The sequence below is a fragment of the Podarcis tiliguerta genome (assembly GCF_965153285.1).
Source record: "Podarcis tiliguerta genome assembly, chromosome: 1".
Classification (NCBI taxonomy): Eukaryota; Metazoa; Chordata; class Lepidosauria; order Squamata; family Lacertidae; genus Podarcis; species Podarcis tiliguerta.
Genome location: NC_139534.1, coordinates 62967513 through 63028460, shown reverse-complemented (window position 1 = coordinate 63028460; position 60948 = coordinate 62967513). Strand labels below are relative to the sequence as shown.

General features: G+C 44.5%; 2 protein-coding genes across 2 annotated transcripts; one reads left to right on the top strand and one right to left on the bottom strand.

Moving 5' to 3' along the window:
* Positions 1–2024: 2024 nt before the first annotated feature.
* Positions 2025–42718, bottom strand: TSPAN32 (tetraspanin 32). Its single transcript, XM_083425736.1, has 9 exons — positions 42217–42718; positions 35743–35845; positions 33794–33914; positions 32379–32476; positions 28473–28547; positions 9395–9496; positions 5705–5797; positions 4774–4857; positions 2025–3222 (listed from the first exon to the last, which is right to left on the bottom strand). Exons 2-9 carry the CDS (start codon positions 35806–35808, stop codon positions 3127–3129), a joined length of 735 nt encoding a protein of 244 aa, XP_083281862.1. The 5' UTR covers positions 35809–35845; positions 42217–42718; the 3' UTR covers positions 2025–3126.
* Positions 42719–45586: 2868 nt separating this feature from the next.
* Positions 45587–49637, top strand: ASCL2 (achaete-scute family bHLH transcription factor 2). The gene is made up of 2 exons (XM_083425767.1): positions 45587–47147; positions 48714–49637. The coding sequence occupies exon 1, from the start codon at positions 46362–46364 to the stop codon at positions 47100–47102; it is 741 nt and encodes a 246-aa protein (XP_083281893.1). The 5' UTR covers positions 45587–46361; the 3' UTR covers positions 47103–47147; positions 48714–49637.
* Positions 49638–60948: the final 11311 nt, after the last annotated feature.

Here is a 60948-nt window from a genome sequence, read left to right as displayed (position 1 = left end):
CCATTATATTTTGCATGAGTGTTAAAACAAAAACGGGATCCAGTTGTTCTGATACATAACAAAGTGGGGGATGAGCTCATGGGTTGAGTACCTGTACCCAGTGCACCCCAGCTTTGATCCCAGATAGATTTGGGAAAGCCAGTTAGGGTAAACCTGTGGCCATCAGATGCTGTTAGACACCAGCTCCCATCAGCTTCAGATAGCATGGGCTATGGCCAAGGATGATGGAAGTTGTAGTCCTACAACATTTGGGGGGTGACAGATTCCTACCTCTGGGATACACAATACTGATGAGTCAATGGTCTGAATCGGTATGAGGCAGCTTTATATGTTCTCAAGATGATGGCTCCTGACTTAATGAAGTTATGCATTCGTTAAAATGTAAAAAGTTGTTGGTGAAGGCCTGTGCAGGGTCAGGACTATGGTCAGCAGGGAATAGTACTCTTGACACTACCCTCCCCTGCATTGTGTGTGCCTTCAGACCATATTTGAGACCCACAATATCAGAATCATGGTGTTTTAGGGAGATAACATTGCTTTTCTGTCTGGCATATACTGGATGTGATGCTTTAAATCAGAACAGAAAAGCACAAATGACATTTGCGTCAATGCAAAATGAAATGGTAACATGCTCCTACCAAGTACTAGGGATGGGCGATATCTGGTTTTCAATATCATGATATATCACCAGCTAAATATCATGGTATCTCATGATATATGTGGTGTCAGAGGGCCCTGCTGGGCCTGCCTGTGGCAGCAAAACATCCCACCACACCTCCCTGCGGTGTGGGAGGGTGTGCCGCGCTTCCCGCAGCAGCTGAGGGCCTTGATGAGGCTCCCTGTGGTGGTGGAGGGCCTTAGAATGTAAGGAAGTAGATTTAATAAAAAATATTGAATAAACTTCCATATATTTAATATATTTTCAACTAATTTTAAGAGTAGTTAAATGATTTACTAGTCAAGTTGCATCTGCTTTCCCACTCAGAGGTCTATGTGGAATCTGTGCATGCATAAACCCCACTGAGTTCAGCTAAACTTACTTCTACTTTCCTGGGAGTGAGCCTTATTGAATTCAGTAGGGCTTGCTTGTGAGTAGGCATGCATTTGCTTACACTGCTTACCAAAAAACACCCCATCATTCTCACATGGTACCCAACCTCCCATTTCAACATAAGGGAGCCAGCTAAATCTTCTCTCCTCCATTCCCCCTCCCCACAAAAGAGCCCCCCCAAAAGCCCTCATCCTACCAATCTCTCCCTTTTTATCAAAGGGAGGGGAAGCAAGCAAAAAGATAGTTCTCTTTAAATAAAAAAATCCTTTTTGATATGGAGGGAACCAGCAATATAAACATCACCAGAAAATAAAAACAAAAAATAAAAACACTTCCCCCTCTTTTTTTCACTGGTGGGGGTGAGTATGAGGGAAGAAATAGATGCTTTCCAGTTCTTTGTTTACTTTCTTTGTTTACTTTGCAGCTGGATCTTTGATTGTCTAGCCCTGGGGGCTTGCTGCTGGATTGTTAGCAGGCTCTGCATAATTAGCTGAGTTCCAAATGGAAAGATACCTGTGATGCTGAAAGAGTTTGCTGGTTTGTGGGAGGGCCTATCTTCATTTCTTATTAGTTAGGAGGGAAGAGGAAGCCAGCAAACAAAGGAGACAAGGTGTCTGCAAATCATCTGCAAATCATCTGTTCAGCTGAGCTACCTCCTGGGAAGCTGTCAAGTCTCCACCTTTTGTTCACCGGTATATTGCCTTGTTGAAACACTTACCACAATGTTATTTCAATGAGATGGCAATTCATCGCACAGCACTACAAAGTATTGGTTTTATCCATACCAGTAGCTACTTCAAAATCTGACAATGGGCAGAACCATGATTCTGTATGATCTCCTGCTAGTACATTCAACCTTGGATTTTCAGTTCACTTCAGGCAATTTAGAAATGCTGTAACTTATTGTAGTATCTAGAACAAAACAACAGAATTTTATGGCTAGGTAGGATATATGAGAACAGAACACATCTACTTAACCAAATACATTTTATTTACAGGAATTCAGAGTAATATGAAAGGAATGTCTTTGGTGTTAAATCAAAAGAATAAAAGCATATTCCTAGTTTGTGCTGTTTTCATTCTAGATCTTAACTGGAGGCACAGTGTATTACAACGTGCATGGTTACCATTTAAGATCTACATTTCCAAACTGCGCAGCCAGCTAAAGTAAGTTATGATTAACATTGCAATCCTATACACAGTTAACCAGGAGCAAGTTGTACTGAAATTAATGGGAATTGGGCTGAGCTGTAAATTCCATTGGCTACAACTGAACTTAAGTTACTCATCATGACTAAGTAAATAATGGAAATAAATCATGCTGTATTTAGTGGAGCTTGCTCTTCAGTGAGCGTGTTTAGGAATCCGGCTTTACTCATCATGACTAAATTTAGGTGGGGTGCAGCATAGGCCTAACAGAACTTAACAGCACCCATTTCTGTCACAACTGTGCGTGTGTGTGTTTGAATTAAACAAATGGGTTCTTCCCTATTTAGAGCATCTTCACGTATTCAAACCAAGGAAGCTTACAAAATATGCAAATAGGGTCCGATTCATGTTCAGAAATGGCTATAAAACTGCTTAAAATAATAATGTAAAGCAAGCTGCTGTTTTCTCTCTCTCCTGAGCCTTAAAATATTCTTACTGGTTATTGAACCAAGTAATTTCCATTTCCTTGAGTTTACTTTTCACTGGGGTATGTTGTTCTGTTTTGACTAGCTATTTTGGGGGCTCTAAATGATGGCTTTCAGTTGGCAAACACACTTGCGGCTGGGCAAGTCCTTCGTTCCCGGTTTATACCCTGCCTCCATGTTTCCACTCAGCATTTCAAGTTTCTGCTGCCTGATCATCACTTTAGCCAGTCTTTGTTGACAGATGCTGCAGCTGTCTTGGTTGCATCATGGGAGTTCACAGTCACATCTGAGATGGCACATTTGTGTGTGTTGGGGGGGGGGAGGGGACTGATTAAGACCACCCAGCATCCACCCACAGTCGTGGCACAAATTCCAGTTTCTCAGAGTCTCCAACAGTCTTGCTCTTTTCCCCTGGTGGTGCAGAAGTCTAAAGCCAAATTCCTATTGCTTTGGCAGCGTGTATTTGCCCTTCCGATCCAAACTCTTCTTAAAGTGGATGGCGTACCAGAGGAACAAAGTTAAGCTCATCCCATACACCTAGGGGAGGTAATTAAATGAAAGACAATTAAAAACATTTTTGTTGTTTAAAAGAAATTAAAGGTAAAGGTAAAGGTACCCCTGCCCGTACGGGCCAGTCTTGACAGACTCTAGGGTTGTGCGCCCATCTCACTCAAGAGGCCGGGGGCCAGTGCTGTCCGAAGACACTTCCGGGTCACGTGGCCAGCGTGACATCGCTGCTCTGGCGAGCCAGAGCCGCACACGGAAACGCCGTTTACCTTCCCGCTAGTAAGCAGTCCCTATTTATCTACTTGCACCCGGGAGTGCTTTCGAACTGCTAGGTTGGCAGGTGCTGGGACCGAACAACAGGAGCGCACCCCACCGCGGGGATTCGAACCACCGACCTTTCGATCGGCAAGCCCTAGGCGCTAAGGTTTTACCCACAGCGCCACCCGCATCCCTATTAATTAATTTCTTAAAAGAAATTAATTAATTATAATGGGTTCTGTCCAATAGTTACATTTGTCCAAGGACTTCCACTTGGCTAGTAGAACTTCCCCTCCCTCTCTTCTCTCTGCACCCTAACCAAACCTCTGTAGGTTTGGGGGGAAATTCAGGACAAATTTGGGGGTTGGGGTGCATGGATGGAGGAGGAGAAGAGTTCCCTTGCAGAAGTTGAGGGGAACAACTTCACTAGACACCTTGTACAGTGGTACCTCGGGTTACAGACACTTCAGGTTACAGACGCTTCAGGTTACAGACTCCGCTAACCCAAAATAATACCTCACGTTAAGAACTTTGCTTCAGGATGAGAACAGAAATCACACGGCAGCGGCGTGGTGGCAGCAGGAGGCCCCGATAGCTAAAGTGGTACCTCAGATTAAGAACAGTTTCAGGTTAAGAACGGACCTCCAGAATGAATTAAGGTATTAACCCGAGGTACCACTGTATTTCTCTACTGCCTTTCTACAGGTTCAAAGCGATTTCTATCAAAGCAATAAAAATACAATGCAATACAATCAAATCTATAAATAATATGGGGCCACCATATAAGTCACCATATAAGAGCCACCATGTAACAATCAAAGAAACAAGATGGTCTTTAGTAAAAAGGTGTACAAGGAAAAGAAAAAACCCTTTAGAAAAGTCAGCTGAGAGGTAGTTTCCTTCATTTCTTCCAGGGAGTGGTTCCACAGTTTCAGAGTAATCATCAAAGTAGCTTTTGTTATTGTTCAAATTTACTGCCAACTTGGCACAGACAATAACAGCTGCTTGTTACAACTCAACTGGCAAGTGAGTTTGTATGGGAAGACTCAGTCCTTATAAGCACAGAAACTCTGATCCTTGGGGTTGAAACCACATTCTCCTGGCAAAAACCAGTCACCTGCAAATCACTGCCACTCACTAGAAATCTGTTTCTGAGAGAGGAAAGGAGGGAGAAATGTATTAGAAAGGGGTTGGGGTTTTTTGCGAGGCAGAATGCTGCCACTTCTGCAGAATTATGTTGCCATCCATAAAACTAGATTTGCACTTCTGCTTCTGTTGATTAAGGGGAAAAGCAGGAGGATACCAGAGAACACAAATATTTACCATGAAGAAAATTGTAATGGTCGTCAGCACAGAGACAAAAGTCATGTGTTTTTTCAGGAAATTTTGGATCTCTTCTAGGCAATCCTGAAATATGAGAGAAAATAGATTAGAGGACAAGATAATAAATGAAGGCTGTACCCATATGCACACTTACTTGGGAGCAAGCACCATTGAAACACAGTGGGATTTACTTCTGAATAAAAATTCAAAGAGGATCAGGTTCCATGTTTCCCTCCCCAACTCCTCACAGATTTGGAGGAAGCATGCCACCAAACAGAAGGTGCTTGAGACCACAGTGGGATAAGGACTTCATGTCTTGCTTGTGGTCTTCCCAGAGGCATTGTCTTGGCAACTGTGGAAGTTAGGCTGCTGAACTAGATGGACTGTTTGGTCTGTTCAGATGGAGAGTGGTATCATCCAGCAGGGCTCTGACATTCTCACAAAATTAGTGCTCTGCCTTCCAATAATTCCTCTCAAAATACTCATACCAGCCAGTGTGGTTTCATGGTTAGATTGGAATCTGGGAAGCCAGGGCTCCAAGTTTCTACTCAGCTATGAAGCTCCTTGACTGACCTTGGACCAGTCGCTGACCCTCAGCCTACCTTACCTCACAGGGTTGTTGTGAGGATAAAATGTGAAGGAGGAGAGCCATATACAGCATGTTTTGTTCCTTGGAGTGAAGGTGTGATATAAATGTAGATCCAGTAGCAGCAGCAGCAGTAGCAGTTGCTGTTATTATTAACTGTTTCATAGAACTGAAAGTGTCCTGAACTATCATTTTGTTTAACTTCTAGCCCAGATGATGTCAGAAAACATCTTGGTGCTAGAGTGACAAGGCCAGTTTTGCTAATACCCCAGCTGAGTGAGAATTGCTTTGTAAGAACCTGAACTGACTGTACTGCAGAGCTTCCCAGCCTCCCATATAATTTACCTTTTCTGTTGTTCCCACAGCTTCTGATTGGCACATCTCTTTTTCAATCCTGCTTGCTTCTCCAAAGGGTGGCTTTTTCCCACAACAGAGAAACTGAAAGAAAAGGGGAAACACCACTCATACCATTGCTTTTCTTTAAAGAAGAGTTTGGATTGTCGTCTGTTGGTTTGTTACTGGTAAACTGCAGAGGCTTTGCCTCCTCAGCCTTAAACCCTACATTATTATAACTGCAGTGGTTGATATAACAGCTGGCCATCAGACTGAGGATTAAAGATAGGGGGGAGTATCCGACTAACTTGTTCCATTGGTACAGTAGAACTCCCCTCCCCTGCTTTTCTCCCTTAGCAAGTGCCACCCCCATTCTTAATCTGTGCCAGAGATTTAGGGGACCCACGGGGGGGGGGGGGAGAGTAACTTCTCTTGCACAAGTGGAATCTTTAAGTTGATGGAGGGACTTGGCTGTTTGCCACCCATGGTCTCCATTCATGATATTATGTGGTCAAATGCTTCTGCTTTGCTTCTCACTTGCATCTTTTATAAGTTTGATACTGCATTTCAAAGGTTGCCACTGGTTTCGTTCCCAGTGACAAACCACTCAGTCCTTCGCTCCTCACCAGTATTTTCCTTCATTTCTTGGCACGCCCTGCATTTTCCATGCAATACAACCAATGATACAATGGAACAAAAATATTGTGCATTTATTTAGAGAGACATAGCTGCAAGTGGTGTGGGAATATGGGAGAGGCCCTGGCTCATATGATGCACAATTCAGCACTGTGCAAACAGATGAATCCTGATGCAGGTTCTGTGACGTTGCACCTGGCAAATACTTAAAGCATTTTGTGGAAGTAAACAGGGTGGTGATGTTACTGGACTGGACAGCAATGCATGATGTAAGCCTCTCAGACCCTCCTTGCCTGCTACTTTGCGGCACAAATTAGGAAGGACAGGTACCCCATGCATCCCTGGCTGGGTCGCACTGTGTATATCCATATTATACAAGTATGAATTTTATAGCAAATAAAGGTAAACATCCCCTTAAGGTCTAGCCATAAAGTGGTAGTTGACACATGATTTCTATAGAAGTCCCATCAAAACCTTCTGGGATAGTGAAAAGATGGTCATCTAGGTGGCCTTTTTTATTAACCCAGTCCAGGTTCCTCAGAAATGGTGCCCCATTTATACCTAATTTTCTGTACAAAAGATGACGTGTCTGAGAATATCAACACTTTCCTTAAATCACCTAAGGTAATGTTTTATTAATCTGGCAGTGGTTTTGCATTGATGGCATATACTATTTCGGGCATGAAGGACCATCGTTTTAAAAACAGCTTGTTTCATCAGCTAGGCAGCTGCTAGGGTGCAGCCAGTTCAGGTTCCTCTGGGAATTTCAAAGGCACATCTTATGATATCATAGTACTGGCAGAGTGCTGAAATTCCCTCTTCTACAAGACTCCTAAGGGTACCTGAACCTTGACTTGCATGGCATTTGGCCACAGCAAAAACTGTGGTGGTCAAAAACAAAACAAAGAAAGAAAAACAAAAACATAAAGGCCCTGGCTAGGTGCCTGATGATTCTCTCTTGGGCACAAAAACATGTTCTTTATAGTTTCTTTATAGCATGGCCATTGTGTCTGACTGATCAGTTTTGGCTCAGGAAGAAAGCAAAGCCTGACTTCTGCTGCCTTTCTTTTTTTACAGAATAGGTCAGGGCTGCAGTCCTGTACACACACCCACCCCTGGGAGTTAGGCATGCATAAGGAAGAACAGTGCTTCCTTGACTCTTCCCTTCCCCAAGTCTTCACCCAATAATTGGTAGCAGAGACACAGAGTAGATTTGTAGACATCGTTGGGAACGTATATTTTTTAAATGCCCCCCACCCTGTCATTAGAAACACAAGATGAATTCTGCATGCTGGAAAACGTAAGGTTAGTGTAGGAAAAAGAAAGGAGGAGTCCATATAGTAAAAGAGCACGTGTTGATTTTCCCCTATGGCTCCAATTAGATCTTTATCAAAAACAGCTCCCACAGTGCAAAGAATCTGGAATTTCCTTTAGTCAGCTATCTGGAGAGGAGAAGCATAGCTCTCTGTCTCTCCCTCTCCAACAAACATTCCCTCAACGCTGCTGCTCTCTCTCCTGCACTCATCCACAAAGCTGCTGTTTTTTTTATGTTCGTTGCTCCTTGCTCCAGGAACAGTGGGGCTTTCCGAGTTGCTCCCTGCTGCGAAGTTCCACCCGCTCATGGAATGCCCTTCTCTTTTACTCTGCTACTCTTCTCAGTTTCATTGGTGCAGCATTCTCTCCTCCATAAGCAGCAGTATAAGGAAGAGCAGGAATTCAAGTGCTGTAGCACCATACACTTATAGCACATCCCCATTACCTCTCACAGAGCTGCAGTTCCCAGCACTCTCAACCAACTACAGTTGCCACCTTTATATTTATTCCTTCCTTCATTCTTATTATTTGCATGGGGTGTTGGTGGTATGTGCTTTAAATGTGGCTGGGGGCCAAACTAGATGGGGGTAGTTTGGCATAAGATAGCTGGGTTTTCGTTTTAACCAATAGCTGGCATGGGATGGTGTGGAGGAAGCACAAAACTGGAACTGTGGCCTGGTGAGAGGTAGGCTTTAACCCTTTGGCTCCACCAATGGGAGATTTCCTCCCACTGTGAATATCAGCTGCAAGGGCTATGTGTGTGATTCCGAACAGGACTACAGCTGGGCCAGAGAATTCAAGCCCTTCTTATCCCCAAGCTACAATCCCAGTCCAGCGTCTCCCTCCCATGCCGGCTATCTGTTAAATGAAAAACAGCTGTGCAAAACCAGACAGTAGGATGAATGTCACATCTAGTTTGGCCCTGAGCAGGCCCAAGTGATGATATTTTACTGCTTGAAGCAAAGAACAAGATGGCGTCCCTTCTGCTATTCCATATACAGAAGTCAACTGGACTGGCAGTTGAGTTTTGCTTCAACACTAGCAATAGGATAATATCTTCCACTGCGCCAGAGATGAACAGGCAAGCTTAGTGGCTTCAGGACAGGCCATCTAGCAAACAAAGAGGGAAATGACGGACGGTTCCAGGAGCAGCCGCCAGGGGACTGCCACTGCTCCCCCAACACCTGCTACCTGAAGCTATTGCCTCATTCTTGCTAGTGGTCGGACCAGCAAAAGCAAATTGCTTTTGAGTTTGTTATGTAACCTACTGTTTCAGAGGGGTCAGAATTTAACAGATAACACGAAACCCCATCCCAAACTTGGAAACAGATATGGGGCATAATAGAACGAAGTTAAAACGTGCTATGTCATGATTGCTTACACAATATCGGCGTAGGCAGCCAAGGAAAAAATTCAGCAATTCACCAGGACCTTTGATGCTTACCACAATGGGGGAGGGTGTTTCTCCCTCATTGGTCTTGCCAAGTGCTAATCCATTTCTCCAGGCAAGTCATTGGGAAGAACTAAATAGCCTGTGCTCCAGTCAGGGGTGTAGTGTTGTCCGCAAAGGCCCAGAGTGGGGAGTGCACACGCTGCCACCCCCCTGCGAGGATGGAGCATGCCACCCCAGCCCTCATCGCTGCCTGGTGGGGGCAGGGTGTGGAGGGTGAAGAACACCAGGTTCTAAATCCTAGAAACTGGTTTCTGTGGAAGGGCCCCTAGAGTATAGACCAAAATGTGCAAGCAGATCACCGTTTTGTGGATGGTATGTAGCTCCTGTCTCCTGGTGTTGGAAGAGTTGCTTCTCACATCTTCATACACGATGTCATACACATCCATCATGGCATCTTCAGCCTACAGGGAAGACATGCCCATAAGAATTTCTACATGTCAGCCATCCTTTAAGGAACGATCTCATAAACAGACAGTTGTGCTGGGTTTGCTGTAATTGTTTCCGAGTGCAGAAAAAAATGCACAATATAACACAGGGTACAGAATTCAGTTTCCTGAGAATCAGAGTTGTTTTTCCTTCGAAAAAAGTCTACTTTCAAGTCCTTGTGGGCTATGAAAGAAATGTTTAGAAGTGTGTGGACAATGCCAGCTAAAATCTCAGAAATCTGATGATGACGATAATAATAATAATTTATTTATACCCCGCCCATCTGGCTGGGTTTCCCCAGCCACTCTGGGCAGCTTCCAACAAAAGAGTAAGAATACATTTAAAACATCAGTCACTAAAAACTTCCCTAAACAGGGCTGCCTTCAGCCTGAGAGGTCATTGAATAAGGATCCAAGTTGCTGGGAGAGGGTCTTTGCTGCTCATTGTCCAACGCCATGACTAGGAGTCCTGAGCACATTATGCAACCAAGTCAGAGAAAACTGTTCAATTATGCAAACTTGCTCAATTTTCAGAATAATAATAATAATAATGCATAATTCAGCTTTCTTTGGATAGTGTTTGGGTTAACTAGGTATAGAACTGCAATGCATTTAGTTCAAAGTGCAAGCAGCCCTGCTCTTGAAACTGGATGAAAACACTGCAATGAATATTTACAGATTTATTTATTTGTTTAAAATGTTTCACAGGCTAATGATACCATCCTGAGCAAATTTGCCAGTGGTACACTGCTGATTTAGAATTCAACGCATGAATGACAATCTACCAGTGCAAAACAAATATGTGCCCAAGTACATAAATTTACAAGATTGATTCAGAAATGAAAAGAGCAGGAATTAATTTGGCTTTGCTGCAACAGGGAACTCACAGGAACCTCCAAACATATTTCAGTAATGGTTAAAGCTTCGGTTATCACCACAAACTCAGTGGGAAGCATAAATGGATTCTCACCATTATGCAGAACAGACATTGCTTGTTCTTCTGAAATTTAGAGTCTAAATGTCTCCAAGAAGTAAGCCAAGTGTCTGGAGATTACGGTTTGATTATGCCTTTGCCAGAGAAGACACTTCCCATGCTCCTGTTTGCTAAGCCCATCTTCTGTATTGTCATGCCAAGTGGCAAAAATAAATTCACCACACATTCAACTAGATATAGTATTTAGGGGAGTGGTAATATTCTCACCAGGGACGCAGGTGGCGCTATGGGCTAAACCACAGAGCCTAGGGCTTGCCGATCAGAAGGTTGGCGGTTTGAATCCCTGTGACGGAGTGAGCGCCTGTTGCCCGGTCCCTGCTCCTGCCAACCTAGCAGTTCGAAAGCACGTCAAAGTGCAAGTAGATAAATAGGTACCACTCCGGCGGGAAGGTAAACAGCATTTCCGTGTGCTGCTCTGGTTCACCAGAAGCGGCTTGGTCATGCTGGCCACATGACCCGGAAGCTGTACACCGGCTCCCTCGGCCAATAAAGCGAGATGAGCGCCGCAACCCAAGAGTCATCCGTGACTGGACCTAACAGTCAGGGGTCCCTTTACCTTTTTACCTAATATTCTCACCACTTGTTGGGATGTAATATACAACCAGGTCAATGATGGCCAATGATCCTCTGTTTTCACCCCCATTAAGTAGTGAATCAAATCCTAAATGTTTTCAGAAGAATGTAAAGCACTGGAGATTCTGGGAACTTTGAATCATTGTGTAGCAATCAGAGAAAGACAATTGATCTTGGCTTTATCAGGGAGTTGGGAGGGTTCCATTTCTTTTATTCCTTTACCCTTCCCTTTTCTTTCCTATTGATTTGTGCAGGCCTCAAGGCAAATTGTAGCTTTTCAGAACAGAAAACTCAATAATGCAGGGAACATAATTGAGGGAAGCAATCAGAGTGTTAGGTAAGATATCCACTGAAACCACATGAAAAGTTTCTCCTAATTTCAGCTGCTTTCTTACCTCAACCCCAACCCTGGATTTCTTATCCAGGCATTAAGGATCTCTGATTTAGAAAATCAGATTGAAAAACCATATCACATATTTATTGCATTCCATAGATTCAACACATAGCATTATAAGGTTAGGCATGTACTAAAAAATCATTCTAGTATTAGTTTTCATGTGCCATGTTTAGGGATGGGCAAATGTGTAAATTTTTGTTTCTCTCAGTTTCTATTTCTTCCATTCATAAGTTCAGCTCTTCACATTTCGCCATCAGTTTGCATTTTAAAAAAGAAGTCTTTATGAACATTCACCAGCAATCTGGTGCAAATTCTTCTTCATATATCCATATGCCTATGCAATTCCGCCATTTTTTTGCAAAGCAATTTCTCCAGTGCATTTTTATGTTCTTTTACACTTTACCTCAGTACATGCATTTTTGTACACATAACATGGCTTGCGAACTGCACTGCAAAATTCAGAGAAATGCGAACTTTGAAGCGTAGCTGTCTTTTGGTTCTCATATTCTCACAGAAAGTATGGCTTAAGCAAGTTCACCTTTAAATGTAAAGTGAACTTGAATTTATCCCCCATGCTTATTCACATTAAAGGGTTTCAAAATGAGCCAAAGGGGAATAAAAATAGGATGTGGGGAGCCGTTTTGTTGCCAGCCTGTCTTTTTGTAGAAATGGCTTCATAATGGCGATGGTGGAGTAAAGCAGAATTTCTCAGCATGTGTGTTGCTTCCCACAACTGCGTGGGCAAACAGCTGACAACTGCATTCCCACCGACTGATCTGTCGGTCCTGACATGTGGTGTACCTATAATCTTCCCAGGGCGAAACATGAGGTTATAGGCAATATAATCAGTAGCACAACAGGCATTGTTAGAAACACAGGGAAACTAGCTATGTGTTCATAAAAAGTCAGATGGATAATGAGGCAAAAAACAAAAACCAGCTGCAATAAAAATGGCTGCCTCTAGAACTGTTCCTAGTATGTGACCTAATGCTATGTCTGCAGATCAGTTGGGGCCTTGAGATAGGGAGTTGGGAGCGAACCCTTTGCACCTTCACTGACCCTAAATCTTCTGCCTGAAGCCACTGTTAGTTGTGAGATAGGAAAATGTGGAGGGTACAAAAATTATGCTCATGTATTCACAGATAACAGCTGCTTCTCAGGGCGTTCAGAGTTAAGAAAACAGTATGCGTTTGGGAGGGAGGTTCTCTCCCCTCAGCCACAATATTCACCAGATTTCCCCTCTCCTTCCATGAGGTTGCAATGAAGAGATGGAGACGTATTCAGGATACTCTACTGAAAACAGGTAGTTCCTCAGAAGCCTTTGGTGAAGGACTGTTGACAGCTTTTTAGAGGTTCATGTATATCCAGATGACCCCCAGCCACATGTTTATTGACACGCTCAAAGAATCCTAGAAAAGGTATATGAGTGAAGTAGGGCTTCTCTTTGCAGAAGCTGGCACTTCTCCAGCAACATTGATTCTTCTCCTGATACATGAGCAACTACTCATTAAAAACCATTCCACAAAACCAAAATATCCTACAATATCCCTGGCAGGAGCCAAACATCTCTCCCTCTGCAGGTAGACCACCCAAGGCACCTTGTTGCTCAATTTTGGTTCAATTATGAACCAAATATCTTGGATGGTATTCAACTAAGTTTTACTCAAAGCAGACCCATCAAAACCAATAGGTCTAACCTAGCCATGTTTATTACATTCAGTGAGTCATGGGGTTAGAGAGAGTTGAACACGACTAAGACAATTAAACAACAACAAGGTTTTGTTGAATGGAGGATTGCAGAGTTGCTGATTTTTATTGCCTATTTTTATACACATTGTCTTGTTTTATGTTTTTAATATGTTTCTGCTTTTCAATTGATTTTGACTATTACCTTGAATATTTAATAGAATCGCAAGGAAAACAATAACAGCATAAACTGTACTGCATGGGAATTCTGCTAAGACAAAACCGGGAGACATGTTGGAACAAGGGTTGTTTGGAATGCATTATGACTTCCATCTTGATTGGCCTGGCTACTTGGCGGGAAGCTCTCCAACAACAGTGCATCACATGAGAAGAGAGGCCCCAAAAGAATCTGGTCCAGAGGCCATTACAATATGTGCAAGTAATTCTCCTGGCTTGTTTGAACACAGAATTATTTTGTGTGTGGCACCACTCTCAGAAAAATTAAAGAATGCATGTATTGCTACTGTTTGACTGTGGCGGCCAAGGGTAATAAACTAGATGTGGAGAGCTCTTTTTCTGTCAAGAGTGCATTCACTCAAGAGTAAATGTTCAGGCCTGCATGAAGCCCAGAGCAAAAAGTGAGAGCAACCACTCCCATCTCCCTCTCTCTTTTTGCCATCCCTTCTCCCTCTCTCTCCCCACTTGGTGGGCTGCTGGAGGAGGAACAGATCACTTTTGCCAAAGGTCTAAACTTACTGTTTGCAGAGTGTTTTCCCCTACTACTGCCTCCATCGCTCCGTAAGTTGCCTCTCTGTTTTTTTACACCTTCCTTCTGTCCCTCTGAGGTCCCACACCTGCATGAGATTAGGCTGTGGGTCATATGCAGCCTCAGGTTCCTCCCTTCAAAATAAACCAAGAGTCCCTTTCATAGCACAGACTGAAGCACCCAGAATCTAGGAATGCAGCTTTCCCCCTTTATGCAGGGGTAGGGTGTATTTTCCAGGGAGATCTTAAGGTCACTCAACCTCCACAGGCCATTTTGACAGGTGGCTGCCACCCATCAACCTATCACCTGACATCACCACCACATTTTCCTTTGCCTGCTAAGCATTTACAAATCAAGCCAGCCAGAGAAAGTCACAGGGCTTTTAAAGCACTGGCAACCAGCTGATCGTCAGTGCCTGCAAATCATAGATCAGAGCTATACATTTTCTGAGTTCTATGCAACTAGAGTGTTTTCTTTTGAAAGTGGCAGCATCTGAGGGCCACCTCAGATGTTATATGAAAGAGTCAAAGCCCTGATGCATTTTAATAGGCCCTGTTCATCACATTTTTATAAAAATGAGGAAGAAGGGGGAAGCCTATGCATTGCAGAAATCGCTGTATCACTCAAAAGCCTATGGATTCTCCTTGTGTTTCCTTAGGGATGTGCCATATTTTTCCTGCATCCTTTGAAGGGAATTTTCAGGCTGGAAAACACACAATAAGCAGACATCCAGGAATTGTGACTGGTTAGGGATTGTACGCTTGCACTAGGCGCCTGTTTTCTGATTGATAATGTAAATGTCCCTCAAAAGTTACAGAAGAAAAGGGTTGACTTGTCTTTAGCAGGAATGTTTAATGTGGCCCTGAAATACATTTACCTTGAAGTAAATGTATGTTTGAGTTGAAGAGGAAGCTACGGTACTTTATAAACAATTCTCTGCTCCTGCTTTGCCAATGGAACCTGCTGTTCTACACCACAAGTGATTAATATCTAAGCTAACCAAATGAGCTGTGTATAAATTAAAGCAAACACTGGCTAGAACTATATGGGGAAAATGGAAAAAACCTCCCTTCACCTCAGTTGCTTTCAACTACATATGGCTTGTTCATCCATGCATTCATCATTACATTTATATCCCATCTTTCCTCCATGGAGCACAAAGTGGCTGGAGAAGCCCAGCCAGATGGGCAGGGTATAAATAATAAATAATAATAATAATTACATGGTTTTCTCACTTCTCATTTGATCAGAGGTGCCGTTTGGCCACACTGGGTGCTGGAACCACAGGGGGCGCTGCAACAATGATGCAGAATGGAGTGCGAAAGGTGTGGCGGGCACCGAATTTTAGCATCACAGAGTGCTACTGAAGTTTGAGATCCCAAAGTCCACCACTGATTTGATCCTCACAAGGTAGGTTAGGCAGAGAGCGACTGGCCCAAGGTCACCCAGTGAGCTTCATGGCTGAGTGGGGATTCGAATCATGCAAAGAAGAATGTCATGCCTCACTTCCCTGCTGGAATCTTTCGTGTTCTTGCCAAAAAGATATGCAACATTAATGGTCATTAATTCCCTCAGATATGCAGAGAGAACTTAGATAGGGAAAGAAGTTCCGTGATAATTCCACGCCTGGTGACGGGATCTGCTAAAGGCCTGTCTTTGAAAAATGAACTGAACGCATTGCACGGGGGCCCTTTTGCAACCAGCAACGAGTTATTGTTTTGCTGCAGTCTTGACTCTTACATTGGATTGTCTGAAGTCTCCACTCATGAGCAGGTGAGCAGAGAGTCCAATCCTGCTAGGTTCTATTTTATCAGCCGATTGCTTCTAATCTCCACTATGGGCCATGGCAAGCGGCCAAGGGACCTGGATGAGGCAATGCCTCCCCCGAGGCCCAAACAGTCCAAGATTGATACTTTTTTTCTTAACTGTAATAGAAATAATGAGGAAGTTAGCTACATGGTTGAAACTCACAATCGTTTTAATCCTTTAATTGACCTCGCAGCCGATATAGAAGTGGAGGGGGTGAACTCGAAGACAACGAATAATGCCAACGATAATGACAAAGAGGTGAGAGCCACCTCGAAGGGGGAGCCCGAGTTGGCCCTCGGCGATGGCATGGGACTCGATCATTTCCAATTAATAACCAGGACCCTGCGCTGCATCTTTAAGAGCATAAATGGGATCTCCATGCAGGTGGATAATCTCCACCAAAAGCTTGAGGCCCATTTGCTAGAGCTCCAGCTCAACCACACTCTGCCCCCGAGGGATTTAAAGGGACAGAGGTATACCTCCCTTATTAGACATGAAAGTGGTACTGGTGGTCACCTCCTAAAAACTCAATTGGACTCTCAATCTCTGATTTTACAACCAAACAAAATATGTCTAACTATACACAGTAGGGACCCCAGGTCCCCAAGGTGGAATAATTCGAGAGATGTCAAAGATCATCTGAGGCAACTCCTTCAGATTTGGCCTCCGCTAATAGACCTCAGTACAGTGAAACTTTTAAACTACCACCATCGGCTCCAAAAAGTATTGCTCTCCTTCCAGTCTCCAAAAATTCCCTCCATACTGGTTAGGCGTAAAGCGTTTCTGGCCACCTGGGGCATCTTCCCAACAAGAGTCTTTAATGACACCAGGATTAAACCTCTCTTCCGCAGCACCGTACAAAAAGGTAGCTGCCCGCCAGACAGGCGCGACTCAGTCTTGAAACTCAAGTTGTCCACCCGGGAACCTCACCCTCCCTCTCAGCCCAAGCTTCCTGGTTTATTTACTCCAGCAACAAAGAAGCATGACCAAAGCGGGCCCAGCCATCTGGATATCTCAGAGGAGAGGGACCTTATTTCATCCTATGGCGAGTTGCCATTAGTAGAACAGCAGGAAGTTATAAACAGGCTTGATACACTCAAGCAGCATCTTACACATGTACTTCAAGAGAAAATCTCCTCAAATCCTGGACATAGCAACCTATTAAATCAAAGGAAACCAGTTATGAAGGGGCTAACACCCCAGAAACCCCTGCCAAATACTGGGACTCCAATAACGGATGATTTGGCAGTCTGCCTGGCGGAAGCTCCTCATACACCGTCGCAACGCAGACCCCCTTCACCTCTACTAATAGATCTGCAATCAACTACCTCGTCCTCCGCCTTAAAGAGTAACGCGCCAAACACACCTCATCCTGGTAATCTGTCAATGTCCTATTCTTCTATGCCTGACCTGGAGTCTTCATTCAGTGCGGTACAGTCAAATGACTCTATATCCTCGTCCTTTGCCAGTCAACCTCTTTTGGTAGAACCTCATTTATCCGCAACCTTTTCAAGCCAATATATAAACGTTAAGGAACCCACTGTGCAAAGAGACAACTTAGGTTTTACTGAAGACCCTGCTGGTCACATCAATCAACTCACCACCCCTTCGATACCTTCGGTAGTACCTCGCCTGGAGCTGTCTCAGACCCCTGGCAATGTCCTTCCCACCAGCAACCAGAGCAATTGACTAGCACATAGTCCCTCCTCAAATTGCTTTAATGTGCTATCCTGGAATGTGGCAGGATGGACGTCCAAACAGGATGACGGGGATATGAAAGAGTTTTTAGCGAAATTCCAGATTATGGGTATACAAGAGACCTGGTGCTTAGAATCTTCACCCCCCCCATCCCTACCGGGCTATGACGCCTTTGTGATTCCTGCGACCAAAACACACTTGTATGGGCGCCCTAGTGGAGGCCTGGTAACATTTGTTTCGCAGGAGCTTCAGCTTAATATCTCTCCTATCTTTTGGTTAGAGAGTAATTACATTCAAACTTTGCACATCACTAACAGCTCGCTTGGGGAATTCATATGTGTAAACTTGTACAATCCATCTACCTACTCCTCCTCTCACTCAAATCAGCTTTGGGAGGATTTAAGATTTATTCTAGATAAATCTGGGGCTGAATTTCCAAAGTCAGAGATCCTTATAATGGGGGACTTCAATGCCAGAATCGGAGCAGATATAAGCTTATTCACCGATAAGTCGCAATTATTCATAGAAGAGGAGTGGCTTCCTACGTGGAATTCACAGGACAAGACCATTAATAGGGCTGGCATCATACTGCTGGAGTTCACTATAAACTGCGGGCTGCACAGCTTGCACGGCACACCCAAAGACTGGTCCGGGGGATACTATACTTTTCTAGGATCTAGAGGGGCAAGTGTTATAGATTACATCTGGTCCTCCTCAGCATTTAATGATGAGGCATACTGTTTCAATGTGTTCAACAGAACCGAAAGTGACCACCTTCCAATTGCCATCTCCTTTCACCACACACAGCTGGGGCCTCCCAGCTCACCACACCCCCAGGATTCATCGACCCTGGCCCCCGGACGCAAGAAGTGGGACATCTACCTGGAGCAAGACATAAAAGTCCTCCTAAATTCCCCTGAGATCCTAGCCCTGAAAGCTCAGTTGTTAACAACGAATGTGAATCATTTCTCAAATTTCCAGCAAATTCTAGTCTACTTGCTCCCTTCGCTTACGAAACCTTCCCGTGCGATTCTATCCTGGAAGAATCAAACCTGGTTCGACCAAGAATGCAAACAGTGCAGAAGTAGGCTTAGATTTCTCCAGTCAGACATGAAAGCAGACAGCACTCAGAGCAAAATCAGGGAGTTAGCCCAATTTCGTTCATACTATAAGAAGCTGCTCCAACATAAGAAATTGCTCTTTGCGAAAGAACGCTGGTCGGCTCTGTCAGTGGCCATTAAAACCCGTGACGACAAGAAATTTTGGAATTTAATTAATGCAGGTCTAAGACCCCCCTCATTCATTGTTAATAACATCACAGCAGCCAGCTGGCACTCTCACTTTGCTCAGCTGTATTCCACCTCAGATTCTGACGTAAATGTAGTCACCACCCTTCCAGCATCTGCCTTGCCCACCTGGGAGCCAGTCTCCCCAGAGAGATGTATTCAACTAATTAGCATGCTATCAGGGGATAAATCCCCGGGGGAGGATATGATACCACCTGAGGTATTCTTATCGAACCAGTCGTGGTGGGCCCCTATCTTAGCATCTCTCTTTACCACCATTAATGCTACTCTTAAGATTCCACCTAACTGGAAACAGAGCATAGTTATCCCAATACATAAAAAGGGGGACCCACAAGATCCGCGCAACTACCGACCTATCAGCCTGTTGGACATATCATACAAGGTTTACTCTAGATTCTTGCTAGAGAAATTAATTGAGTGGGCAGAAGAAACAAAGCTATTCCATCCGGAACAGGCTGGCTTCCGCAAAGGTCACAGCACATCTGGCCAATGTCTTGTTCTACTTACCCTGATTGATAAATACTTAAACAGGTTCAACTGCAAACTACACGCGGCTTTTGTGGACCTGACCTCCGCCTTTGACTCCATTCCCAGAGATAGGCTATGGCAGAAGCTTAGTCATACCAGCATAGATAAGAGACTCCTCCTCCTTCTTATGGAAATTCATAATGACATATCGGCCAGAGTAAAATTCGGCCCTCTGGGAGCTCTTTCTGATTCTTTCCCTCTGAATAAAGGGGTCAAACAGGGCTGCCTCTTGGCCCCTTTTCTATTCAATTTCTATATCAATGACATCGTCACAACTATGAAGGCCCTAAATCAACCTGCCCCCTCCTTACAACAGCTCAAGATCCCCATATTACTCTATGCGGACGACATGGTGATACTGTCATTAACCAAGCTGGGCTTAAACAACATGCTCAGAGGGCTCATGACATATTGTGATACCAACTCCCTTAAAATTAATTTCGCCAAAACCAAAATTCTTACTTTTGGCATGAAAACTCGGAAGTCACTCTGGAATTTTGAGGGCCATTCTATTGAACATTGTTCAGCATTCAAGTATTTGGGTATCATTTTTCAGCATGGGCTTAGCTGGTCAGCTCACCTAAATACAACCATCCTGGCTGCCCGCAGAACCATCAAAGCCTTGGAGAAATTCTACTATGCAAAAGGCGGCCAGCTGGTTCCACCAATCAGAAAAGCATTTATCAGCAAAGTCCTCCCGATGTTATTGTATGGGGTTGAAATCTGGGGGTGGAATTTAAAAACACTACAACGGCTGGAGATTCTACAAAACTCTTTTGCACGGAAGATACTGGGTCTCCCCAAGGGCTCGGTTGCAGCACAGTTAAGAACAGAACTGGGCCTCCCCTCCATTGTTGCGAGAGCCCACATTAGAATTATTAGCTTTTATTGTAAATTAATCAATGCCCCAGGTCCCCTACTAGCCAGGCAAGCTTTTTTAACGTGTTCTCAAAGCAATAAATGGTCCAAGGCCATGGTGACTATTACTGCACGCTACTCTCTCCCAAATCTTGACTCGCTGTCCTCTTGGGACAAACATAAAATCCGGGCCTGGATTCTTACAAGAGACGAGGCCATGGACCGGGCACAGTCCACCTCAGCTCGCCTCTCCATGTGGCTCCCTAAAGTGAAAGTGGTAAGATCACTTGCCAACTACTTGATAGACCTGACGGAGCCCAACTTGAGAAGAGCGTTTACTATGGCCCGCTTCCATTCTATACCCACGGCCTTCCTGCAGGGGATTTATTCTAAGACCCCTATTACCCAGCGTCTATGTCCATGCACAATGAATGAAGTAGAGGACTTCATACATTTCTTTTTCTACTGCCCTATTTATGAGCCAATAAGATCTAAGCTCCTCCTTTTGATCCCGTCCACCATTACATCTAAGGAAGACTGTTTGAAATCGCTTCTTGTGGACGCAAATCCCCAAATCTCACGTGGGGTGGCAATATTCATAGTGCAGGCTCTGAAACTCAGGGCTACTCTGACAGGGTAGCGTGCCCTAGACCTGGACCTGTTTTAATCTTTTTATTACTTTTAACTCAATATGCTGAGTCTGTTCTGGGGCCATTTTGTGCTTTATATATACCCGCATACTAGTTTTTGGGCGCTGGCTATTATATCTTTGCATTATTGTCTTCGGGTAACTTAAATGTCACTACGCCAGCCAAAACACCTGAATTTTGCTGGGCTGCTTGTCTCTAGTTTGTCTTTTTTCTTTTTTGTATTGTCTTATTTTGCTATGGCAGTTTGCTAATGCAATAAAGGTTTTGATTGATTGAATCATGTTCTCCCAAGTCCTAGTCTGACATGCTAACCACTACACCACACCATTTGGGCTACGCCATTTATTATGAAATGTGCACTACTCACATTTCTCCTCCTTTTAAAACAATTCCTAAAGCAGAAACTTCAGCTTCCTGCTTGTGGAGGATTTTTCTTAGTGCACTGGACCACTGCTTTCCCACTTCTTGCATATGATTTAAGTATTTTAAACAAAACATAAATTACGTGGAAATTTTGATTGCATTGCAATAAATTGCCAACTTTCTATTCTAAGTCCTAACAAAATAATCTATTGTGCAAGGACATGCATGTTATAGTTTACATTTGACTGTTCCCTTTCCCCTCTTGTTTTTATTTTCAAAAGTGACAGTGTATGGGTTCATGACATATTACAGACCATATGATATATGCACACGCACTAATTCCCTTGTCTACAGAGCTCACAATCTAATTAGGCTGCAGGGATGATATACAGAAGAGAAGCCATGGAAGGAAGGTCAAGAGAGAAAATAAGAGTGTTCAGTGGAAGTGCACTGAACTCATCCTCTTTTACCCTGTTAAAACCCCAGTTGTTAAATAAGGTCACAACCGACTATTGTCATATGTGACAGACCATAATGAGAATTGGAATAATGAATCGTATTCACCAGAGCTATAGGGATGTGGTGTTGCTTGGTTTGTGGTCTGTCTTGTAGTTTTGTATTGATTTATATGGTTATTTCCACATTGATAGCTGGTCTAATTCAATGAAGAAAAATCAGTGTATTTTTTATATATATATAAAAAATAGGACTAAAACCAATTTTGTTCTCCGTACGCTTCTCCACATATTTATTAAATATAATGTTCAGCCCAGCCAAAGCTGGTATTACCAGCTGATTGCTTTATAAAGGTTCAACTGTCATAAAAAATTGCTTGTTTATAAATTGAATATAGTGGACAAAATGTTGTTTATGACATCTGGCTTTAGGAGAAGGCAAACCATTGAAAAAAAAGACACAAGCAGGTTTTCTTAATCACTTAATCACAAGGTTTTCTTTTCCACTATTGTTGGGAAAGGTATAAGGAGAGGCAGCAGAAGCGTTTTGCTGCTCCATGGTAATAATATCATAACAAAAGCCATTGTATTGACCTTATTCAGAAGAAAAGACCCAGACTGAGTGGATCCTCTGACCACAACATCGTTCTTAATATAAGAGGATGATATTTAACATCACTCTGAGACATGATGCAGATAAAATGTGCATCACAAATTAAGAAAGGTATAAACTAGTCTAATGAAGAAAATCGCTGGGACACAACTTTCCCAAGATACCTATAGAAACGACAGGAAAGGGCATATTGGGGGGTTGAATAGCTCTGTATGTAAAAAATAATAATAATAAAGTCCAATCGAATAGAGACCTATCAAATAGAAATCCTGAGAGGAGTAAACTCCTTTGCAAAACCTTTTGTGTAGAATAACCAGAGCTAAAAACTAATTTAGTACTTTAGACATATTACTCACCTGGCCAAAATGTCAAGGGTCTTGAAACAGAAAATGAGGTTAGGGGGGCAGACAATGGAGAAAGTGTTACAATAATGGGCAACCAACTACCCACACATTAACTGAGTGCATGCATGCTTGGCTTATTACAAAGAGACAGTGGTGGATGGTCTATTAAAGCAAATGGGGCGCTGCCCCATCAAACTTGGTCTGAAATCAACCAGCGCACGCGCACACACACACACACACTGCTGCCAGCTTCCTCTTCACTTAGTTTCATTGCCACCATTAGTAGGAAGAAGGATGGAGATAAAATCAGAATTAGTTGGCTCTGCCTTGTCATTGGCTCTGGCTCCACCAACTATTGACCGCTCTGCCTTCCTCTCCACCAGTCCCAATGGGCACCAGCCACCACTGCAGAGAGACAACATTTCTAGATAATGAACCATCTAGGAAGGATGCAGACCTGGACTTAATCCTAAGTGTTCTCTGGAAGAATCAGCATGGCTTCTGCAAAGTCCTGCTTACCAACAGTCTTGAGTTCTTTGATAAGCATGTTGATGGGGTGATTCTATGGACAGTGTATACTTGGAGATCTTTGAGTTCCCTAAAATGAGGTGAAGGATTAGGCTGCGCAAAAATGCTTTAAGGGCCTTGTTCAAGTTCTTTTGAATTTAAGAGAGATATGATGTGGTAGTTTATGCCTCTCCTGGAAAAAAGGCTCTGTGCTCCTCTTAAAAGAGCTGCCTTTCTTTTTCCACAGTAACAGGCTGGTCCTATTGCTTTCTTTAAAATTTATGAAAGCCTTGGTAGAGTTTTATTTTCCATTAATAGGCAGTCAATTCCACCTACCCTTTTAGTTCTCTTCAATACTGGCTTGAGATATTTGGCTATCATTTCAAACCAAAATGGGTCTTTCTGATCCCATGGGGAGTAAAGGCTGTAAAAGCCAGCAAGATCTTCCCAGTTCAGGCTGCTCAGCAGTTATCAGAGTGGAACGTCAGGAAGAGAAAGGGATCTATTGTCTTTTCTCTCAGGAATGTGTCTGAAAAGCATTAAATAATCTTGAGAGACACATTCAGGGACACCTCCTTTCTAATGCAACTGTAAAGAGTTAGGAGGATGCTTTCCAATGCCATTTGAAGTAGTTTGGATTGGAAGGCACAATAAATGAAGTGCCAAACATATCTGAAAGGCAGAAAGAATTTAGGGGGGAAAACAGGGAATGTGGTAAAACTCAGTGGTTAGCCATCCTTTGAAATCTGTACTTCCCTGAATTTGCAATGCAACTCTTCGGCCAAATGAAGTGTACAAAATTGCATATACTAGGGTAAAGTGTGCATTAAAAATGTGCAATAAAATGCATATGTTAGTGGAAATAACATAAATAATGCATTATATTGGGGAATTAAGGGAAATTCACACTAAAATGCTAGTGAATTTTCACGAGGTTTTATTATTATTATTTTAAAAATGCAAATGGATGTGGAAATATGAAGAAGTAAATTTAAGACTGGAAGAATGAGAGACTGAAACCAAAACAGATGTACTTGCCCATGCCAACCTGCAGCATGTGGGAAGCTGTGGTGTGTCTTCTGCATGTCCTCTGCATCCCCTTGGCCTGATTTAATGCATCCCTAATTTCAAGCAGCCTACAGAGATGGAGTGTCAGAGTGTCAGATAGACAGAAAGACAGAGAGGAGAGAGGGAGAGAGAGAGAGAGCACATTCCAGGGCTAGTGTGTGTTATGGCCTGTGGAGAACCCACCCCCCCCCACCCAGTGTACAGAGCTAGGAAACAAATAAATTTCATAGATCTATCAATTGGGGCATTACATTTTGGGCAACTTGAAATGGCAAGCAGCCACTGCAGATGGGAAATGGATTTGCCTTCAGTTGTCACTGCTGTCCACCATTAAAATGCATCTGGGGGCCTGGCAGGGAGAGTGGTGAATGGTGGCATGGTCAAGTCAGGCCGGTGAGCACCCTCCTCACTCCCAGTGGCTGACTGGGAGTGCTAGACCTGCCCTACTATCTGACCTTCCTGACCCCCAAAACCATCCCTTCAGGAGGTGAGTGCACTGAAACTGTGTACATGCAGTCTGTTTATGTATGCAATTTAGGGGCAGGGACAGTAGTTCGACATGGGCATCAGAAGAGGGTATCTGTTGTTGTTGTTTAGTTGTTTAGTCGTGTCCGACTCTTCGTGACCCCATGGACCAGAGCACGCCAGGCACTCCTGTCTTCCACTGCCTCCCGCAGTTTAGTCAGACTCATGCTTGTAGCTTCGAGAACATTGTCCAACCATCTCTCTCCTAAAACCAGCCTCTCAGGGAAGTATGCAGAAGAGGGAGGAGGTGCTGTGAACAAAAGCTCCCATATGTCCCATCCTTCTCTAAATCTTCAGTAGTAAACATAACAGTTTTAATGACTGCAATGCTCAACCTTAGTTGGGAGGAAAATGTATCTAGCTCTGCCTGCTGCCTCCTAGAAAACATTGCTCTCACTCTGCAAACTATAATTTACCCCCAAGTTTGAGAACCACTGGCTTAAAAGACAAAGAAACACAAAAGTTACCAAAAAAACCTAAAGATAAAGCCAAGCATAAACCACCAGCAATGCTGGACTGATTTCCTGCAAATGTAATTGTTCCATTCGACCCATCTGTACCTGTATGGACAGGTAAATATAGGAGTGGAATATATAAGGTGAATCCACTGACCTTAGCTATCACCAACTGAGGAACAGCATTATTGAATGCAGTTGGATTTAAGGCGTAACTTTCTTATCCTAGATAAATGGAGCGCTTCATAATCTATTAAGTTAGAGTGCTTTCTGATAAGTAATTCCCTTGTGGCAGAACACTGCTTGTATAGGCCAAAACAGCCGCTATTAGATACTCAAGCAATGGCTTACAAAAAGCTCTCCATATTAGCAGCTGTCAGCGAGAGATGGATTATTAGCTGGGATGCCAGATCATCTGTTTGCTTGTTGTTTTAATATTCAGCAATCCCATGTGCTTTCCATCTGGACTGCCACTAGAATCGAGCACAACAGCTCTGAAGGCAATATCTCATTCATTACAGTATTTCAGAAGCTTCTGTAGACTCGCCAGGGATTAATCACAGCACAATGTCAGACAGTCCATCGGAGATCCCAGCGCAGTAAGAAGTGGACACACCTATTTTGGGGCAGTCAAAGGATCATACTTTTGCTCAAGCATTTGAAAGGGAGGAGGGCCTCATTGTTGTCTGATGGAAGATGCAGGTGATTCCTGATATTTAGATGATTTGTTCACCTAATTAGCCTATTTCTAGGAGAGTGCTCCTTCCACTGGCTGCTTTCCCCTACAAGTCCTCTTGCCCTAGTTCTGAGTGAAGAATCCAAGCATTTTGAGCGACTCTCTCTTTTAGTGGAACCTGCTTTTCATATCTTTGGGGTCCCCGCGTTTGCCCAGATTTTTGTCTCATGTACTGTTGATTGACTGAATGCAACTTCCAGTTCCCCAGCCCACATTCCAAAAATGGAGCACATACCATCTAGTATCGAACAATTGCCTTTTTAAAAATCCAGTTTCAATGTTTGTTTGTTTTTAATACCCCTCAGCCAACTTCTTGTTACCATGCAAAAGTGGAGATGGGCACATGCCATCAGCATCTTAATAGGGCCATGCTTCTGAAGCTGTGGAAGGTCTCTCCCAGTGGCTTGGCATTGTGTCAACATGTTGTTGTTGGTCGTTTAGTCGTGTCCGATTCTTCGTGACCCCATGGACCAGAGCACGCCAGGCACTCCTGTCTTCCACTGCCTCCCACAGTTTGGTCAAATTCATGCTGGTAGCTTCGAGAACACTGTCCAACCATCTCGTCCTCTGTCGTCCCCTTCTCCTTGTGCCCTCCATCTTTCCCAACATCAGGGTCTTTTCCAGGGAGTCTTCTCTTCTCATGAGGTGGCCAAAGTATTGGAGCCTCAGCTTCACAATCTGTCCTTCCAGTGAGCACTCAGGGCTGATTTCCTTCAGAATGGATAGGCTGGATCTTCTTGCAGTCCATGGGACTCTCAAGCGTCTCCTCCAGCACCATAATTCAAAAGCATCAATTCTTCAGCGATCAGCCTTCTTTATGGTCCAGCTTTCACTTTCATACATCACTACTGGGAAAACCATAGCTTTAACCAAATGGACCTTTGTCGGCAAGGTGATGTCTCTGCTTTTTAAGATGCTGTTTAGGTTTGTCGTCGCTTTTCTCCCAAGAAGGTGTCTTTTAATTTATTGACTGCTGTCACCATCTGCAGTGATCATGGAGCCCAAGAAAGTAAAATCTCTCACTGCTTCCATTTCTTCCCCTTCTATTTGCCAGGAGGTGATGGGACAAGTGGCCATGATCTTAGTTTTTTTGATGTTGAGCTTCAAACCATATTTTGCACTCTCCTCTTTCACCCTCATTAAAAGGTTCTTTAATTCCTCCTCACTTTCTGCCATCAAGGTTGTGTCATTTGCATATCTGAGGTTGTTGATATTTCTTCCGGCAATCTTAATTCCGGTTTGGGATTCATCCAGCCCAGCCTTTCGCATGATGAATTCTGCATATAAGTTAAATAAGCAGGGAGACAGCCTTGTCGTACTCCTTTTCCAATTTTGAACCAATCAGTTGTTCCATATCCAGTTCTAACTGTAGCTTCTTGTCCCATGTAGAGATTTCTCAGGAGACAGATGAGGTGATCAGGCACTCCCATTTCTTTAAGAACTTGCCATAGTTTGCTGTGGTCGACATACCATGGAACATATTTTTCCTGCATGCAGAGCCTGTGTTTATATATTCCTGCAACAGCATTAAAATTCTGGGCCAGTTTTCGTTTATTTGTAAGCGTTTACAGGCAATGACAGCATACAAGCAGAGCTTTGTGGGATCCTGTCTTCTGCTGTGAACACATGGACATAGCTTCTTTACACCTTGTATTTATCCTGATAACTCTTGTCAACCACACAGCTGGCCACAGCCTTATCTCTAAAGTGCAGCTTGCTACTTAGCAACACATAAAATGCCTGAGTAATACTAGATCTGTCATGCTTTCGGCTACCAATTGTGGCAAGGAACATGGATCTGGAGATGGAGATCTATTTTAGTATCGCCACCAATCCTATTTTAGTACTGAACCAGAAAGGTGATTGTGAACCACTGATTTGTGAACCATTTCTTTCTGAACTATTTATTAGCATAAGGTATTTCAGTGGCGTGTTGATACTCTTTCAAAAGATGCATTTGAATTGTCAGTTTCAGGCGCATCCGGACACACTCACATTCTACATGTTTGCTTGGAAGTGAGTCCCAGGAGTTTTCAATGAGATTCACTATCAAGCAAATATACTTTAGGATTTCGCTCTGCTGAAAGGAAAGAACTTGCCATTTATCTGGCTATGGGATCAGACTGCTAACACACAACAGAGAGCTCCCAGCACCTCTCTATAGATGCAATTTCACCACGGTGGATAGATATGTGATTTGAAGCAGCTGAAGCAAGCATATTTAACCTTTTTGGATTCAGTGCTTTACACGCATCAAGCATCCTTTGAGAAAAGAAAAACATAGCTCTGATCTAGGGATGTACGGGCTAAAATTCACCAATGGAAGATAAACTTTTTTTAGTTCCCCTCCACCCTCTCACATTGGTCACTGATTCTGATACTCAGGGGTTGGTGGACAATGAGGACCGCTGGATATGGGCCCCTATTTTAGGCTGCTCAAGTGGCATTGCAGCTGACGTGCCTTCTCTCCTCCAGGCACCTCCTACTCCTGGGGGGGCTCTCCAGCTGCTGCAGGATTACAAACCCCATCATCTTTCACCGCCATTTTGAGACCAGCAATATTGCTGTGTTTCAACCATGTAGCACTTTCCCTGCTGTTTCATCACGAAGCTGTACTTACCACAATACCGTTAGTAATTGACCAATACGTGGCCTTTACCGATGCACAGAAAACCACTCCGAAACAGAAAAAAACCTAAGAGAAACAGAAGGCAATTAGAATAGATCATACAGTTGGAAGAGGGACTTTGAGGATCATCTAAGACAAACCCCTGCAATGCATAAATATGTAGTTGTGGAGAATGAACCTGGGACCTTGGTGTTACCAACAGAGCTCTAACCAACTGAGCTGTAGTGCTGCGACTGAGGTTTCCACTACTGCAGTTTCACACAGCTATCCCTACATCTATGAAGCAGGCGGTTCAGTGCTCATAGCATCTTTGCTGGCTCGACAGAATGCAAACCACTGCTATAAAGAGCAGCTGCGATGCCTACTGACAGCTGCACAAATGAAGCAAGATCAAAATATATGAGGCCTGCTGGCTAGTAAATCCCAGCACACATATGAAGCAACGATCTCGCTCACCTACCTTGCCCTTCAGTCGGTGGCCTTCCCTAGGCGGGCTGCATGCTCTACAACAGGAGATGCCAATGTGGTGTGCTCCAGATGTTTTAGACTACATCCCCCATCTTCCCTGACTATTAGTCCTGCTGTCTGGGGCAAATGGGAGGGTACCACCTTGGCAATCTGCTCCACAAAGCATATCACCCATTCCACCTTTTCCTGTTTTTGTTCCCTGACTTTCTATGCTACCCCATCACACCCCTACCTCCTCTTTCCCACCTTTCTCACTCCACCTCTTTCTGTCCCTCCACCTTCTCTCTCTCTCTCTCTCATTTCTCTCTCATCATTGCCAAGCACAACCCTGTCCAGCCCCTGTCCTCTTTCCCCCTCACATATAATCCCATCCAGCATCCAACCTGCCTCTTCCCTCATGCATGTGCTGCACCCAGAAGGCTTCACTGCACAGGACTTAAGAGAACATTGTTTACCGGATCGGCAAAATGCAACATATTTAAACTACTTGACTCTACAAGCCGAAACGGTGAACACCATTCAGTGCAGGAAAATGTGGTTAGTCTGAGGAGTGTGTTTTAATTGAAAGGAACTATGTGCCCTCTAGTGGTATAACAGTGAATATCATGTCTAGTAATATGGGCCTGATTTCCCTTTTTCCACATAGATTATTTGGGATCATCTGTTTATACAGCACCATCAGTGAGAATCGTGCTGTGCAGAGTAACATAAACAGAAAGAAGGGAAGGAGAGAGGAATATAAAACAAGTGATGAATATGCAGGCACACACAGAGACAGCAGCCTGTTGAAGAGGAGGACTAAAGGTTTAAGTTAATGAATGGGGAACCCATGGCTCTCTAGATGTTGCTGGGCTCCAACTCCCATCAGTCCCAGACAGCAAGGAAAACAGTCAAGGATGATGGGAGTTGTAGTCCAATGGCATCTGGAGGGACACATGTTCCCCATTCCCAGTTTAAGTGAATGTTTTACTGGAAGAAGTAGGTCAGGCATAGGCAAACTCAGCTCTCCAATTCCCATCATCCCTGACCACTGGTCCTGTTAGCTAGGGATCATTGGAGTTGTAGTCCCAAAACATCTGGAGGGTAGAGTTTGCCTATGCCTGAAGTAGGTTTTGATTTGGGAACAGAGAAAGGTGGCATCATGTTGGTGTTGGGGGAGAATGTTCTAGCTATTAAGAGTCTGTGGTGTATTTACACTAGTGATAACCAAGGTGGGTTAGTGAGTGTGAAGCATACCTTGAAAAAAAATCAGCTACCGGGTTAGATGCATCCAACTCACTATGACTGTGGAAATAGAAGGGCCCTCTATGACACTGATCCCCTCACTCTGCCCATATATGACAGTGACAACATCTGGGCAAAGAGGAGAGGGGGAATCTAGGAAGTGGTATTAACTGAGCTCTCCTATGGCTGCAAAGAGGATGCTAGCTTATTCTTCAGACATATGCCAGAACATTTAGGCTACACAAAGTGGCTTTAGTGCCCTTGTGCAGCAAGCCTGCTTTAAAAAAAGCAACCTCAAATCTTTTGCAGTAAGGAAAGTGATTGGGGAATGCACTGGGGAGGGTGCAGTAGCAATTGATTGATGTGACACAGTATAACCTTCCTTCAAACAAAGTAGAATGAATGCTCAGCAAACAGGCAATCTGGAAGCAATGCAATATGGTTTCTATTTCCACCCCCCGGCTCAAGTAACCTGGGGCCAAGACATCAACAGTCTTAGTCATTCCTATCTCTGCAAGCCAGAATTATATTTACTAACGCAAGTCCTTTGGACAATGCTGAATGAAAGAAGTGAACATGCTCCAATTAACTAACATTTCAGGTGCATTTGGATATTCCACTGCAGCGAAAAAAACCAATGGAATCAATAACATTCAGGGCTTTCCCTGACTTCCCGCTCTGAGAAAAGCAAAAGACAAATGCTTTCTCCACTCAGACAGTAGGCACCAACACTTTCTGAAAATCTAATTATATTAGGCCTGCTTTACTACTGGTTGCATGCCATCATCTGAGGGCAGATTTCTATATATAATGTTTTTCCTTTTCAGAGGAAGTGGACAGGTACAGTATGCAGGGGTGGGGGACAGGAATTCTACTGCAATGGCTTTGTTCTTCCTCTAATGCCAGAGGTGGAATGCCTCTGAATGCCAGTTGCCGGGAATCACAAGGGATGTAGCGGTGGTGTCAGCGTGTTCCACTCTGCAAGATCACATGAGAGTTTGGCAAGATCTCGCGAGATCTTGCCGGAAGCAGTAGGGTACTGCTTCTTGGGCTTCTCCCATGTGATACGGTTGCCTCACCCTGCCTCATGGGCAGGCTGGCCCTGCTTAGGTTTAATTCCATCCCAAGCCCAGTCTCTGGGTACCCTCCCCCTGCTGTGCTATACATGCTTGAAAGTGCCACATATATGCCTATCGGGTTGTGAGATGGAAGTTCCACTCGTGTGCTGCTTTGGAGGCGCTAGATGTGAGAAACAGCAGCACAGCCTATCAGGCCAGAAGCATCTCTTTGCATGAGATGGCCTCTGTATCTTGCTCTGTTATGTACGTCAGAGGCTGCACTGGGCCATTCCTGATATCAGATTGTCTTAGGGTATGTGAAAATGGATAGTATGCCTATCTCCAATTGTCCAGTTTCATTGATAACACTCCTATCTGGTGCAACACATTTGTGCTGATAAAGACAGTGTAAAAAATTACAGGCTGCATCGTTTGCTATGTCTCCTGTGCACAATTTAAAACCCTTATACAGTCATACCTCGAGTTGCATTTGCTTCATGTTGAGTTTTTTCATGTTATGAATGCGGCAAACTTGGAAGTGTTTACTTCCGGGTTTGCTGCTTAGCAATGTGCGTGCTTTGCGCATGCACAGATCACTCTATCACGTTACACGTCACGCGCACGGACCTTTCAGGGTGTGAATGGCACCCCGGAACAGATCACGTCCGTAAGTAGAGGTATCTCTCTTTCTTACTCTTTTAAACAAACTTAAGAGAACAATGATAGACCCCACAACCAGGGAAAGACTGGGTCAATGCTATGGTCTTTGCATCCAAAGCCGTGACTAATGGAGAAGGAAGAGCTGTTGGGATGTTAATATTGTGTGCCTTTTCATCCTACACCCAGGTTGTATATCTGTGTAAATAAAACCATAAATCCCAAGGGCACCACAGTCTCCACTGACCTTTCATTCCAAGCAAACTAAACCCTGGGTAAGCACTGGAATCTCTTAGTGTTCAGAGTCTGGGGTGCACGCAACACTTTCAATGAGTTGTAGGGTAAGCAGCTTGCAGCATCTCTTACTCCATAAGAGCACAAGAAGAGGCCTGTCGAAACAGACCTAAGGCCTGCCTAGTCCACCCCTCTATTTCCAACAGCATCTGGGGACCCAGTCCCCAGTTCAGACCCATGCTGTGCCCCTACTTACCGCTGCCATGGCACTCTCCAGTTCTCTCACTGTGGCAACAACACTCAGTAGGGCAGCAACGATCAGAAGGATGCTCAGGCATATCCCAGCAAAAAAAACTGAGGAAAGGGAGATGTACACGTGAGTAGGCCAAAATATCGTCAATGTAAGAAGTTCTCCGCTCAATTCTGACTATCCAGTTGTAGGCAGGAACCTTCCCAAAGTTGAAATCTATATTACAGCAAGACTTTCCTTCAACCAACGTCTTGTAAGCAAGGCTGTTCTGCAGCCAAGGAGTTTTCCGAAGCAGTATTTTCTGAAGCAGCTGGATTCTAGCAGTTGTATGAAGGGACTATTTGGTATTTTCCCCTTGAAAACAATGTTGCCCTGCCTTTGTGTGTAAGAAACAAACTCTCAGGGCTGATTACAATAATCTTTACGTGAGGCAGGTAAGCCAAGAGGTTGCCAGCGCAATTATCAATCTTCCAGTGAAGAGATGGAAATTTAGTTGTCACCATCCTATGGTCTTGAGCAGAGGAACACTGATGCTCAGAAATGATATATGGAAGGGGAAACTCCAGAGATTATAGGCGCTACCATCCCCAATTTTCTGTGTACAAGACACCTCATACCCCATATCTAATTCTCACCACATGTGGCTTTCTTTCATTTTGGAGTCCTCGGGACTGTTAAAGTTGGTTTTTTTGTTTTTTCCAAAGTTTATAAGCATACCAATACCAAACACAGAACTCACAAATAATCCAATACAGTTATACATTTGACCCCCCCCCCCCTTTTGTGGTTGCTTCTTTAATTTCAGTTTTTTATACTGCATTTCCCACATTACTCCCCTTTTAAGTTATTCTTTTCTTTCTCTTAATAATAATTTTGAACTGCTTGTTTTAGGTTAACCCTTCTCCTATGCAGCCATTTCAATGTTATGGCCTATATCACAAATAACAAACTTGCAACTATAAAAATGGCTGAGGCCAAAAATATAGGATCTAGAATTCCATCCACATCAGGAAAATAAAGCCATTCTGCTGGTGGAAACCAGCACAAGAATTCCTACTAGTACCATGGGGTTTCCCCCGCTCTCCCCCTCTACTCACTCCCCAAACATCCCCAAATTTGTTCTGGAGGGTCAGGGGAACCCTCAGAACGACTTGCAGGGTGTGGAGAAGGGGGTCTTCCCATGAGACAAACAGAACTGCTTGTGCTAACAGAACCACTGCCTTGGTGCTACCTTGAGTTTCATGCCAACGATTCCATTAAAGTTATGTAATAACCTTAATAACGTGGGGGGGGGGGGGAGGGGAGGAAGGGCAAGGAGATATGAATCCAAACAAACCCCCACTTAAGCAGCTAAACTGGCCAGTTTTAGCTGTTTCTTACAACAAGATATAGAAATCTTGAATCCAGTGCCCAGCACTTGCCTCCACGGTGAAGCAAAGTTCTTTTGTAGAGGTTCGCCTCCAAAGAGACCTCACTGATGACCGTGAAGTGCTTCCCATAGTAGGTGATAATGGTCAGTATGGTGAGGGAGACCCCAAGCACCTGAAAAGAGAGAGGAAGTCAAGGGGGGCGGGTTGGAACAGAAGGGAAAGCACACAAATTGGGCAACAGCTATGACCTTTTGGCACATTTCATATTATTCTGTATGTACAAGGTTTTAAAATAGGCTCTAAAGCTACTCTAGTGCATATAGTTTAGCCATGGGGTGCGTGGTGCTCTCAGACACACTTTTGGTGCCTGCTACGGTTCCTTGTTCCTCCTTTCAAAAAGAAAAAAATTAAAATGAGTTTTTTTTAGGGAGGAGTGCCTGCTTTGCAGGGCATGGGTTGATCATTTTTGGGTCTGTGTGGGTGTTCTGCCTGGTTGTGGGTGGTGGTGGTGGTGCTCTGAGAACCTCCAGTTTTTCTTCTGTCAAATGGTTGTTCTTGTGGTGCTTGTGCTAGTTTATTTGATTTCCAAATGTGTCCCCAGGCCCCAAAAGGCTGAGGCCCCCAGTTTAGCCATTGCCAATTACTAAACTCCAAGGGGAAAGAATCCAATAAAGAAATCTAAAAGCACCTGAAAAGATTTTTTTAAAAAATTCAATGAGCTTTTGATGCTCGATTTCTGTTTGAAACTTATGTGTGTCGTGACTGCTGCTTATTAGTGTTGTTGTTGTTGCTGCCCTGATGTTGTTGCTAATTTGTCTACATTGTAAGCTGCTCTGGGTGGCCTGTGAGCAGAAGAGTGGATACAAATATTTACCGTAATCGTCCTCATCCACATTATATAGTTTCCTTCGTACAATCAGAATAGAATCGATCAAACAGCATGTAAAAACACAGCAGCGTCCCAGATCAAAATAGATTTACTTCAACAGCCAGCAATGTCTTCACTTGAGGTAAAAGGAAAATTGCAGGGCAAAGGAAAAGGAACCTTCAATTGCATCGCCTGAGGTGTCAGGTAAAGAGATGGGGTCTGACTTCACAGTAGTCAAAGCTGGGGCTGTTCTCTGGCTTGCCATCGCAGTACTACAGCAAGTGAAGGTAGAGGGCAACAAGGGGAGCACACTGGCCAGTTGAATAAAGCGAAAATGGGAAGTAGCTCCGATCGGCTGCCTTGCATAATTTCAGTCGCGGCCGCAGGCCTCTGAATCATCACGCTGACGCCAAAGTGAGCTAGGACAACGGAGGCAACCAATGGGACCCACCCCAGTCGACAGAAGGAAGATGAGCCCTTGAGGTGAAATAGGACCTCAACCCCTTGCAGCTTCTTAACTCTTAGTCCCCAACACAACTCACAGCAGAAGGCTTTGCAGAGAGGTGTGCTCACTCACAGTCCAAGCTGCAGCCCTGCAGGGTGAATTTTATTGCACCAGTGACAAATTCTCAAATACTTCCACTAATGATATGAAATATAATATCTAAAAGAAGAAGACAGAGGGCTCTCTGTCCAAAATAAATGCCTTTCCAGAGCTTTATCTTCCAAGATATCAGAAACGAGGCTTACTTCAGAAACAGTTGATATACTATCCTTTCACAACATTTTTTTTTAAAAAAGGTAAATAATTTAACTGCTTATTCAGCATATTAAATTAACTTTTCTTTCTTAGCAACTGTGTTAAGGCTGCAACATCTGCTGGTGTGACATTTCTCAAGGGCTTTTCTCACCACATTTAGAAAGACAAATGGAGAAACCACAAACCTACGGATAAGAGCCAGCAGTGCTGTAAAGGATTGATAAGACCCCCGAGACACATTGTTAAGTCTTGCAGTTTAACTACACGCTCCCAGTATCTATTTTAAAAATTACATTCTATTGTTTTCTTTATGAAATTAAATTCCCACATCTAATAACAAATTGGCGTTTTTTTTCCTGCACAATCTCTTACCATCACAAAGAAGCTGGCCACCAGCAGCTGACACTTCACAGCTCGGACCCGGTATCTCTGCCCCATGCCTTCCTCTTCTCACCACTTACTGGCAATCTTTCTGCTGGAGAAGTTGCAAAAGAGTCTGTTTAGAAAGAAGGTTTGACTTACAGGAGGTGCTTGCCCCACTGCATCTTGGGAAATGTAGTGCTAGTACTTACCAACTATCCCCTAATACAGTTACTCATGATTGCACTGACTTTGTGCTTCTCCAAGAGTTTCATTTTGATAACTCACAAAATGTAAAAAGTTTCCCCATGAACCTTTCCCCCCAATGCTATTTATACATACAGAGAGACATGTATGTCTGTGCATACATGACAAGCATTTTCACCCACTGTGGTGTAGTGGTTAGAGTGCTGGACTAGGAGCTGGGAGACCAGGGTTCCAATCCCCACGTGGTCATGAAGCTCACAAGGTGACCTTGGGCCACTGACTGCCTCTCAGCCTAACCCGCCTGACAGATTAAATGAGAAGAGGGGGACCATACACCACCTTGAGCTCCTTGGAGGAAAAGGTGGGACAGAAATGCAATAAACAAATACACGAATCAAACCTAGTTTAAAAATGGAACCTCGCAGGACCTTGTTTATGCAGATACAAAGCACTGCAATGTCTGGGGGCACTATATGAATTGGCAGGATGATACCATTCTGGAGGAAGGAAGCCATGATAGATATAGTGCAGGACATTTGCCAGAGTCTGAGGGCTGATTCAAAATCTTATCTAGGAAGTTCGTCCACAGAAAAAAAGAAACAGGCAGGTAGACAGGAAGGGTACTTTGCACGCTAGGTTCAGAAACAAGATGATGTCAGAAGTAACACAGAGAACATGGGAAGAAGTAGAGGCAGAAGATCTTAAAGGGTGAGGCAGGGGCTACACAAAGGCAGATCAGAGAGTGGTTTGTGTTTCTGTATTACAATATATTTTCTTTACATTGACTTAAAATTTATGTTCTTCCTTCTCTCTATAGTGTCATCTTACACCACCTTCCAAGAGGAGGTTGTTTTGATATTTCAGGGAGTCCCACTATGCACAGCTGGCGGAGACTCTTGAGAATCCCATGGACTGCAAGAAGATCAGACCTATCCATTCTTAAGGAAATCAGCCCTGAGTGCTCACTGGAAGGACAGATCGTGAAGCTGAGGCTCCAATACTTTGGCCACCTCATGAGAAGAGAAGACTTCTTGGAAAAGACCCTGATGTTGGGAAAGATGGAGGGCACAAGGAGAAGGGGACGACAGAGGACGAGATGGTTGGGCAGTGTTCTTGAAGATACGAACATGAGTTTGACCAAACTGCAGGAGGCAGTGGAAGACAGGAGTGCCTGGCGTGCTCTGGTCCATGGGTCACAAAGAGTCGGACACGACTAAACGACTAAACAACAACAAAACCTAAACTTTTAGACCAGGCATGTCCAAAGTCCGTTTTGGGGGCCTAATCCGGACCGCCGGTCGATTTAATCCGGCCCCCACGGGAGTAGTCTCAGCTCTGGTTAAGAACTTAATTCGTTATGGAGGTCTGTTCTTAACCTGAAACTGTTCTTAACCTGAGACACCGCTTTAGCTAATGGAGCCAATGCGCCGCTGCAGCACGATTTCTGTTCTCATCCTGAAGCAAAGTTCTTAACCTGAGGTACTACTTTGGTCGGCCCTCATGCATGTTCACTTCATCAAATCTGGCCCTCTTTGAAAAAAGTTTGGGCACCCCTGTTTTAGACCATAAAGGAAATCTGGGAGTCAATTCACTTTGTCCACTAGAGGACCTCAGAGACTAAAAGAAGCATTTTTGTTTCTTCTGTTCAACTGCAGTAGTAGCTCTCCGAACAGGACCTGAAGCTGCATTATCTACATGGAACAGGGGAATGGGATGCATGGCGAGTTTGTGGTCCTCGTATAATTTATGCTGGCGATGGCCATATTTCAACATTTGGGCTTCTGTACTGTCAATACTGGTGTTCACAATTGGGGGAAATTCTGCAGGTGCAGCTTGTCATCATACTGTGCTTCAGGGATTTAAACAACGGCACCTTCCAAAATATGTACAAGTATTATTATGATTTTTAAAAACCCAGAGATGAATAAATCTGTTTTAGGGTGGCTGGATGCAGAAGAGGGCAGGATTTTCAGCAGCTGCAGCTTGTCACGCAACGACTCCATGCCTCTCTCCTCCTTTCATGCCATGTCTAGGCAACAAAATGTGTACTGTCACATCATTATGGTTTGTTGCCTGCTTCACCTCACAACATCTGGTGTTGCTCCTGGGGTGGGGCAGTGTACAGTGTGATGACATCCTATCACATGTTGCATTTACACAGAGATTACAAAGAAAGTACAGGGGCAAAGAGATATGAAAGGGTGGAGCACTGTAACTGGCTGAAGAAACGTGTCCCCTCATCAGTTTTGCTTCCACACTTGCACATGATGAATTGGAAAGGGCCTCTGTTGATTTCTTTCAGGAATTCTCATAGAATCATAGAACCGTAGAGTTGGAAGGGGCCCCCACGGGTCAGCTAGTCCAACCCCCTGCAATGCAGGGATCTCAACTAAATCAGGCATGACTGGTGGCATATTGCTTAAAAACTTCCAAGGAAGGAGAATCCATCACCTCTCTTGGAAGTCTGTTCCACTGTCAGGCAGCTCTTTCTGTCATAAAGTTCTTGCTGATGTTTAAGTCGGAATCTCCTTTCTTGTAACTTGAATCCATTAGTTCAGGTCCTACCCTCCAGAGCAGGAGGAAACGAGCGCGTTCCCTCTTCCATGTGACAGCCTTTGAGATATTTGAGAATACATCCTTAGGATCACGTGACACCTGTCACATGCTTTACTATTAAACTTTTTTCTGTCTTTTATCATTATATATATATATGTGTGTGTGTGTGTGTGTGTGTATGTATATGTATATATCTAGATATCTAGATATATATATCTAGTTTGTAAGTTGACAACAAAATATGTTTTTGATGGTTGGCTATATAAATTTAATATATATTAATAATCTCATATGTCAGGAGACAGATTGTGTATCCACATCAATGATGAGGAGAAATGACCTTTGGGAGCACAGAGAGAAGAAATGCACCTGTAGCTACAAAACTGGATTTCTTCATCTGCCCCAGCTGCAATAAAACTTGTCTTTCCCATGTTGGTCTCTACAGCCACAGCAGGCACTGTAACTCTCCAGCTGTTTGACTTTACCCTGAAGGTGCATTCTTCCATTGTCTCCTGAGACAGAAGGATGCCAATATATGTCTTCTTTCCCTCCTTTCCTGTTCCATTTTTGAAATTTTGTCTCACTGCACCCCACTCCAAACTTTCTTCTGTATGCTGAACCTCATTCACATGAACACATTTGTGTGTCTAGATACAGCTTTCGTATACATTTGCTCAGACCCCCATCTCAGCACATGCAATTGGATGCATATCAAAGCAGTCCCATGATTGCTCACCATGAGCAAATTTTACCATTTACAGTGCAGGTCTGTGTCTACTCAGAAGAAAGTCCTATTCTGTGGAGCTTACTCCCAGGTACCCAAGTTATTCCTGAACACATTTCAATAGAGATGGGGAAGCTCCCCAAGGCTCATTTTGGATTAGGACTAGCAATTGAAAACAAAAGTAGCCAATGTCTGGGAAATGTTCTAAATTTGGTCACACCTGTCACTCTCATGAGCCTCCAAATTCACTCCCTTGTCAGACTCCAGCCATTTCATAATGTTCCTGATCTGCTGGTGACAAAGTGGGAAAGTGCTTTATCTTCTCCTGCCGTGGAAAATGCTGTGGCTATGATGGCAGAAGAGATGTTAGGAGGCTCTCTCCTCCTCTTTCTGTCCCCAACAGTTGGAACTCTGGGAAATGTTATTTTCCCCATGAACACCTGCCAGGTGCTCCAGGTAATAGCAAGGGAAAAGGAGGGAAGAGAAAGAAAAGGGCAGAAAGAGAGACATGCTGAGTCCTTTAGCCATAATAGCACTTGGTGCCCTAATAGCAGCCTGGAAAGCAGGTCAACAAACCAGGTAAAATGGTGGGAGAAATTCTCCTCTATCTTGCTTTAGAATCAAAGCAAGAGAAGAACTGGGGTGTGCGTATCTGTCACATTGCTTGTCTCATGTTTAAGGTGAGCATTGACAAAACGCTGCAACATCTTCAGCGCTTCTTTTGTAACCAGCTGAGAAGTGGCTATTTCTTGTCTTCTACCCCACACTTCTGAGTGTATAGCTTTAAAGCCATACTGAATATCAAGTTGGGTGGGAAGCTGCTGCATCAGGTAGCTTGGATTAATTGATCTCGTGTAAAATCTTGTACATGACTTCGAGAGAATGGGAAACCTACAACAACAGCAGCAGCAGCAGATCTTTGAGGAAAAGCCTTGTGGGAATGAAGTGGGAGGTTTCTTGGGATGATAACATCTTTACCAGCAAGTAACCCTGCCTTCTGGATGCGCTGTTGTTACCTTACCCTCTTTCCCTCCCTTTGTGATATGTGAAGCCAGCAGCAGAAAGGTAGGAATGAGAGAGACCTGTACACTAGAGGAGCTCAAACTTGGAAAGGCGTTTTCCAATTTGTGCAAGCAAATCAGATGGCTGCTGGATGCACAGGGCATCTAGAAGCAGCCAAAACTGTCTTTGGAGTGTTTTCGGAAGATGCTTTGGCTCACAGTTGAATTAGAAATTGCCTGAAAAGACAGAGGAGGAGTTAATATATTTTGGCTGCAAATTAGCAGACCCTGTTTTTCAAAAACCAAGCCACCGACCCCCTACTTTTGAAATTTTTGATTTCTCTGTGGTAGATTTTGCTATGTGAACAGTACCACAGACCACCAAATGGGAACCTCTGACACAGATTATATGCCTCCTATTGTGCTGGGGCATCAACAACTATTTGCAGAATGAAGTTTTAGTACACAATCAAGCTAAGAAGCCATAGGTGGTTCATTTGAGTCCTGGGTAAAGTTGAATTCAATCTGACCCTCTGGCTCACTAGCAGCTCAAAGACTAAATCCTACCACCCTGATAAGAACTTTCCATTTCATCCTTCTGTATTTTAGATCTGGTTTGACACCACCACCAAGGATTTGAATCTTTGGGGCATTCTTTTGAGAACGGGTTCAAAGCAAGGAGAAAAATAGTCTCAAGGCCATTCAGATCTTCTTTTACGTGTAAGATTGCAGACGGCCAAAGAAGCCGAGCATTGAAAATGCACCTCTCTTCCTGTAGAAACCGGTCTCCGCAGAGAACAGAAAATTACAGGGGGTGTTGGCGCTGCCTCCGTGCATTCAGAGTCTTTCACCTACTGGCTATAATATGGTTATGTGCACTTTGGAGTTTGCCTGTTAAAGAGAAGAAAAGCGGTGCCCTATAAATCACCGAGCCCCTTTACCCTCACCAAAACATACACTAACTAAATTAATTAGAGCAAGCTCCCCTTCACCATCACAATTACCTGGGAACAAAAAGCCCCCACAGCCCAAGCCTGCATTCTCTGGTGCCTCACAAGGATGCATTGTGAGAGCTGATTAACATGCATTAGCAGCTATGCACAATCAAAGCTAAAATAAACTTTTAAACCCAGGCCTGTCTCCTTTTCAAGAAAGGAAGGAGCGGAAGGGGTTGCCGAGGCAAGGCGGGGAGAGCAGTTGGGTCTGCCAGGCTTAACATTCATGACGCGACGGCGGCTGTGAATGGAAACAAAGTTTGACTGTAGCTGGCTTAAAAGAAACCAAACCAAGAGAAACCCCCCACAAAACACCCCCCACTACCACACACACAAAAACACAACCCCCTCAGTAACAGGGCGGGTGGGTGTGGGGGAGGTTTTTGTGCTTAAAAAAAAAAAAAAAAAGTTTTCAAAATGTGCCTTAGAAACCCAAACAGAGGCCCAGGCATTTTCAAATGAATTTAAATGAGTAGGATGCTGAAGGAAATGGTGAGGAAAAACTCGCCCACCTTTAGAAAACGGTACATGTGAACAGAGCACAAAGAGGGAGAAAGTATTCTCTTTCTCTCACGCCCGTTAAAGGATGCGCATGCAGTTTCAGCACATGCAGAGAGAGGTATGTGAAGGAACATTTAAGGTCATGCAAAACACCACAAAAGCCAGAAAATGTAAAGCTGCCCCAGTGACTTTGTAAGGTAGATGGACGGGCAGGCTTCTACAACTAAAACACACACACACACACACACACACACACACATACATGCTGAAATGATTACTGTTATCTCCCCATGACCTAGTCCTAGAAGTCTGATATTTGGTAAATGTAGCCCAGGGATAGGAGACTTTTGACAGCCTGAGGGCCACATTCCCTGGTTCATGACCTTCCAGAGGGCAGATGCCAGCGATAAAAGTGAGTGGGGCAACAGATAACAACTCTTGCCTTAGCAGCAGTGGCTACATTCCAGCCATGTGTAAGTCACAAGTTTTTACACACACCTACCTCCATCCAGGCAGGCAAGAAGCCTGCTCACATTTCATGTTCCGGCCAGGCAAAAGCACTTGAGGAGGGCACAGAGAAAGGCCAGGGAGGGGTGTGGCCTGGGATAGTCTTGACACTTGGACAGAGGCCTAGAGGACGAGGGTCCATAGCCCAGTGGTAGAGCTCCTGCCTTGAAAGCAAAGGGTCCCTGGTTCAATCCCTGGCGGCATCTCCAGGTAGGGCTGGGAGAGGACCTTGGCTGAAAACCTGGAGAGCTGATGCCGGTCAGTGTAGACAACGCTGAGTTAGTTGGGGCAATTGGGTTGACCTGGTACAAGGCAGGTTCCAACATGGGCCATGTGCTCTTCCCCACTTGAGATTCCAGACTCCTGGGTTGCAATGGGACTGGGAAGACCCAACTCCATATCCTTAGTCCTGAAGCTTACTTGGTGAGCTTGGGCCAGTCTGGATATTCCCATCAAATCTGCTTCACTGCGACAATAAAAAGATGTTCTCTCTCTCCCTCCCCCTGAGACTAACCTCTTTAGTTGGGTTGGTCAGCACTGCGTTTCCTTTTTCAGAGAAGAGTAAAACAAAAGACCCCTTCTTGACCCTTCAGTAACTGGGGTGTCTTCCAAATCTCTCTTGGAGCCACCCAATCATTTGAATGCAGACAAATGCTGTTCCATTGAGACACATTTCCTTTATGACCAAACCTTCATCAGAGTCATACTTGTCAAAAATTGCTTGGCACCTCCTCCCCCCCCCTCAAAAAAATTGTGTTGTACAACCATTTATTGAAGAGCTACACTTCTGGTGACAAGTGAAACTGCATCTGCCATCAGGATTAGCTCGCACAACTGGGTTTTTAGGATCAGAGCCAAAACTTAGGGTGTGAAGACAGATCCATCTCCTCAGTCTTCAGCCTAGAAAACAGGCAATAAATGCATCCATAGAAACTCTTGGAATGCTGGAATCATTTGGCTATATCTCTTCCTGCTCACACCTGCCAATTTCACTACCTGTTGTTGTCTTTGAGCTCCTTTGAAGAAAAGAGGGATATAAATGCACATGTATTGTAAAATGTTTTCAGGCAAGGCAAAAAATACAGTAACTTGTTGTGTAAATGGTAACAATCTGTACTTTTCAACAGTTGGTACGTAGATAGGCCAAGACATATGCAAACCTTAATTTTGACTTCAAAGAAGCAAAATAAATTACACTCACTTGTGTTTTTGGACATATGAGTGTGGATTCCCCCACAAGGGGTGGGGCTGGGATTTCTAGGATAGGTACTCCTTGCAAAAAGGCAGCTCTGCTTCTGCCCTGCCTCCAAAGATTCATCTGAAGGCTCCAGCAATAACCCACACAGCCATGAGGTTCAGTGGGTGACACTGGGCCAGTTGTTGCCTCTCAGCCTAACCTACCTCACTGGGTTGTTGTGGGGATTAATTATGGGGGGAGACATGAAGTCCTTAGAGAAAAAGGTGGGATACAAATGCAATTAATAACAACAACAATAAAAGCTGCATGTTATAGGAATTCAATTGGTGCCACTCTCCCCAATATGTTAAGGCAGCAGTGGTCAAATCTGCCTCTGTTAAAAACCTACAATCTTGCACTAGCCGTCAGAGGTCTTTCTGTCTACCACCTTCAATTTAGTTCCCTGCAGAAATCCAATAGGCTAATTTATTCTTCAACATGATGCCTCTTGGAGAGCTTTTGGTGAAACAATCAAGCTGAAGTTTCCACTCTTAAATTGTTGTAAAATTAAAGTGAATTTTCTACACCAGGGGTCGGCAAAGCTTACCGGGATCACTCCCAGGATCACATGGGCCGGATCACTCCCGTGGAGATCCTCTGTGGGCTGGACCGGTGCAGTGTGATGCTGGAAATTGCATCTGCGCATGTCCGTGGCGCCGGAAATTGCTTCTGCACATGCCCAGATGCCAAAAACTGCACCTGTGCAGAAGCGATTTCTGGTGTCTGGGCATGCGCAGATGTGATTTCCGGTGTCTGCACATGCACAGAAACTATTTCCAGAGCCACAGAAGAGAGTCCCCACACCATGCCGGTTCAGTGCAGCATGCGGGGACTTGCTGAGCGGGCGGCTCAGTTCAGGGGCAACTTGTGGGCCGGTTAAACGGGCTCTGTGGGCTGCTTCCGGTCCATGGGCCTTAGGTTGCCTACCCCTGTTCTACACCTCGTTTAGTGTTTAAACACAGCCAAACAAAATTTTCATGAAGAAACTTTTCAACCATCTGTGAGAAAGAGGCTGGATATCATCAACCCATGCTAAATCACTTCTGGGGCAGAGATGATGCTCAAAAGAAAGTCTCATGTTTAACTTCTCCAGGTAAGAGACTGGTGTGTGTGTGTGAATAACCTTCTTACTGCTGCTGCGTTTGAAGACCACCATGGCCAGAATGAGAAACATTCCCAGTGTTGCAATCTGCCGTCCTCATATGTTTCATGGTCTTCACACTGACAGGTTCCAACTTCTGGGTAAGCCCTAGATTGTTCTCAATCCACACAGTACAAGTGCTGAATCCAATGGAAGATTTGCTAACGCTGCTATCTCGTGCCAGAAGGGGGAAAGAACCAGATTGTTCCAATCCAGATTAAAAGAGCGGTGCAGTATATTTTGGCAACAAATCGTCTTTAAAAAAATCCCTCTTTCAAAACTACAGCTGATGAAAGACTTGTATGTGGCAATTAAATAAGTGTTGCATAGAGGGCTTGTTGTTGTATAAACAACTGTGCAGCAGAACTGACAATTCAGAGAGTTTGCAAAAGGGACCAAGAAGGCAATGTTTTTATTATCGTTGTGTATCACTTTTAGCCAGAGCACATACAACCAGAGAACGTTTTGCCATTTACATTAAACAAAGTGATCCTGAAAGGACAGGTTAATTATTCCATTCATTTGAACCGGAACAGTAGAGGAAAAGACACTTCCTAGGGGTGTGTGGGTGACATCAATGTTATGTAAACGCTTTGGCACTCTGCATCTCTCCCCCCCTCCCCGAAAACACAAAATGGTAATCAGCCTATGGAGTGGAAATATGGGATCACGCCCTTTCGAGACAAACAGCAGTACCCATGAAATTTCCCCATACCATCTGGGTTTCTGGGGTGCCCAAAGTAATGAAAACAACCTCAAACATTTGAAGTTATATGTGCCCAGTCTATGGGGAAGGGCTCAGTAGCAGAGAATCCAGTTTGCATGCAGAAGGTCTCTAACTCAATCTCCAGGTAGGGCCAGGAGAGCAACCTGTCCGAAACCCTGCAGAGCTGCAAACAATACTGACATTGATCAAAGGTTTAATTCAGCATAAGGCAGCATCTTATGCTTTTATGCAGGTATACAACTGAAACCCTGAAGACCCCAAGTGCATTGTAGCACCTGCACAGCAGGCCCCGAAATCCTAGGACCTAGCTGTCTGTCCAGGTGGACACAGTGCAGAGCATGCACCTTGGGTCTGGGCTCAATATGAAGACTGCGCCCCGCTCCCAATACAGACGCTACTTATGTTAGCAGCTGAACTCCCAAGTTCCTTAAGTCGTGTGTGGGGACAGAGCTTGCTGACCAGGCGCTGCTGGCTCAGGTGCTGGGCGAGGCGCTCGCGCAGCCCCCGGCCGGGCCGCTTTGGGATGCAAATGAGGCGCAGGGCGTGCGCCTGGCGAGGAGGAGGAGGAGGGCTTGTTTATGGAACCTGGGCCGGGAGCCACGCGCCGGGCGCGCGAAGTTGCCAAGCGAGCTTCCCATTGGGTGGGAGGAGGCTCGGGAGCCAAGCGGGCGGCGGGGGGTTGCGCGCGGGGTGTGCGGCGCGCGCCGCGTCGCGTGCTGCTGCTGCCGGGGGCCCGCGAGCGGCGGCAGCAGCGCGTGTTGATAAGGGGCAGAGCGGCGAGGCGCTGGCTGCAGAGGTGCCTGGGCAGCGCGCGAGGAGCAAGAGGGAGGGAGGCAGGCACGAAGCGAGGAAGGAAGGAAAGCAAGCGGGGACGGGGCGCGCCCGGGTCCAGCGCCTTCCCAGCGCAGCCGGCCATCACCTTTGCATTCCAAGGGAACCCCGACTCCAGCCTGCCGCCGCTTCGATTTTGCGCGCCAAACTCCGGATCTTAGCGAAGGCGCCGAGGCCGAGAGCCGGGAACATCGATGCCCCAAGATGAACGGCGGGGCGATCGCGACGGCCACGCACCAGGCGCCTGGCGAGAGTTTCCCTTTGGGCGGCTGCAGCGGCGCCCACCCGGGTTCCTCGTTGGCGCTCCGGCTGCAGGCGGGACCCTCTCCGTCGGGGCAGCCTCCGCAGTGGGGCGCTGCTAAAGGCGGCCCCGGCCCGGCCGCGCAGTCCTCGTCGCGCTGCAAGAGCGCCAAGCGGCGCTCCAGCTCGCCGGAGCTGCTGCGCTGCAAGCGGCGCTTGGCGTTCCCGGGCCTGGCCGGCCAGGCGGGCGTCGGCGGGGCCGCGGCGGTGGCGCGGCGCAACGAGCGCGAGAGGAACCGCGTCAAGCTGGTCAACCTGGGCTTCCAGACGCTGCGCCAGCACGTGCCCAACGGCGCCGCCGCCAAGAAGATGAGCAAGGTGGAGACGCTGCGCTCGGCCGTCGAGTACATCCGGGCTCTGCAGCAGCTCCTCGACGAGCACGACGCCGTCAGCGCCGCCTTCCAGGACAGGCTCCTGCAGCCCGGCCGCATCGCCGCCGCCGCCGCCGCCGCCTGCGCGGGAGGAGGAGGCTGCAGCGGCAGCTCGTATTCCTCCGCCTCGCCCTCCTTCGACGGTCGCGACGGCAGCTCGGTGCCCGGCTCGCCGCGCTCGGCGTACTCCTCGGACGAGAGCGGCTACGAGGGGGCGCTCAGCCCCGAGGAGCAGGAGCTGCTCGACTTCACCAGCTGGTTCGGCAGCTACTGACCCCCAGCCGCCACCGCCGACTCCGTCGAGGGAGCTCGCTCTCCGGTAAGCGGCAGAGACACAGCGGGACATGCATCGCAGTATAGCTGCATGGGAGAAGGTCGTAAGCGCGCCAGTGTTTCTTCGTAGACTTGTAGGGTTGGAAGGTATCCCCAAGGCTATCCAACTCCTGCTTTAAAACCTCCACCTTCTGAGTTTGAACAGCTCTTAACTGTCAGAAAGTTCTTAATGCCAAGGTTGCAGGGGGTTGGACTAGATGATCCCCAGGGTCCCTTCCAACTCTACAGTGCTATGATTCTTCGTGGTAGTCTTTTCATTGAGCCGTTTCAGGGTAAAACTCTTCACACAGCACACACAACCTGTGTTTTTAAACAATCCCCTGCTGCATTGCTGTGTCAGCCAGGGTTAGACAGTTATGCCTATGCTGCAGCAGCACGCTCCTGTCAACCTGGATTGGGATTTTGGCACATGATCACACAAGTGAACTGAAGCTGATCTGGCCAGGGTGGCAGGGTCAGCGTTCACACAACCGGCCCATCACTGACCGGTGTAGCTGGAAGTTAGCACTGAATAACTGAAACCGGCCCCTGCAAGTCAAGACAGTCCTGTGAATGACTCAGATGTTTTAATATTGCTTGCATGCAAAACTTTCCAGTGAAGGCTGAAATAAATTGACTGAAGCTGGTAATGCAGAAGCAATTCAGTGGTGCTAAAGTTCCACTGAAATGAATGGGGCTACCATGAAAACGGGCTTAGTGTTGGTGTGTCGATGGTCTTAATGCACTATTGAATGTGGTTTTCTTCATGGGGAGGGCAACCCAAATCAACTTCACTTCAAAGGTTTGTGCCAATAGTTTTACATAACCTATAAACATTCAGATCTCAGGATGGATACCGCTTGCAGTCGAATTGTTTCTCATCCTGAGTTTTGTTTGAGTTGGCTAGGGCATTGTATCTGCTGCTTACCTGTGTTTCTCATTTGGAAAGAAGAAAGATATAGGTCAAAAATGTTTATGGGTGAGTTTGCCTTGCAGAATAACCAAGAGTGCAGCCCTGTACAACTCTGAAGTAAGGCCCACAGAGTTCAGTGTGGCTTACTCCAATCTCTCAGGTGTGGATATAGGATTGCAGGCAAATCCCTCCAGTTCTAAATAGTTTTGTAGGTCCTATCAATTTCAGTGAAATTTGCATACAGGTACGTTCACATACTGGTGCTGACATGTAAGAATCGTTGACCAGAATTCTGCCATTTACAAGCCCAGTTATAATTTCTTAAGAAAAGCAGGAAAAGGCTAGATTTAGAAGACACCAGTTTTCCTGACAAAATAGAGGTGAGTGTGTTGAGAAATGCTATATATGTGTACCACATTTTGCTTGGAGAATAGACAGCAATAGTACAATCCTATATATGTGTATTCAAAAGCAAGCCACACTAAGCTCAATGGGACTTACTGCGCCCTGAATTGCTGTAACGGAACTTGTAGAAGAGGTCTACGCTGCATGGATTAGTCTAGCTATGTGACCAGGGGAGAAAGCCCTGGATGGCTCCCCTCAGCCCGGCTGGATCTGTCAGTTATGTGCTCCTAATGGCCTTTCTGTTTTCTTTTGTAGCAACACTGAAAGGAGCGCTGTGTAGAACTTCAGTACTTCATTGTCCCAGGCACCCGTTAAGATGCAGCAGAAGAGCAACAAGGACCCTTAATTTAACATGCTTCCTACTTCCCGTGAGCCTCATTGCAAAGGATATCGAACGCTCAGATCCTTGTGACATCTGACATTGTTCTTTCATGAAACAAAAGACTAGTGGCTTGTGATCTTTCTTTCTTTCTTTTTAAAAAAGTGCAATTATGTAAATAGGTAATAGGGGCCAAAGATTATACCTGCTGTTGTACAGTAGTATATGGTGCCCCCTCCTTGAGTTCTTGAATTACCAATGAAAAAGCTTATTAATGATTCCAGTGGCAGATGGAGATTACTGGGCTTCCACACTTAATACGTGCATACTTTTTATATGGGAAGGGGTGAAATAATTAAAACTTGATGCTTCCTTTTTTCTGAATGGGAAGGGGACTATTGCCATGTCAGAAATTAACTTTATACGTGTAACTTGAACTGCCTGTGTGAACACTGTTGATATGAAGACTTATTTTTGTACAAAAAATCTCTAGAAATTGCAATTGGAGAGGAAATATTTGTCGAAGTCTGTTGCACCCTTGACTTCTTAACACTGCCAGCTAGGACGTTTTGAGACCTTATACAACTTAGATAAAGTTTCCTAACATTTTATACTAAAGGAGTGTAAAACTGTTTGTGTTGAATATGATGTCCCAAGACTTTGTTTGTATTTTGTTTTTGGGTCTGGTGTGAAGGTTCAATTCTCTGGAGAAAAACAACAACCCTGAAGTTTTATTTTTAATGTATTGAAGGTATTTTTGTATGCACTTGTTAGGATTTGTTGAGATGTATATATGCAGTTTTAAAAGAGTATCCTATTTTATGTAAATCAACTTTATAAATAAAATCTATTTATAAATAGCCTTTGTTATCATAGCTGTCTTATTCTGATCTCTTGGATGTGGGAAAGGGAAAGCTACAGAGGCAGATTAATACTGTTTTTACCTTTGTTTAGATTCATATTCATAATCTGGGTTCAGATGTCACATTGAACCATGGTTCAGTGTCACTTAATGAGCCTAGCCTCTGCTTGTATACTTCCCTCTCCTATGCAGCCAGGGTGTGGAAAGCTTTCCCTTAACCACAGTTTGTTGTGTTGTCCAGTGTGTCAAAACTCATCAACACTTAACTATATAGTTAATTGCCAGAGGGAAACTTAAAATTGTGGTTTTAGGTGCTGGCTTCTTGAAATCACCCATAGTTAGTGTTAGCCAGAGTTTCTGGTTCAGGCAACCCAGGAAGCTGTGATTTACTAAATGTGGAAGTGGAAGATTCTGAACCTGGAGACCTGGGAGAGGCTATGCTCAATCATGTCATGCTAAACCGAGGGTGGAGAATCTGTGGCCCACCAGATACTGTTGGATTCCAACTCCCACCGGCCCTAGTGAGCATGGCCAATGGTCAGGGAGGATGGGAGTTTAAGTTCATTAGCATATAGAGGGTCTCAGGTTCTCCACTCTTAGTTTGCTCAAATGTGGTCATGGATTACTTAACATTGCTATATGTTGCCTTAATGCTAGTAAGTGGTTTGTAAGTTCTCCCTGTTGCACATACACAGCATTAGAAGGGATTTTAGGCTCCTAACGTCTATCCTATTCAGAGACACCAAGTTTACCAAAGTAAGTAATTTAATGTTCATTTTTACCCAACTTTTCTTGGAGTAAAAAAAAAAAGGGAGTTTACAGTATTAGTATAGGTAAAATACTTGTGTGATAGAAAACTGCATCCTTTACACTGAGAAAATGTGTGTAGAACGTACCTGCTGCTCCTGCTTTCAGCTGCTGGCAGTCTCTCACTTGGGTCCCCATCAAAGATAAAGACCAAATACATAGCACAATTACTTTCTTAACTAGTGCTTTTAATATTTGCATGGCAAAGCATTATAGCATATATTTAAGCTTTGTTGAGCGAGACAGCATTTTTGTGTTCAAGTGCTTAGATATATACACCTCATACCACTTGTGATGAAAATTGTACAACAAAGACCTCAATTATTATGGATGGCTTTTACCAGTACTCTATATTTGCTTTATTCAATGGAAAAGGGAAACATTTTTGTGAGACAACACGAGAAAAACCACCACTGTATGTCACCTTAATTACTAATCACACTATTGAGCCAGAAATGGCAAGTCCAAGAACTATTTTATAGGGATACTGGGCCATTGAAGAGTAGCTTTGGGTCTAATTTCTGTCGCAAACTTTCAGCCTTCAGAATCTAGATCACGATTGGACATATTTCATTGCACTTGATTATAAGGCAGAGAAATATAAAATAAAACCAAGATAATAGTTGTTAGTGAAGTGGAGCCTGGGACAAGGTCTTTGTGTCGTGGTATTTTATTTTCCTATGTTGTGCTTTTACTCCTGTTCAGTTCCCGAACCTGGCTCTTAGTTAACTGGAAATAAGCATATAGGGCTGATGAGTAGACATTTCATTTACACCCAGAGGTTATTTAGGAGCCTTTCAAGTGAATAAGCATCAAAGCTTTGTCAGGATACCTTGTGTAAGACTTGTCTTGCCTCTGGCTTCATCAGAGGGCATGTTTCGGTGTGTACAATTGCCGTAACCAAAAAATCCTGAGAGGAAAGGGGAGAGAGCAAGTGTGAGGCATTCACTGGCAATAAAAAACAATTCTCGAAATGTTGAGTTTAATGGTTCTGCAGAAACTCAAAACCGCAAGCCAAGCCGATACCAATACAGACTTCAAAACATTAAACTATAACACCATTCTCAGGCTGGCCATTGGTAAATTCTGCTTTTTCCTTTCTTCTTCCTTAGCTATACTGTTCCAGTTAAAGTAAGAGGAGGAAGTGAGTACTTGTCAGAAGCTCAGTAAGAGGCTAGCTGCAGTCCAGGCTTCCCCTTTTCTCTCCAAGTCAACAGTATTTTGATAATCCAGGCTGCAATCTGCAAAGTGAAGACTTCAAAGGGGTCCTGGAAATGGCCTGTAGGCTTCAGGTCAGTCCCCTCTTGGAAGTCTGCAGGTTTGTTGGTTTGCTGGAGCTAACCAGTTAGTTGCAAAGTTGAACTCGGTGGATCTAGGACGGTGGAAAGAACAGTGGTCCCAACTGGGGACAATCTTGGGGAAAATAGGGGTTAAACTAATAATCTAATACTTTTAACAAGGATGAGGATATTAACTAAAATACAGTGGTACCTCGGGTTACATACACTTCAGGCTACATATGCTTCAGGTTACAGACTCCACTAACCCAGAAATAGTGCTTCAGGTTAAGAACTTTGCTTCAGGATGAGAACAGAAATCGTGCTCCGGCGGTGCGGCAGCAGTGGGAGGCCCCATTAGCTAAAGTGGTGCTTCAGGATAAGAACAGTTTCAGGTTAAGAACGGACCTCCGGAACGAATTAAGTACTTAACCTGAGGGACCACTGTAAATAATTGGACAAATACACATTTTTTGTTTGCCTGGTTTACGGACGCTATGGCCTGGTTGGCAATAGCATGGTAAGTCAAACTATGGTTTACTGACTGGGACAGTGTGAACACATGCTTCTGCAGAAAAGCTCACAACTGCATGGGTTCTCCCTGGTTCTTTCTACTCCTATGCCATGGTGAATGAACCACAAAGTTGGCTCAGTGTGACGTCTGAACCTGTGCTTTAGTTCTCTCCTCACCAACTACCAGCTGTAGCCAAGGTTTGTTAGAGAACCCAGCCATTATATCTTGACTCTTAGACAAGGCTCCTTAGTCCTTTCCCCTGGAAAACCATTTCTTCAAATCCTTCATCTGGTAACCTTGCCTGCATATTGTGAAAAGGAAGCTATGGATCTGCTCTGTTTTGCTGCTAACCAGGCCCCAGTAGCAGACATGGTGGGTCTGTGGCTCTCACCTGACCTCTGGTCAGTCATTCTGCTGCTCCCTGGCAGGTGGAGGGGAGGGGCAGCAGTGAGGTTGGTGCAGGGCAAACACACTGGCAGAGCCAATCTGCTGATGCGTTTGCAGTGTACCAACCTCCCTGCTGCCTTGACTTTCCTCCTCCTCCTCCTGATAAGCAGCAGCAACGCAACCGGCCAGAGGCCAGGTGAGCACCGCCATCCCAACTCCTACTGCCATGTCTCATTCCCAATGCCAGAACTGGAGTAGTCATTCACAGATGACCCAGTGCTGCAAGCTGGCTCCAATAGGAAAGAAGCCATGGGACCTGCTCCATCATCTACGTGTGGCTGTTGGGACTTTTAAAGTCCCAATTTTAAACTGGGAATGTTAAAGACAAATTCCTAGCCCTCCTGATTTGCAGATCAAAAATTTGAAACTATTTTGCTTATCGGGCCCTGGAACAGGGTTGCAATGCTCAAGGTTTGGGGTTTTCAACGTTTTCAACGTTTGAGACTCTTTCAGATGACCTATTTAATGAGCATTCATCCTGATTTCGTTGCACAAAACTCATGAGGAGATAAAGCAATGCCGAGTCTGAATTAATCATTCATTCTTATTTGTCTGCAAGGAGATTATATGACAATGAGCAACCATCCAGATTTCATCTGGATTTGCTTGTTCCTACGAGTTAATCAGTCATTTTTCTCACACTTTTTATTTCCTCATCACTTTCCTAACTGCAAAAAGTCTTTTTTTTAAAGGTGGCATGGTTGTACCAGAGTGCTTTCATCAACTTAAATTGCACAAACTTAAATTTCAGGATGCAACTGAATCCCTCCCACAAAATACGGAATTTGGAGGTGACCTAAGAGCCCATTTCCTTGTCCTCCCTTGTCCTTCTTCACTCCATGCTTCTTCTCCTTTTTGGTTCCACTTGTGTAATCAAAATGTCCTGATTTCTGTGAAAACTCCGATTTTATCATCAGCATCTGTGATTTTTTTTTTTGGAGGGGTTGGAACACAGTAGACACAGGCTACATACACACGATAAATTTAAAGCGCTCCCCCCCATACAATCCTGGGAATTGTAGTTTAAGAATGCTGGGAATTGTGGTTCTGTGAGAGGTGAATTAGGATTCTTTGGAGGAAAAATGTGTTTTGAGTGCATTGCATGTACACAGCCACAATCTATCTTAAAACAGTTGTTTGGTTAGAAAAAGATGTATGGGCAAGGACCAACACATTGCTTTTGTTGGTAATTTTAGTTGCGCTGTGGAAGCGAGAACCTGCCAGCCCCCAGTTTGCTACCACTGTTCCCTTCCACTGTTGACAGCCTTGCTGCAGCTCTACACAACACAAGGAAGGGAACAGGCAACAAGTCATACGCAGAAGCATGGGCAATAAGGAAGGAACCTCCAAGAGGTGCCTTTAAAGTTACTAATGCCTTCTTGCCGGAAGTTGTCTTGCAATCACAGCCTTCGCTGAGAGCAAACAGACACAACTCATAAACACTGTTGTTACTTTCTTCATTATAACTGCCAGGAGAGAGATCGGCTGAGAAAATGCCTCTGTTGCCTCCCTTCTGCCTTTAGCCAACAGAAAGAGGATTATAGGCTGGGCAATGTTTTATATGGTGCCAGTTTCTTGAGCCACCCAATCCTTCAGGGGGAAAAGTTGAACCAAGTACTGTGATGAATATCCCTTTGATACTTTCAAATAAACTTTTAAAAGACGGCTACATATCTCGCCGTGTTGTTATAGGATGCGTGTATCTGAGGTCAAAACATAGCTAGCCTTCAAGATTCGCATTTCTTTGAATTTTGCAAGACAGTTCACAAATCAGGAAACTGGTCCAAATTTGTGTATATTAGGGGGAAGTGTACATAATTATGCATATATTAGTGAAAATGTTAAAAATACGTTATATTAGGGGAAATTACTTAAACAAATATATATTAGAGTCAAATGTACATTACAGAATCATAGAATTGTAGAGTTGGAAGGGACCCCAAGGTTAAAATGCTATCAGTTAAAATACTGACAAATTTTCATGATTCCTTCCTTAAAAATAATAATTGCAAACTGAAGCAGAAATGTGGAGAACTGAAATTAATAATTGCAAAATGAAAAATCGGAAGAAACTTAGATTGATAGATTTAGCTACCCCACCAACAAATTAGCACAATTGGCATCAGTTATATGCCTTAAAAGTCATGCCTTCACCCTTACAGTCAAATCCTCTCCTTTTCCAGAAAGGCTTCTGGCTAGTTCATGAAGGCTTTCCTTGTCTTGATTGGTTCTCAACTTCCCCTGACATCACCTGATCTTCCCATCTCCCCTTCATACGCAGAAATACATCATATATCACTTCTTTTCTTTCTTTCTTTCTTTCTTTCTTTCTTTCTTTCTTTCTTTCTTTCTTTCTTTCTTTCCCTTTTCACAAACTGGGAACACAGAAAGAAGACAGGAGCAGAAGCGAAGCGAGTGGGAGGGAGATCGCTCCGAGGGGAGGAAGGTTTGAAAGAGTTCAGAGCAGCTTCTTGGGACAATGAGAGCAGGTCAGTGTGCGCATTGTGGCTGACTCTATCCATCTAAATAAAGGGAAGGTTCTGACTTGTGTCCCAGCTGGGAGAGTTTTTGTGTTGTTTTGTTGTTTTGTTGTCGGGCCCCTCCTCCCTGTTTGCTCCTCCTCCCTCCCCCCAGTCTCTCCTTCTCCAAATGGATCAAAGTGGTACCCTCACTCTCCCCCCACCTCCACCCCTTTCTCGGCCCCCTCTTCTCCAGAGCATGGCACAATGCGGCCTTTTGTGGAGGCCACTGCGGAGGCCTTTTGCACCTCATTATCTTCATTGTGTGCCCCCATTATCCTGTCCCACTCCTTGTAAATAAACTCCATAGTGAGAAGACTGGGAGAATGGCAATGGGCGGAGAGATTGTGTGTGTGTGAAGAGCAGAGGGTGTTGAGGTTCACCTGTCATTTGGCAAATCTGAGCTGCAATAGCGAGAGAAAGTTGCACATGGCATAGGATGAAAGGGCATCTAGGCAGAAATAATTGGGGGACACATTATCAAGATCATTATTGGGAAACAACTGTGGTGCTGTTGGCAACTCTAGTATCAGCAGGGAGCATGGCAGTTCATGCAGTTTGCTCTGGGTCATCATTTGACCTCCCAGCTATTTGATTTGAAGGGGAAAGGGAAGCTAGCATTGGGAGGGGACATCCTGAGTGACACAGAGCAAGCAAGTAAAGAGCCCCTTAAATGTTCAAGTATCTGATCAGATTTCTGGTGGGTCTGCCAGCTGTTTATTGAAAAGCCATATTAAAATAAGAAAATTAGAATCTCTGATGTTCTTGCATTTCCAACTGGTAGCAAGAGTATAGTTGCATTTTCTTTACTCATGTAGCCATTTGAACAGGGGTAACAAAAGTGGTTACTGGACTTCAGTTCCCATCATTCCTGAACACTGTAGTCTAACAACATCTGGACAGCATCACATTGCCTATCCTTGCATTAGACACTGCAAGTTTCACTCATGACTGCATTATGATAAGCAACTGTAGATCAAGTGGCTGTTGTTTCCTGGAGTCAGCCATGGACTCATATGTAACTATTAGGGAGGGGAAGGACCACCGCTCAGTGGCAAAGCCCATGCTTTGCACACAGAAGGTCCTGTATTCAATCCCTGGTACCTTCAGATAAAAGGAACAGTTAGCAGGTGGTGCAGCAACCCCTGCCTAGAAGTGAGAGACCCACAGGTAGGACTGGGGGAAAGCTGCAGCGTTCCACATTCTACCTAGATTGTGTTTTATCTCACTAAAATGGATCCGACCCTTGCCTATCTGATAACCTTATTGTCATAAGGAATGACATAAGGACTCGAAAGTATGGCACACACGAAGAATTATATCAAAGCACGCTGATTTCTTCATTGAGCATACAGGATGAGTCATGTTGAGAATTGCACAAAAACAAAGCATGAGTCAAGCAATTTAGGTTTGGGGTTCTGAAGGGATACACAATGAGAACCTACAGATTAGGAGTTTTATAATCTGTTGAATTTAGGCACACAAAATTCCCAATCTCCAGGCACTTCTGGTTACACAATAACCCTGGCTTTTATTCTTAGCTGGCTTTTGAATTTCTCCCATTTGCATGTGAATGTGGATTTTTATGTATTCTGTATACAACCAATGCAAAAAAAAATTAATGTTACAATCAAGCAGTGGTGTAGCGTGGGGGGTGCAGGGGGGGCCGGCCGCACCGGGCGCAACATCTGGGGGTTAGGGTTAGGGGGCGCAAATCCACGGGTTAGGGGGCACAAATTACTTGCCTTGCCCCGGGTGCTGACAACCCACGCTACGCCACTGCAATCAAGGCATGCATATAGAGTAGTAAAGTTTTCTAAACAATACTAGCAATACCCACGATCATAACATTTAATGTTATGCTGTAAATAAATACAATACTAGTTCTCCTTTGGAACCTCTGTGTAAATATCAATGGGACCATCACCCTGCAAAACAAAGCAAACAAGGATGGGGGCATCTCTGTGCCAGGGCTCCCAGTTCAGACCTTTAGCAGGAAACCAGAAATATGAAGCAGTTCCCTCAATAGAAGGAATATTGTTGCATTGGTTTCACTGCATGCTTGCTGTGAATGAAAGTAAGGGCCCATCTGCACTACACTTTTAAAGCAGTATCCCACAACTTTAAACGAGCATGGCTTCCCCCAAAGAATCCCGTGAACTGAAGTTTTGATAAGGGTGCTGAGAGTTGTTAGGAGACAACTTTTTAAAGAGCAACATTGCCCAGAGCTCTCTGGGAAGAGGGACAGGTTAAATCAACCTGAGAACACGTTCAAGGTGAGGATCCTGACATATAAGGCCCTAAACAACTTGGGAACCAGTTACCAAAAAGAACACCTTCTCCACAGAGACCTCCTCAGCCACTGAAATTTACAGAACAAGCTTTCCTGGGAAGGGTCCTTTCCATTATAGCACCCAGTCTTTGGAACTCCTTAAAGTGTCTATGGTGCCAACCCTAGGTATGTTTCAGTGCTTATTGAAGAGTTATTTATGCAGCTCATTAATGTGTTTTCTATTATGGTTGGTTGTGTTTATAATTTTAATTTATTTCTTTTGCTGTATCCACTATGCTGGAATTTTTATAGTGAACATACATTTCTTCAGAGGGGAGTTATAGTCAGGCACAGAGAGTGATCCAAACTCCTGCTGGTCTTTGCAAGTCACAAGGATTTTGAAGGCAACTTGCAATTATTTGAGCCTATAACGAATCAATCATACAAGGAACAGGAAAAAGGAACCATCTTGTGCTGTTATCATTTGGGGGGGATTGTGCTTTGTCTGTATATAAACTGACAGCTTTATGAAATATCCACAGCTTTAACAAGCACTGCATTTACTTCACCAAGAGGAAATAGATGCAATCTCCCACCTCCAGAGTTTCACCTTTGGCCATTACCTTTGGCTCAGAACCTATCATTGTTGCTACTAAGGAAACACCATAAGCCTGGATCTGTGAGGCCATGTTCAGCATCTCCTCCATTGCAACCTACCTGCATTGAGTGGGAAGGTGAGAAGGCGGTTGTAGCACATCCACCTGAATTTGTTATGGTCCTCCCCATGATTAGGAGCTCTGATCATGCAGGCTTTGTAATCATGGGGAGGTATTTAACTGTTTCCAGCCAAATGTGCCTACAAACCCTCTTGGGACGTACCTGCTCAGTGTGGAAGGATTGGGAAAGAAAGGGGTGGGGGACAGTGCTTGCAGACCTGTGACCCCTCCATGGGTACCATATTTGTGACTGCCTGAACAGGGCTTTCATCTCATAATGTAAATTTCATAATGTAAAGGACAACCGTCAGAATGTAAGGGTGCACACAAGAGTAAATAGCTCGAACAGTCAGGATGCTGTGCAGGAATACTATTAGCCATATTTTCTATAGATGTACAATTCCCTGCTCAAGATCAGAAGAAATAAGCTGAAGCTGATTGGCTGGAACATCACAAACCTATATGTAGCTCTTTAACAATACAGCAAGATAGATGACTGCAATCAGTATTTGAATCGTGATAAGTATATCTGTCAAACGTTTTGTGAAAAGAGGGTGCAAGCTGGGTTTCTTTCTAAGGGAAAAACTGTAACATGTCTCATTTGCATATATATACATAGTCATACCTCGGGTTGAAGTAGCTTCAGGTTAAGTATTTTCGGGTTGCGCTCCGCAGTGACCCAGAAGTAACGGAGTGCATTACTTCCGGGATTTGCCACTCGCGCATGCGCAGACGCTCAAAATGACGTTACGTGCATGCGCAGAAGCGGCGAATCGCCGCACGCGCAGATGCGGGTTACACTCTACTCAGGATGTGAATGGGGCTCTGGAATGGATCCCATTCGCATCCAGAGGTACCACTGTATGTGCATTTAATGCACATAAAGCCTCATAAAGCAACAAAGAATTTTTCTCTAAATATATCATTCTGCAAGTTTTTGGATATCTAATAGTCAAAATTCAGGAAAATAAAAGCTGTAAATGAAGTGATGTGCTTTAACATGGGGACGAAATAAAAGATGAAATGATTTGGTTCGCAATTTATTATAGACCAGGCTAGTTCTTCAGTGAGTCTGGCAACCTTATACATACTAAATGTGGCAAGCCTGTCTGGATCTGACCACCTAGTGTTGTACTAGGATATATGTGTGTGTGTGTGCGTGTGTGTGTGTTTCTATCTGTCATGTTGGCAGGATATTTCACTCCCCATTACACCAAATATTAATCTGGGTCAGAAGCATAGAAAACCTGTTATTAGCTGATTGGAAAATGTTGAATCAGCGGCCTAACTTGGGTGGGCTTTTATTGCTTTTACTGTTTTCACACAAACACAATTCCAACAGGGTTTAATTCAATGATGAGAAATGGCCCAAAGGCCGGCAAATACAATAAAAGTGCCATTCCCAATCAAGTGCTTTCATTCTCCATGTATTAAGATTTCCATATATGAAGTTCTTTCTTTTATCACCCCTCTGCCTTTTCTTCTAGCAAAGCCCTGCATTTGCCGAGTAAAGCCTGCCTCCCAAACTGAAGCCTACGGCTCTAAGATTTGTTCCCGTATAGTCATAATTCAAATAAATGTGTGTGCATGCAGAAAGAACTTTGTGTAAACTTTCTTTCTGCCTTTCTTTTCATGGCTGTGTAGATACGACTTCATATTGCTGACGTACGCAGATCCCCCTCCCCAGAGATGAAAAATATGTTGCTCCAAAGTCCCAGAGCTTCCAGCAGAGAGCAGGTGTGGAGGCCACGTGTCTCACCATCAGCTACAGCTCAGGTTCTTTGCTGATTGGACCCTGGCTCGCGCCTAGGCACCCTTGCCCTGCATTCTTCAACCTCACCCAGGCCCCCCTCCTGCGTTTCCACGTTACCTCTACCCCTGTGGTCAGTGATTAATGGTGACCATCAATCTGCCATTCCAGCAGTGAATGCAACAGTCAGTTTGCGATTAACCTTTAAAAAACCCTCCCTCTTTCCCCTTTTAAGCCCCATGCTGAGATTATCACATGAAATAAACCAGGGCCCATTCAGGCTCTCCAGAGAACAGGTCTCCTGTTCTTTTCATATTGAAATGGAGCTGTATCAAAAGCTTCTTTGAAGTGTGTTCCACGGGAGAGAGATATTCTCCCTGAGACACTGTTGGAAGAGAGAACCACGAAGCCAATGGGGCAAAAGTGGATTGTTCTGTTGGTGAAGAACTTGTTAACCTGTTGGAAGGCCCTCTGCCTGCAATAGGCTGCTTATTCTTGAATCACTGCAGACGACTATTAAAGGGCTCAGAGTTTTATTTCAATAATTATTATCTGTGCAATATTGCTGAAGGCCCCAGACAACAAGATCCTCTTTGTGATATTTGGGTCTGCCTGCCGTACTCTCATTGCAGACTCGTTTTGTCTGAGCCAACTTGGGTTTAATTAGATTGACTCAGCCAACTCACTACAACACAGTCACCCTGCTAAAGAGTAATACCATTTTGCCTCTGCTCTAGTGCGTATAAAGCATTTCTGCCTATGCATAAAACTACACTATTCCCTAGCAGTGTGTCTGTACTGCCCAGAATAGTATGAAGTACTATAACACACACACACACACACACACACACACACACACACAAAAGTGACAGTAGGGCAGGTCAAAAAATTGGGGGGCTGGCCTACTGTGGATGGGGTCCAGTCACGGATGACTCTGGGGTTGCGGCGCTCATCTCACTTTACTGGCTGAGGGAGCCAGCATACAGCTTCCGGGTCATGTGGCCAGC

Bases quoted from the DNA above. Each gene is read 5' to 3' on its own strand.
- TSPAN32 (XM_083425736.1), bottom strand. From the start codon at position 35,808: ATGGGGCAGAGATACCGGGTCCGAGCTGTGAAGTGTCAGCTGCTGGTG. The intron at 9,497-28,472 runs GTAAGTACAGCT...TCTTCCCTGTAG, and splicing joins CAATTACTAACGGTATTGTG to GCTGAAGATGCCATGATGGA. The intron at 4,858-5,704 runs GTAAATTATATG...CTCATATTTCAG, and splicing joins CTGTGGGAACAACAGAAAAG to GATTGCCTAGAAGAGATCCA.
- ASCL2 (XM_083425767.1), top strand. From the start codon at position 46,362: ATGAACGGCGGGGCGATCGCGACGGCCACGCACCAGGCGCCTGGCGAG.